Source organism: Sciurus carolinensis, unplaced genomic scaffold (genome assembly GCF_902686445.1).
Source record: "Sciurus carolinensis unplaced genomic scaffold, mSciCar1.2, whole genome shotgun sequence".
Lineage (NCBI taxonomy): Eukaryota > Metazoa > Chordata > Mammalia > Rodentia > Sciuridae > Sciurus > Sciurus carolinensis.
The window spans coordinates 598,409-670,497 of record NW_025920175.1 but is presented as its reverse complement, the minus strand read 5'-3'; the positions used below and the strand labels follow the sequence as shown (position 1 = coordinate 670,497).

General features: G+C 37.6%; 1 protein-coding gene and 1 non-coding gene across 2 annotated transcripts; both read right to left on the bottom strand.

Annotated features, from left to right (window-relative positions):
- Positions 1 to 3,211: 3,211 nt before the first annotated feature.
- Trnav-uac (transfer RNA valine (anticodon UAC)) lies at positions 3,212 to 3,284 on the bottom strand. The gene has a single exon. It is a non-coding gene; the product is annotated as a tRNA-Val (tRNA).
- Positions 3,285 to 28,871: 25,587 nt separating this feature from the next.
- Positions 28,872 to 44,081, bottom strand: LOC124974781 (flavin-containing monooxygenase 5-like). The gene is made up of 5 exons (XM_047537801.1): positions 44,020 to 44,081; positions 43,109 to 43,241; positions 31,432 to 31,620; positions 29,676 to 29,838; positions 28,872 to 28,939 (listed from the first exon to the last, which is right to left on the bottom strand). Exons 1-5 carry the CDS (start codon positions 44,079 to 44,081, stop codon positions 28,872 to 28,874), a joined length of 615 nt encoding a protein of 204 aa, XP_047393757.1.
- Between the last annotated feature and the right edge of the window lie 28,008 nt (positions 44,082 to 72,089).

The following is a 72,089-nucleotide window of genomic DNA, read 5'->3' as shown; positions in this document are numbered from 1 at the left end:
GGAAAAGAGGGGTGGGAGGGGTGGGGGGAAGGGAAAAAGTAACAGAATGAATCAAACATTACCCTATGTAAATTTATTACACAAATGGTATGCCTTTATGCCATGTACAAACAGAAAAACAACATGTATCCCATTTGTTTACAATAAAAAAAAGAAAAAAAAGGTCCATTGACAACTAAAAATATATTTTAAAAAATAAATAAAACATGGCAGCTCAAATATAACCAAACCACACTGTAAGTCATTAATCACATAACAAATCTGACATCATTCCCTTGACAAGGCAAAAAGTACACATCGCACTTCTGTTGCTGGAGTTGAGCAAGCACATATGGGGTGATTTACTTTCCCTGTGAAAGTTTTAGTGCAGTGGTAAAAAGTGCTTTCTTTGACCTTCAAGCACAATTAATAGCTATGTTTACTGTTTTATGGACCCTTCCTGGAAAGCGAGTTTAGTGGTAAAATGCTCTACTAATTCCATTATTTAAAAAAAAAAAGATATGGTACACAAATACCACAACTTTATGAATATTGACAATAGAATACTGACATAGAATATCTGTGGATAAATCTTTTTTTTTTTTTTTTTTTTTTTTTTTTGCAGTGCTGAGGATCAAACCCAGGGCCTTATGCTTGCAAGGCAAGCACTCTACCAACTGAGCTGTATCCCCAGCCCTGTGGATAAATCTTTAAGTAGGTTTATCTTATTTTGAATGCAAGTTTTATTTTCTTTTTTCCATTAAAACCTCTCTTCTGACATCAACTCTATGTACAGAGAATTAATATTGTACAAAAACAGATTAACTACATTTCAACTGCTTTGATAGACTTTATTTTCCCATCTCTTTAAATGTGGAATTTAGATACAGATGTTTTTGAAAGATAAGAAAGTACAGGAGATGGGAAACAGGTTCTTATCTCATCTGAAACTAGAGTCTAATATGCCCAAAACCTTAGTGAGAAAAATCAGAGTCCCTGCCTTCATGGAGCTTTCAATCTAATGAGACAAGACAAGTGTATGTGATGTTATTAGAGAATGCAAAATTTAAACTATGTGCTGTGAGCTACACGTATATTAGGAAGTCACTGTCTTATAAACCAAAAATGAATCCTAGATTAAAAGTGGACATAATATTTAATCATAGTTTATCAATTAACTGCTAGTAATTATGTCTGGAAAGGAAGAAATAGGACAACATGTGAATTACAGTGGGGTTCAGGTGTTTGGGATTAGAACATCAGTACAAGCTCCTGAAAACCAAGCTTTGCTCACTGCTGTTTGCAGAATTATCTGGGCATAGAAATTAATGAATGCTTGCTAAATTGTGATGACACCTGTTCATGTATTTTTGGTGGTCTCAAAAACCCTCTTGTAGATAATTGTGGGCTTGTTCTGAAGGAGACAGATAACCTCAGGGTTAGTGACCATGGGAAAAAATGAGGTGAGAGGTGCCTACCTCTGACATCTCACTATTTGATATTGATATTTGATATTTGATATTTGATATTAGAAAAGACTTTCTTAAAATTTATATTGAAACACTAATTCACCTCAATAGGTGAAATGGTCATTGGAATAAGCACTTAACTTGTTTTTCCACTTTGAATTTCATTAATTAACAAATAATACCTAAAAACATTATTTTGTGTTTTATTATTGTTAGTTCATTATAGTTAAACATATGAATGGGATGCATTTTGATATAATGATAACAGCATGGAACATAATTAACTCCAATTCAGTCACCAGTTTTCCCCTTCACTCCTCTCCTCTACTTTACTGATCTTCTATTCATTTATACTTATTTAAAAACTAGTGCATTATGGATATACATAAAGTTTAAATTCACTGTGGTATATGCATATAAAATTTTGGTCAATATTTTATTTTAAAAGTAATATTACTGTGGTTAACCTTCATATCTAATACTGATTGAAATTATTATATCCATGTGCAGGCACTCCCTTGTGATAAAATAATAAGCAAATTTTGTGCATAACCAAAAATTCCCATTTCAGTATTATGATTTATAATATTTTCAATAAAGTTTGACTAAATATGGGACCTTCATGTTTGTGCATTATGTGATATAAGATTCACTTGTGAATCAGTTATAAAGCAAAGGAGCACATGCAGTAGCTTTAAAAGTCTCTAGAATTCTCATGAAATCCAGGTCTGATTAAATAGCATCAGAACAGAAGTTACCTTATCTGTAATCAAAAGACAATTCCAGTGCTGATAAATAGCCCCCACACATAAAAAAAGCATTGTGACCTGAAAAACTCTTTATGTAACAAAAAGTTCTAAGAACATACCAAATGGGTATGGTATTTTTCTTTAAAATAACTTCAGGTGTTTACTGAAAAACTTTGCCTATACCTGGTATTGGGCTGTTGTGGAACTTTATCCAGGATAAAAAATGGTGATTTCATATTCTGTTGAAGAAAAAAATACAAATAAAATGATGACCAGATGACTTGCAAGGAATCAATTCAAATATTTTGAATTATCTTTTAAGAAGTTTATGTTTTCAGTAAGAATATAAAACTATAGCATTTACAAAAGGTTAGTTGACAGTCAAAAGTTGTATAGGCCATATTTGTATGGTCAGAGAATAGAGTAAAATGTTCATTGGACTATCTGTGAAAGCACCATTGTTATCAATAACATTGCTTATCATGAGTCATGACCTATGCCAAAGGGCAAACACAGGCTATCTCATTCACACCCCAGAAAATAAATAGCACTACTTTCTCCATTTCATAGGCAGGAAGAGGTTCCAAACTGGGGTTCCACAGCAGAAAGGACTTGGAGAGGTGGAGTATCTCCCCACATGAAACTGCAATGCTGGAAGATTGAATTGACTTAACCAAGAAGGAGATAGTTTGTTCATTGCATCTAGATTTTTTTTTTTGGCAAGCATATTATTTAAATGTAATAATACAGACTTCTCCCATGAAGAAGAAGGGGACCATGGCTGATTTTCTAAAGTCCCAAGAAGTAAGCTCACCCTACATCTTTTATAAAGTCTCTTTTGTTCTCCAGTTCTCTCCCCCCTTGTCTCTCCTTCCAGCCTACATGACTAGGCCTGGTTTTGCATTAAGTGAGAAGCCATGGGCAGGAGGAGGGCCAAGGTGATTCAGGTAGGTAAGGGGCCAGGGGGCATTAATTAGCAGCTCCATGCTTGCAGTCCTTTTTTTTTTTTTTTTTTGGCAGTGCTGGGGATTGAACCCAGGGCCTTGTGCTTGTAAGGCAAGCACTCTACCAATTGAGCTATATCCCCAGCCCTCATGCATGCAGTCCTTGATAAAGGCAGGTAAATTTGGAAATCAATGGACTCTGGAGATCCTTGACATTGCATTCTTCCAGGGCCAGTCTCCAACTTCCAGAGGCAGATGACTTTTATGGCCTTCATTTCCTCACTTTGACCTGATCCCCTATTTCTACACTAAATATCTGTCCTTCATCTGGCTTCATTCCCCCCTTTTGCTTACATCTAGATTTTTCACAGATTCTTTTCACCTTCCAGCTTGGGCTTGATTCCAATGCCCTATCCTTTAATCTTTGTTCAAGAATAATTTTTTTTTAATTTAGAAACTGAAATATGCCTATCTTGTTAGTTTACTGAGATTCATATCCTGTCTCCTTTGACACTGAGGGCCTGTCTAAATTCACTTATGGTGTCCACTACTGAACTTAGCAGTTTTAGCTGTGCTTCCTCTAATTAAGAGACCCAAGATCCTAAATTAGATAATCCTTAATACATGATTTCTCATTTTGACTTCTTAGTGTAATACAAAGCTGCTCCCCCACCCTTTCCTTTGCATCACAACCTAGCTTGTCAGTCTGAAAGCTGCTTTCCCTACCCTTTCCGGTGCAGTCATTTTCCCCACCTCCCAACTACTGTCAGTCTGTGAACATCCTAGCTAGCTATTGGTTCATCAGTCAGCTTGCAAATATCCTTCTCCATTATTGGTCCTCTGTTAGCCTGGCGGGATTCTTAAAGATAGCTTCACCGCCTTCTTTTCTCTTGATTTTCTCTACCCCTGACTTGCTTTCTTTCTCCTCCTCGCTTTCCACTCTCTCTAGCGTGTGCCCTTTCTCTTTCCCTTTCTTTTCCTCTCATTTTCTCTCTTACCCTGCAGGGAGAACACTCTGCTTAATAAACTCCCTTATGTGATTTCCTGTGTCTGGCGTGGTTTCCATGGGATTCCTTACCTTAGTATTCAAGTTCATGTAGAATTTGAAAAGTGTTCAATAGAGAGCTAAAAATGATCTAAAATGTGGAGAAAAGAGTGTATAAAAAAGTTAAAACAATCTTACATTTTTATTTGGATAAATAATAAATTCTAATTTAAGGAAGCACTATCTTATGGACAAAAGTAAGCATCTTCCAAGAAAGGTGAGAAAAAAGTAATCGAAAGACTGTAGAATGAAAATCCAGTTTGATCTTGAGTAGTGGACATTGAAAATTTGACAGTAAAGTCTGGCACTTAACTTCAGAAGGTTCAGAAACCCCCATGAAATTGATGCCTCAGGGGGAATCTACACAACCTTATGATTTAAGGAAATTTTGGAAAGTGATAATTGTAAGACATGAGAATGGATCATCCAAGAACAGTGACCAATATTCCTTTGTAAAAGTGCTTTAGAACTAGAATTTTTTATTGAAGCCAAATGTAAATTATCATTTGTATACATAGTGACTAGATAAGGTTTTTATCAAATGTACAAAAAAGGTCAAATGCTGACTATCTCTACCTCCTACAGCTGTATTCATATGAAAGAGTATGTAATCAAATTACAGGTAGAATGCTGTTTTATTTGAGGTTCTATTATTTATTTGTACTTGAACTTACTCTTCCCCTAATGCCATATGCAACTCAAAATGCTTTGGTTACTTCTTTGAATCCCTACTTTTTTGCCTACAAAATGAGAAAAATTTTACTACATTGTATATTAGATCCTTCATATAAGATCCAATGATAACTTTAAAAACAACTAACTGACCTTTACTCAGACATTAAAATTTTAGGCTTACTTCTTATTTATAACAACTATATGAATTAAAACACAACAAAAGAAAATGAGATTAGATGTTTAATAGTACAGACTTGTCAGCACAGATTGAGTTTATGCTTATACTAGTACCAACAATTTCAGAGTTGTTCTGTGACAGAATTATGATTCTTTGCCTCATAAGAGTAGAGAACTAACTTCAATCAGTGTATATTCTCTTTGTTAGCTTAAAAATCACTATTAACCATGTAATTTTAATATTTTCTTAAAAATTCCAAACTTTTTGATGTTTATGTCTAGGTCAATTCATAAACAATGAATTCTATATTAGAAAAGAACTTTTTAAAGATAATCTTTGTTTTAAAAAATTGGTAAATTACCAGCTGTACACCTGTCATACAAGTGGATTGGGAGGCTTAGGAAAGAGAATCAAAAATTCAAAGTCAGGCTCAGCAACTTAAGCAAGGCCTTCAGCAACTTAGTGAGAATCCTGTATCAAAACTGAAAAATAAATAAATAAAAAGGGTTGGGGATGTGGCTCAGTGGCTAAATGTCCGTGAGCTCAATCCCTATCCCTCCCACCAAAAAATGGTATACTAAATGTCAGGCAAATGATAACCAATTGATTTATGTTTGCAAATAATTTTCTTGATGAGTACATTCCATTTTCAGAGATCACACACACAAGCAACCGGATCAGATATCTAAAAATATGTCTTACATTAAAGTTATTCCATTTGTATGTGTCTGTCAAAACTATATCAAGTCTGCTCAGCATATCACTAATATGCAAATTGGGCTGCTTGTGCTCTCACTTTGTTGTTTCCTATATAAACTGGTTCTAGTTAAAGAGAACAAAACTGAAACAAAATTATAAAATGGGCAATGCTGTGTTCCCTGCAAGTTCCATAGATATACACACACATACACAGTCTTGATATTAAATGGCTTTTTGTGACAGTTCATAAATTATAACATGTTAGTATCAATTTAAGTTGAAGGGAAAAAAGTTTTTATAATCATATGTCATGGGTAAGCTGTATGCTATATGTATGTGGTCCTGTAAGGAACAAGATGCCTGTATGTTAAAAGGAAGGGCCACCACTACATGGATAGAAGGATCAGAACTGTCAAAGAATTCAGATTCACTGGAGATGATTTATTTTTCTGTAGGGAACAGGTTTTCTCATTTCTCATCAATCAACTGAACACATCCCACATTTTTTTCTTACATCTTGTGGTTTTTCTTAACCACATCATGATGTGAGACAATCCTGAACTTGCAGGGAGTGATAAATTACTTCATGGCCTCTTCATTTCAGAACTGTAGCAATTACTTCACTATTCAGATTCCTGTGACTTGTGAATGTTTACTGTAGAAATTATAATTATTTTAATGTAGAATATTCAGAATACAAAATTAATTATTACTTTTCAAACAAATGCATTGAATTAAGGATTATGCTTAACATTTATTAAGAATAATAATTTGTTCTTTTTAAAATTATGAATCTTATTTCAAAATATTAAGATTTTTGTCAAGTTAAAATGTATAATTTAACTCACATTTTAAGTATGAATAACTTGTTTCAAGAGTCCTTTTTTCACAGACAGGCTTAAAATATAAAAGATTACTGAATTGAAAATTTTAGGTGGATTTCTCACACATCATTTTCTACAACAGAATTAACTGAGGCACAGTGGTCAATAGTCAAGGTACCCAAACATTACTTTCAATATGGACATAAAGATTATTTGGAGAACATCTCAAGCTATACAACTTCAAACAAGGCTGAGGCACCAGCATGGATATCAGGTCAGGGTGAAGAGCTCATGAAATACATTTTGGAATATTTTGGAAGAAAGCAGCTAAAAATGTCCTTAAAATTTAAATAAATACTTAACATAGGACCCAGATATTTCAAAACAAAATGTATAACTATAATATAAGATCATAATTCCATGCAGACTTGTATGTGAATGTACACAGGTTGCACCAATAGCCCCCGACTGGAAATAATCCAAATTCTCACTGAAAGTTAAATGATAAACAATGCCTTACAAGATAAACATGGCAAATCTGAAAATCAAAAATGCTCCAAAATCTTAATCCTTATGACAGTTGACATGATGCTGCATGTGAAAAATTCCACACTTGACCTCATTAACAGGTTGCAATCCAAACACAGATGCACTAAAATGTTTAAAATTACCTTCAGATTATGTATGAAAGATACATGTAAAACATAAATACATTGACTTGTATGTCCTCCCAAGGCATTTCTCTCTCTCCCTCAAAAAAAAATTTTTTTTTTTCAAAATCCAAATCTCTTCCCATTTCAAATACCAAGTATTTTGGATAAAGGATATTGAATTCTTCTATTCAGCACTGGAAGACAATACTAGAACAAACACAACATGAATAAGTACCAAAATAAGTACACCCAATGAAATAAGTCATATACAAAAGAAATATTAAGGGTAGTTTAATTTACATGAGTTCTTGATAATCTAAATTTAATATATATGGACAGCAGGAGAGGAAGAGTGGTTGCCTGAGAATGTGGAAATGGTTTCATAAGGGTATACTTATATCAAATATACACCTATATAGGTTAAGTGTGTGCAGATTATTTTAAGTATACCTCAATGAAGTCATTAGAACATTTCATCTATTTAAACAATCTTTCACTAAATGGAAAACTACTACTTTACAAATGGAGTAAAATTTTAACATTTTCTCCCTTTGACAGCATGACATATTAGACTTGGTAAAAACGAAAAGAAAAGAAAAGAAGAAAAAAATTAGACCTTTCAAATATTGTGTTTACTAGAACGCAATGCTTTAAAATTTATGTAACGTACTAAACACTAATTTACATTCCTAAATGTATATTTAAGAGAGTAGATTCACATGTACTTTACAATATTATCTTTCTCTTTTTCACAGACACACACACACACACACACACACACACACACACACACACACACTCTTTTCAATACTGAAAGAGGAAAGGACCAGGACAAACAGCAGCCTCAGTACGTTCAAGTCTAATTCAGGACTCTGGCTCACACTGCAACTTCACACATATAACTAGATGGCTCAGCAATATAGTGAAAGTTCTTTGGAGCTCACATACACTTCTGTCCCTCGTGCTACAAACTACTGCTCTTCTGCTGACCTTTAACACTCCCTACACCAGTGAGAAGATGTATAAAAGAATGTAATATCTGGACAAGTCAGAAAAATGCCTAATCCTTGATGTGTCTTATTATAGCAATACAATTCTTTCAAGAACTAGGTGAACCGCATAATGGCAACTTATTTAGAAATTTTAGAAAGTACCACTCTAGCAGGAAATGAAAGTGGCAAAATGTGTCAAGGTCCTGGATTGGAGAATGAGGAGACAGAATTAGGTAGAAAAGCCAAATCAATTCCTAAGAGGAACTGACAGCACTGATCCCCAGCTGGCTATCCACATTTACTTGCTCAGGTAGCTATGTCAAAAACACCTGATTCTTAGGGGAATGCTCCTGCTTGCACCATGACACAGTTTTCAGCAAGAAACTCTACAACGTGTGTCCTGCAGTTCTTCTCCCAGGTTTGATTGGCAAAATCCAGTGCCTAACCCACCTTCAGAACCTGGAGTGCAGGGACAGTCTTTAGTTACTCAGCCTTGCTCATTCCACTGACCCCATCCTCACTGAGTCCTTTGCAGAAGGGTCCACTGCTGCACCAGCTGATACATACCACTGTATTGTGACTTCACCTCCAGTAGAAGTTTCCTTGATTTCTGCATGGTTTTCATCACACTACAGAGGGGAACCCTCATCTCAACCCCACACCCAAGGCTTGGGGATGTGGTTGCTAGCCCCAAGATACCAAGGCTGCATTCATTTGCAAGTCCCAGAACATTCCATGGACTTTTCTGCAATCCTGAAGACTAGCTATCCTGTTGCAGTACCCTTCTGCAGTCACTAGGCAGGTTTGTACCAGTAGTCACCAGAGGTCTCTGGTGGTTCCTTCCTTTACAGCCCATCATGACCTATTGGTCACACAAACTCCCACCTAGCAGTCTCCAGGCAGAACTAAACTTTTATGTCCCTGTAGTCTGCACCTTTTGCATCCCATGCCACTGTCCCCTGAAACCCTGAGCAGCACTTGCCACAAATGGAATTGCTGGGTATCATCACCCTGAGTGAGGCAGTACACCATTAATCACAAATTGTCAGAGTGGGACACACCTCCACTAACATTGAGAGGTAGAGCCTGCTGAGCCTGCATTCTGCTACCTCTTACCTTCCTGATTGCTGGCTGTCTCCTCCATACAGGGGCCACCAGTTCTGATGACTTTGGACCTCAATCAGCCAAGGCCACCCGTCACCCACAGGTCTAGCACATAGAAGGCCAAGTAAGAGTGACCCTCAAGACTGAGTGAGGTAATGGGCTGCAGATCAGAAATAGGGTGTACAGCAGTGTGACTGCAGATAGGGTTCTGGTCAAATTAATACTTAGTAAATATGAGGAACTAGGGATTCCAGGAGTAAAATCCCTGAGAAAGGCAGTGGGGTGCTATGTGCCTGAGGGGGTAAGTGAAGATGGGAATTTCTAGGAAGATAATGTGGAAGGAGCTCTGAATGTTAAGTCCTCCAGACATTCAGCTGCATCATTTGTTCAATTGTCACTCAGGCACGTGTCTCCATGGGGCTCCTGGCAACTGCCCAGATCACAGTGTTGCCAGCACACCCTTGGTAGAAGACTATGCCTCTGGGTGGCTAGGGGAGAGAGTCAGTCATGCACTCAACATGCTCACTTTCTTGGTGCTGCTGCCTCCCACTATCCCAGTGCAGACATTCCTGTCAGGATGTAAAAGCATCCCTGGTGCTTGTTCATTTACAGTCCTTTGATGTGAGGGACATAGACTCCACAAAATGTGTCAGGCCTTGGTGGGGCTACACTGTACACTTTGTGGGGTCAGAGGGCCCAGGTTATGGTGTATAGCTGGCACCAATATTGACTGCTCTACTATGAATCTCAGTCCGCATGCAATAATGGTGCCTCTAGGACTATTGTAGTGGGTGGTAACTGTAGGCAGGGAGCTAGAGAAAGTGGTCACTGAGTGTATGATTTTGGGGTTTATCCCTTGCAGCTTGCCGCTGACCAGCGGGACAAATGACACATACTCTTCAGAAGTTCATGAAGCAGCTTCCCCTTTATTCAGATAACACCCTCAATATATAAGCAGTCTCATGCATAAGCAATTGTAATCAGATATAACCATCCAATCCTATTAAAGGTCAAGCGATCACGATCTCAAGCACACATGTAAGATATATCTGTCCATGCCCTAGGTGGCTGAACTAATTATCATACAGCCAATGGTAAATGCTTCCTGTTTTTCTCAAGGCCCATTCAGCATGCCCTTTGGCTCTCTGCCAGTCGCCATCTTGCTTGCATGTGGCATAACCCTGGGCCCCGGGTCTTACCCGCCACTTCTCCCCCTTTCTGTTTATAAAAGAGACCGTGCCTGTCTTAGGTTGTCAGGAAGGAGCCTCATCCTTACCCATCATTGGACAATGAGGCTCTAGTCCTCATTTCCTGTCTTAGGTTGGTATGAGCTCCCCATGAATCTTACCCATCTTTGACTACCAGTTCAGCATATTTAACCAGACTTGGGGGGATGAGCCAGCATCAATTGCGATCAGAGCTTGGTGAATAATGGCTATTTCTCTGTGCTGATGTATATGCATTTTGTATAAACACTAAATGCACAGAACAGATACAACACACAATAGACCTCTCTCGGACAAAAACCCAAACCATTCTTTTCCCCATTGAACAGCAGACTGGAGAAATGTGGCCAATTGTTGTAAAAATAGGAGGATATAGAATAGAAGAATTGGTAAGGGGCACAGGATAGGGCCACGTCTTTACTATCCCCCATAGTTCACACGAGTCTCCTCCATTAACTTGGTGAGAAATCGCCAACACCATCAGCGGGAGAAGTCTCCTCATCTTCTTCCTGTTTTTGGGTCTCTGTTGAGGCCTTGAACAATCTCTCCAGCACCCAAATTGGCGATTTTGCATCCTGTGGGAAAACACAAACAGATCCTCGGGTCCAGATTAACACTGGATCCGGGCCTTTCCATTGTCCCAATAGAAAGTCCTTCCAGAGCCCTTGAGGTAGATGTTTTTTAATTAGGCTCTGAATGAAGGTCAGTAGCCGATCGGCCCTCAGAATCGAGATTTAAAAAATTTAAAATGAACAAGGCAACAGATAATTTGTCTTTTGGGGATCTGTATGATGCCCCTATTCCCCCTTTTTGTTTATAAAGCATGTTTTTAAGCGTTAAATGGGCACACTCAACAATGCTTTTTCCAGTAGGATTATAGGGAATTCCTGTGACATGTTGAATACCAAAGGTGGAACAAAATTGTTTAAAGGCCTGGGATGTATATCCAGGACCATTATCTGTTTTAATTTGTTTGGGAACCCCCAGGATGGAGAAAGAGTGTAAACAGTGTGTTATTACTTCTTTGGTTTTTTCTCCAATATGAGCAGAGGCCATAATAAATCCTGAAAAGGTATCAATAGACACATGAATGAATTGTAGTTTTCCAAATCCTGAATAATGAGTTACATCCATTTGCCAAATGATTGGGCTGAAGCCCTTTTGGATTTACTCCTAATGAGGGGTTAGGAATAAGTGTAGCACATTTAGCACAAGACTTGACTATGTCCCTAGCTGTTGCCTTAGTAATTTTATAGCGTGTACATAGAGTGGAAGCATTTACGTAAAATTTGGAATGAAAAGTTTTTGCATTTTCAAGCATATTAAAGATGTGTAGGTCTCTGGTGACCGTGTCTGTTAAATCATTGTGTAAACTTAGAGGACCTGGGAGGCCAGTATGAGCCCAAACATGCCCAATAAAAAAAAGGATCTTTTCTGTCTCAGGTAAGTTTTTGTAACCATTGTAAATATTTAGTAATAGTGGAGTTGAGGGAAATCAGACCAGTTAATTCTAAAATTTGAATAGCATTAACAACATATTTGCTATCAGAGAATAGGTTAAAATGCTCATGGTGGGTTTTGAATACTTATATAGCTACTAATAGTTCTGCTTGTTGTGCAGATAGAGTATTAAACAGCAATGTTTCTGTACTATTATCTATAGTAATAGCACCCGTATCATTTTTTGATCCATCAGTAAATATAAGGGTAGCTCCTATAATAGGTTCTTTTTGGGTGACTTTAGGAAAAATTATAGGATGTTGACTCCAAAATTGGAGAAGATGATCAGATGGCAAATGATTGTCAAACACAGCAGAAGTACTAGTAAAAACTATAGCCCATGAATTTGAATTATTAATAAGATATTGTATCTGATCAGTACTATATGGAGTAGTTATTGTCGAGGGATGTGATCCAAAGGTGGAAAGGGATACTTTTAATGCCTTAAGGATTAATTCTGCCACAGATTCAGTAAACAAAGACAAGACCTTGTTAGGGGCATAATTCATGTGAACCCATAGAATAAGACCCTTTTGCCAAAACACTCCTGTGCATAACTTATTTGTGGCCAAGACAATGAATGATAAAGGCTTAGCTAGGTCAATACAATCAAGATGAACCTTTTCCATAGCTGTTTCAACAAGCTTGAGAGTTGTTCCAGCCTTAGGGGTAAGCACCCGCTTAGAAAGGGGGTCAGAATCACCTTTAAGAATCTCAAACAGGGGGACCAAACTTGAGGTGGGTGAATGAAGGTAAGGTCTAATCCAATTAATATCACCCAAAAGTTTTTGAAAATCATTTAAAGTCCTAAGTTTGTCCACCCGAATGGCAATTTTTATGGATTTAACCATATTTGCATTTATGATAGATCCCAGGAAGTTTTTGGTGTCTGTCATTTGTACTTTATCAATGGCAATATTTAAGCCCCATCTTTCCAGTGACTTTAGTAAGGAATTGTAACATTGCTCTAAGACAGGATTTTCCTTATGAGCTAGCAAAATATCATCCATATAATGATAGATTAAAAGTTGAGGGTTTGCTAGGCATATAGGTTCAATAGCCTTGCCCACATATATTTGACATATAGTGGGGCTATTGGCCATGCCTTGTGGGAGGACTATCCATTCATATATTTTATTAGGAGAGCTATTATTAAGTGAGGGCACAGTAAATGTGAACCTTTTGGTGTATGAGGGATATAACAGAATGGAAAAGAAGCAATCTTTTATGTCAATAACAATGGAGGGCCAATTAACTGGGATAGTCGATAAAGTAGGTAATCCTAATTGAATAGGTACCATGGGCTCCATTATAGAATTTACTGCTCTTAGGTCATGTAATAGCCTCCATTTTTTTGATTTCTTTTTTATTATGAATATTGGTGTGTTGAAAGGAGAGGTGGATGGTTTGATGTGTCTGGCCTCTAGTTGTTCTTTAACCAATTGCTGGGCCGCTTCTAATTCACCTTTTGAGAGGGGCCACTGAGGGAACCAGACAGGTTTATCAGATTTCCATGTTATTTTAATTGCTTCAGTGGCCCCTAATGAAAATCCAATCCCTTTTTATCTTCTTTTGGAGTAACTCAAATGGATGAATAGGTCCTTGACTATTTTTCCCAAGACCTTTTCCTCATATGTGTCCTTGGGCTAACATCATTTGATTAGCTTTTAGATTACTGTATGGGATCTCAGATGTGAGATGTAAATCCATCTGTTCCATGATATCTCTCCCTCACAAATTTACTGGGAGATGTTCAAGGATGTAAGGCTGGATGGTACCATTATGACCTTCCTCATCCTTCCATTTTAATATGGCTGCACTCTTGTTAGAATTGGAAGCTATACCCAATCCCCTTAAAGTCTGATCTGCCTGTGGAAGTGGCCAGGCTTTGGGCCATTCTGTAATTTTGATAATACTTTTGTCAGCCCCAGTATCTAATAAGCCCTCAAAACTTTTGCCTTCTATCACTAACTTTGTCATAGGTCTATCTTTTAAATCCAATGTTAACATGACCCTATTTTGGCCAGTAGAACCTAATCCTTTTTTTCCCCTAATATTTTTTGATGGATATTGATCATGGCAGCTGGGTAAGACCAACAATTGTGCTATGCCATCACCCTGAGCTATTATTGCTACACCTCTTGGTGAAGAAGCAAGGATTTTTATTTCTCCTGTACAATGAGGGTCTATAACTCCAGGGACAATATTTAATTCTTTTAAAACAGAAGAAATCCTCCCCAGAACTAGTTCCACTGTTCCTTTAGGTAATGGGCCGATCACTGAAGTTGGTATTTGTTGTACTCCCATCTCTGGAATTAATACTGCTCTGGCAGAGGCACAGATGTCCAATCCTGCGCTTCCTCTTGTTTGTCTATTTGGGGAGTCAAGGGGTAATGGGTCCGAGGCACGGAATGAATAGCCCCATATATTTGTGGACCCTGAGGCCAGGGGCCCTGATTCCCACTTTTTGGAGGTAAAGGGTTACCATCTTTGTCTCTAGTTGATTTACAGTCACTTGTCCAGTGTTTCCCTTTTTTACATCGGGAACATCATTTTGGCACAGAACCATGTGGGGGCAGTCCTTTTTCATGTGTCATAATTGTTTACATTGATAATGCTGTTGGCCTGGGCGGGAGCTAGTATTACCTCTAAGACTCTGTGCAAGCATGGTAGTCATCACCTGACCTTGAATAAAATTTTCATTAATATCCCTACAAGCCTTTAAGTAGGCTCCAAGGTCTTTGTTTTTACAAGATCTTATTACTTCTTTACACCATTTATTTGCTTGCTCATATGCAAGCCATTTCACTAAAGGCATAGCCTGGTCCACATCTCCAAATATATGTCCTGCTATTTGAATCAATCTGTCTACAAAATCAGCATAGTGTTCATTATGACCTTGAATAACTTGAGATAACTGTCCTTAAAGATCACCAGCACCTGAAAGCATTTTCCAAGCTTTAGTGGCATCAGCACTAATTTGCTGATACACACCAGGGTGGAAATTAATCTGATTGCCTTGCCTTTCATATGGTCCTTGGCCTGTCAGCATGTTTAGATTCCATTGAGGATTGCCCACAACTACATTACATTGGGCAGTATCAGAAAATAACTCCTGGTTAGCCACCTTCCACATGAGATATTGTCCCCCAGATAAACATTCTTTTGCTAAATTACCCCAATCAGTTGGATTAAGATTTTGACTTACAACATTCTGTAATAAAGAAATGGTAAATGCAGCTTGTATTCCGTAGGACATAACTGCCTCTTTTAATTGTTTTACTAATTTTATATCTAATATTTGATGATATCTCTGATTGTTTTGATTTTCAAATACCGGGAATATTGGGAACACTGATTGAGATTCTACATGCACCCTACAACTTGGAAAAGAGTGGTGACCTGGATTATACACTGGAGGGTGTGGTACAGTAGGAGTTAAATGTCACTGAGAGAACTTCTTTTCTAGCTCTGTCTCAGATAGCTCCTGTGTTCTTCAGAGTCACATCCCTGTTCTGAGTCTGAAAATCTACTTTCTCTTTCAAAAGCTTGACTTGATTATTCTTCTTTTACAATTTCTAACATTTTTCCCCTTCTCTTAACTGTTCTTGAAATTTTGGTTTTTTGGAAGTCAGACAGAAATGAACTAATGTCCATATCACTACAACAACAACAAACAGAAACCAAACAAGAAAAGATAACACAAATAACACTTTACACATATTCATTTACTACAGGACGTCCTTTGCTGTCTCTTGGGACAGCCTTTCGATACATTCCCTCACTAGGGGAAACTTCCATTAAACCTTAAGGCTACTGTTTCCTCAAACAGGGAAACCTGCTAGTTGACTGCTAGTTGACTGTGCTAGTGAAAAATTTTCTTCTTTATTACTTACCCAAGCACTCACCAATTCCCCGTCTGGGCCACCACTTGCCGCCTGCCGCTGACCAGCGGGACAAATGACATGCACTCTTCAGAAGTTCATGAAGCAGCTTCTGCTTTATTCAGATAACACCCTCAATATATAAGCAGTCTCATGCATAAGCAATTGTAATCAGATATGACCATCCAATCCTATTAAAGGTCAAGCGATCACGAGCTCAAGCATACATGTAAGACTTATCTGTCCACACGCTAAGCAGCTAAACTAATTATCATACAGTCAATGGTAAATGATTCCTGTTTTTCTCAAGGCATATTCAGTACGCCCTTTGGCTCTCTGCCAGTAGCCATTTTGGATGCATGTGGCATGACCCTGGTCCCCAGGTCTCGCCCACCAAAATCCCTGACACCTCAAACCCTGCTTCTCATTTGACATGAGGTAAGCAGCTTTTCACTGCCGTGCCCTTCCATTATGGTGTTCTGCCTTATCTAGGGTGAAGAGCAACAAAGTCACTGACAATGAACTGAGAACTGAGAGGTCAGAAACCATAAGCTCAAAAGAAACTTTTGCTCCCCTAAGCTGTTCTTGTCAGGCATTTTGGTCAAGAGATAAAAAGCTGAACAATACACCACCTTCATGGACAACGATTTTTACAAGAATTGAAATATCGCCAACTACATACTCCCCCACCTAATTAAATACCATCTCAAGTTTAAAACCTTTGTGAAAATGTCAGATGGTAAAAGTTACTGTTCAAAAGACATACCAACAAGACAATGCAGAACAGAATATGATATACTAAATGAAACAATATCTTTGACACCCAGGAACACTTAATTTCAACCCTCTGACACATGTCAAAATTTTGAATGTTTAAATTATTTTAATGTGTCATATTCAAGTTCTTAGGACTGTATAATTTTATGCTGGAAATAACAAATCTATAGTTCATATGATCACTTGAATTTATGAAAGCTTCAGATCATTTCTTCCCAATTAAAATGGATAGCAGAAATTCATCTAATAAAAAAATCTGATTCCATACCAAGAAAATTTCAGTATAGGGAGGTTAAGAGTCTGGCAAATAAACATGATGATTCTCAACTATCTTTCCTGTGCTTCCTCAACTCTGGCCATTGGGAACCTACCCACTCTGTTAGCAGACACTGCAAAGCTGGTGACAAAGAACTGAATGAAATTAATGGCAAAATGACTATGATTTATTCTACTCTCAAAGAAAGTAGAGACAGATAAAAATTGGAGATAATAACTGGAAAAATATTGTGGTTTTCCCTGAACTTTTACCTATAGCCTTATTACTTGAGGACCAAGGTTATTCATTTCCTCTAGGGAAGAGAGATATACCTTAGAATGAGATTTCATTCCTCACTACCAAATAGAAAACTAGATTTTTAAAAAATCTATAGTGCGACAATAATTTTGAAAGGCATGTGGTTTACATGCAAGAGCTGTATACTTAACTGTGGGAAGCCATCCTTATCTAGTAGAATCAGATGAGGTTAAGCCTCATGATGCATAGGCCTGATTTCTTGGAACTGGCAGACACAAAATTCTGTCCCAGATTGTTGGGGGGGTGGTATATGGCACTGTGGGAATAGTTACCTTCCTGATTATATGATAGCTTCCCTAAGAAAATGGCTCCCATAACTCCACCACATCCTGTTGGTCACAGAAGAAGCTCCTCCCAGTCTTGGCTCCCTTTACCTGTGTGATTATAAATAAAGGAGAGTTGGGCTATTCCATGTTGTGAGAGACCAGAACTGGTATGGCCAGACCTGAACACAACTTGTCTCATTTAAAAAAGAGCCTTGGCTCTTGTGTATTTATTGGTTAGATAAGTTTATGGGTCATGAATTGATTTATAGCCAATATCATCCTCCTGCAGTTAACCCTCTTCTAATTCACATGCGATGTGGCTGAGAGACCCCTACACTTAACAGTGAAAAAAAATTAATGCTCTCAGAAAGTTTTCCTAAAAGTGGCTAGGAAGCATGCAGAGTATAAGGACAAAAGAATCTTGGAAACAAGGAAGACACAAAAGTTTATCCTAGACCAAATGAGAACTTGCAAGGGACCACAGACACAGAATCAGCATTTAGATAACACTCTATAGAATATACTTATTTTCTCCTCCCCTAGATAGAAATGGCCTGGGGAAGAGATGTTTGGGGAGTGACAGAAAAGCAAAGTAAGACTGGAAAACCCCAAGCAGAGTATTTGTACCCTATTTCCTGTTTGGACCTCAACACAAAGATTGTATGTCCCATTAACAATATAGTCAAGTTCTGGAGAATATGAATGTTGCATGGTACATTTTGATAGCAAGTCTCTGGATTTCTAATTAGTAAAAGGGTAACATTCAAATTGCTAAAAGGGTCAGTGGACATATTTTTAGCAATATGTGCTATGTCACAGATTTTTTGAAATGACACAGAAATTTACAGTAGATATAATTCCCCTGCAACTCTACTAGGAGAAAGAAGTCTGTACTATATTATACACAAATACTATATTTCAAATTGAAATAAAAAAAGTGAGATGCACATCAAAGGAAAACCATTTCTTCCAAATGTGTACATGTAAATGCCCAAAGGAATATAACAAACAACCTGAAATGCATTGAACTATATAATACTTTAGCTCAAATATCAAGTTTAAAATCTCAGCCCCATAGTTAGTCCCCTTTGTTTAGTTACTGGAGTACTCAAAATGATCTAAGTCTGAGGAAGATATGCAACTTTTCACTTCATCAATCACTTCCATCCTCACACTTGGGTAATTTTTTTTTTTTTTTTTGCGTTGCTGGGGATCGAACCCAGGGCCTTGTGCTTGCAAGGCAAGCACTCTACCGACTAAGCTATCTCCCCAGCCCGAGTAAATATTCTTTAGGATAGCTGTAAGGATTTTCTTCATTATCAACAGGCGTCCTTTTTGATCACAGGCACCATTTGTAATAATTAACAATGAAATATATTGCTTTCTGAATAAAGTTTATGGAATTAATGGAACCCTGTGTATGTAATATACTTGATAAAAATTTCACTTTGGAAAGTTAATGACATTCCTAAGCCACAACTGTTTAAAATTACACAGCCTCAGCAACCTAGAAAGACCCTGTCTTAGAAAAATCAAAAGGGATGGGATATGGCTCAGTGGTTAAGCACCCCGGCACTAAAAATAGAAATAAAACAAAGGATTCATATATCTTCTTACAATTTCTGAGGTTCAAAGTCACGTTCTAACTTTCCACTCAAACAATACTATATAAGTAAGGATTAAAAGCTCATTGGGGGCTGGGGAGATAGCTCAGTCAGTAGAGTGCTTGCCTCTCAAGCACAAGGCCCTGAGTTCAATGCCCAGCACCGCAAAAAAAAAAAAAAAAAAAAAAAAAGCAAAAGCAAAAAAACTCATTGGGAAATAATTCTACCAATACACAAGGTCTTTATAAAAATTAAAAGTTGCACACATAGTACAATATTCCTAAATAAAACCAACAGTTACTGGAAACCTTCTCAAGGGCTACACAGAAAAATGGGGTTAGGGGAGAAAAAATATGTTCACATGTATAGAAATAAATGGTTTTGTTTTTCTTCATAATCAAATGATTGTTCCATATGTTATTTAGTATTTTGCAATATTTCAGAAAGCAATAAGCCATAGATATTTATCCATATTCATATAAGATAGATCAACAACATTCTTTTCAACAGCTTCATTGTCTATTACAACATAATTTAGCTATAACACTCTAATGTGGCTATTTTGCTACTGATGAGTATTTATTGTTTCTAAATCTTTGCTATCCAACTATTACAGCAAACATTCATATATGAATATTTCCCCAAACACACAAACTTTCATTCTGTCTACTCTTAGCCATACCTGAGTAATATTCTCATTCCCTTAGGAGAAAAGAAATATGATCAGTTTATTACCATTTCCACAGTTCCTCTTATACTGAGATTGAAACAATGGACTTTTTTGGCATTTGTCAAAAGTTTTATTTTGACTGGGAATGTTGACACATGTCTCTAATCTCAGTGACTCAGGAGACTAAGGCAGGAAGATCACAGATTTGAAGCCAGTCTCAGCAACTAAAAAAGACCATGTCTCAAAATAATAAATGAATAATAAATAGGACTGGCAATATGGTTCCATTGTTAACCACCTTTGAGTTTAATCCCTGGTACCAAAAAAAAAAAAAAGAAGAAGAAGTTTTACTTTGGTAGTTTATCTCTTAATCATAATGAAGATTAGCAGATTTTTTTTAGGCTTGAACAAAATAGATTTATTTATTGATTTATTTTTTGAAATTTCTTTTTTTTATTATTGTAAACAAATGTTTACAATAATAAAAAACAGAGAAACATGTTGTTTCTCTGTTTGTACATGGCTTAAAGACATACCATTTGTGTAATCATAAATTTACATAGGGTAATATTGTTTGATTCATTCTGTTATTTTTTCCCCTTCCCCCCCACCCCTCCCACCCCTCTTTTCCCTCTATACAGTCCTTCCTTCCTCCATTCTTGCCCCCCTCCCTAAACCTAACTCTAACCGTAACACTAACCCCTCCTACCCCCCATTATGTGTCATCATCCACTTATTAGCAATATCATTCGTCCATTGGTTTTTTTGAGATTGGCTTATCTCACTTAGCATGATATTCTCCAGTTTCATCCATTTGCCTGCAAATGCCATAATTTTATCATTCTTTATGGCTGAGTAATAATCCATTGTATATATATACCACATTTTCTTTATCCATTCATCAATTGAAGGACATCTAGTTTGGTTCCACAATCTGGCTATTGTGAACTGAGCAGCTATGAACATTGATGTGGCTGTATCTCTGTAATATGCTGTTTTTAAGTCCTTTGGGTATAGGCCAAGGAGTGGGATAGCTGGGTCAAATGGTGGTTCCATTCCAAGTTTTCTAAGGAGTCTCCACACTGCTTTCCAGAGTGGCTGCACTAATTTGCAGCCCCACCAGCAATGTAAGAGTGTACCTTTCTCCCCACATCCTCGCCAACACCTGTTGTTGCTTGTATTCTTGATAATCGCCATTCTAATTGGGGTGAGATGGAATCTTAGGGTAGTTTTGATTTGCATTTCTCTTAATACTAGAGATGTTGAACATTTTTCCATATGTTTGTTGATTGCTTGTATATCTTCTTCTGTGAAGTGTCTATTCATTTCCTTAGCCCATTTGTCAATTGGATTATTCGCATTCTTGGTGCAGAGTTTTTTGAGTTCTTTATAGATTCTGGAAATTAGCGCTCTATCTGAAGTATGATTGGCAAAGATTTTCTCCCATTCTGTAGGCTCTTTCTTCACATTGCTGATAGTTTCCTTTGCTGAGAGAAAGCTTTGTAGTTTGAATCTATCCCAGTTATTAATTCTTGCTTTTATTTCTTGTGCTATGGGAGTCCTGTTGAGGAAGTCTGGTCCTAAGCCGACATGTTGAAGCTCTGGACCTACTTTTTCTTCTATAAGATGAAGAATTTGAGAGCTTTGCTTTCTGGAGATGATATTAACTCAGGTGTTTGTATGCATGCATTTATTTATCTTATAACAGTAGGTCAAGAGCTGGAGTTTTCATGAAGGTTTCACAAAAGGATTCACTAGTTCCAGCCTTGCAGGATTGTTATGAGGATTAAATAAATCCCATGTATATGAAATGCTGAATGTAACTGTCAACCCTTAATAAAATTCAAATTATATCCTTGGGGACTGCTTATAGTCAGAAGGTGGTGGGACAAGAACAAGTCAAAGGAAAGAAAGGAGAAAAGTCCAAATAAAAGAGTTTAGTGCCAGAAAAGAAGGGAAAGAAAGCACTCCAAGGGAAAATGTTTAAAAATGCCAAGCTCAGTAGTGAGAGATTGGAATCTAATCATAGATGACTACTAAGGGAACAGTGTCAGCAGTAAGGAGGCGAGGGACTATGGGGAGCAAGGGGAAAGGCCTGAGAGCATAGGATGTAGAAACTTTAGATATTGTAGCAATGAAAGAGGGAAGAAAATAGGAGAGCTGCTGGTAAGCATAAAAAGATTAAATAAAAAATTACTTTCTCTTCCTCCAAGATAGGGGAGTTATGCTAGTACAGTCAGTTGCAGAAAAACCACCATTTTGGGGACTTCAACAATCAATTTCCACTTTTTCTGAATAAAAACAACCCTAGGATCCAGCTCAAGTTCAGACTTCTGAATCATTGTGTTCACCGCAGCACTAAGCAGCCAGCTGATGTCATTACCTTACCAAGACACATGGACTTTTCATGCTCCAAGTCATTGTAACCTGCATGTGTTATTCACCTGATGATAGACAGCAAAGCAGTCACTTCAGATTTGTAAATCTACTCAACAGATTTGAAATTATTATTCATTGAACACAGTCTTCCTTCCTTTGGCACCTTTATTTCTGCTTCAAGCAATTTCTCCCAAAATAACATACCTAACTTTTTTCCCCCATGAGTATTTTTATACCTAACTTTTAAGTCCTAAACATAGTCTTTATACCCTTTTCTTGAGTTTTCTCTCCTTCCTCATCTATATTGAAACTGTTAGTAATATGTCCCCATTCAGTTGTCACAAATATTGTTCCCTTTTTAATGAGAATTCTCAAATTAACAAGAGGAAACTGAAATGTAGTAAAATATTGTGTTAAGAAATAAGTAGAAAAAGTTACCATAATCATGCTGGGAGAATTTCTTATCTTTTTGTCATTTCCTCTTAAGTTTTAGTTATACCTGCCATCATTTCATGTTGTGAGTAAAGTTTCTTTAGCCCTAAAGAAAAAAAAATTAAAATTTGAGTGTAAATTCTCTCAGTAAAAACAATGATCCTATTAAAAATTACTGTGTTATGAGGAATTCAAAAAAATACAGGATAATTTTCTGTACTCAAAGAGATTATAGTTTGCTTGATTACCTAATCCTTCCACCATCAAAATATAATAAGTAGAGCATACCTAATTGGAAAAACAGAAATCTGAAATGTTCCAAGCCCCAATAATCTTTGAACACTGACAAGATGCCACAAGTAGGAAATTCAGCACTTGACCTCATGTGATAGCTCACAGTGAAAAAACAGGCACATTAAAACTATTGTATAAAATTATCTTATGGCTATGTTTATAAGGTACATATAAAAAATAAGTGAATTTTATTTTTAGATTTGGGTTCCATCTCCAAGATAGATTATTATGTATATGAAAATATTTCAAACTCTGAAAATACATGAAGTTCCAAACACCTCTAGTCCTAAGCATTTCAGATAAAGAATATTCACCTGTATCAATATGTGTAGCTTACTTTATTCTGCTTTGTCTCAACATGTTCACTGTATTCTGCTTTCCAACAAATACCTGCCTTCTCCCTAACATAGTCTTTGAATTGCTAAATGAAATATGAACACATGGAAAATGAGATACAAGGTCAAAAGGCAAGTTGGATGTGGTGACACGACCTGCAGTACCAGCACTTGGAAGGCTGAAGTAGGAGCATAATTTGAGTCCAGGGTTCAATCAGCCTGAACAATGTAATAAAACACCATATCAAAAAAGGGGGGGACTGGAGAAACACACCTACATAGGTATCTTAATGAAAAAGATACTTTATACAACGGAGAGTAAAAGAAGTAAACATAAATTCTCAATCACATTTTATGCTAAAGTCCTATGGAAGATAAGTCTCACCTTCTAACCTCTTTTATTAGATAGGAGTTTGTGTGGGGAGTAAGGCCAATGGTAACTCATAATACCCAATCTTGGCAAATAAATTTAAGCATTAATGTACAAACAGTTCCTGTACTAGGATCTAACACCAAGGACATGGCTAGACAAAGGCAGAATCACATTTAAGTTTATATAAACAACCCTAGCTCAAACAATTAGCATTTTGTCCAGATAGATAGCCTTATGACCAGATATGTAGGCAGTATGCCATGTAGAAAATTTAAGCCACAACCCTAAAGTGTTACTCTATAAAATCCTGGAATGTAGAATTTCAGTACAGAAGTGTGTCTTACTCAGTCCAATCCTTCTTTCTACAATATCGAGTGATCATTGCATTCCTCCTTAAAAGTTTCTGGTCTTGGAGATCTCACCACCATCTAAGGAGATGATATAATTGATTGCTGTAGTTGCTGGAACATTATTTTTTGTACTGATCCCCAAATCTACTTCTATTCCACTTGCATCATAGGAACAAACTCTTCCTTCTGGAGCCACAGAATTGAGTTTTAACACCTGACAGGTCTTAAAATATGGGAAAAACACCTGTCATAACTACTTTAATATTCTCATTATCTGGCTAACCAGCACAGGTTTCTTATATAACAGGCTTCATGCTCTTTGTCATTCTAGTTGCCCTTTTCTGGGCACACTCCATTAACTCTCCTGATATGCTCCTCCTGAAACACAGAGGTCAGAAATTCAATACTCAGAGCTTACTGTGTTTTTTGATGTGTTTTCTCATTTAGCTACAGAAATTATTACTTATAAATCAATAAGGAAGAATGGAAATGTTTCCTTTGAAATTAATCACAGGTCTTTTAGGATGCTTAAGAAATACATTTTAAGAGCTTATTTCCAATTACTTCTTATAGGGTATTTATAGAGGTGATATCAAGAAAGTTCTTGACTGCCATGCAAGCAATTTATATTTTATGTAGGCTATAGAGAACCACTGAAGTATTTTGACTGGGAGAGAACTCAAATCAGATTTGCAATTTAGAATACATGTCAGAGGGAGTAAATAAATGCAAGTAAGTCTTGCATTTATTAGCTTGAAACTTTATGGAGGAGTAGGGGGTAGAGACCTATTTCTTGGTGGTGACAGTTCATAAACAACAAAAACAAAAATCTGTTAAGATTTGATGGACAAAGATATTTACAACATGCCATGATGCAGTTCTCTTTGAATTCATTAACTTTCAATATTTATCTTGTTTAGACACATATTGTATCATATTTCTTGTCTCCCCCCCAAATCTTGCTCCTCTTTTCATATTCCTAGTTTACAATAATGGCACAGCACCTGGGCAGATTCTTTTCTCTCTTATTCCCAACATGTGTTCTACCATCAAATCCTTTTAACAGTTCCTATGAAGTTTCATTCAAGTTTGTCACCTTCTATTTATTTACATTGCCATTATTTTGGTTTAAAGGCTTCATGAGGTCTTACTTGGACTGACATTCCCATTTTACTCCCTCTAACATGTATTCTAAATTGCAAATCTGATTTGAGTTCTCCTCTCTCAGTTAAAATCTTTCAGTATTTCTCTATAGTGTACATTTAAAAAAAAAGGCTTCTTGCATGGCAGCCAAGAACTTTCTTGATATCACCTCTATGAATACCCCTGACTTCATTTTTCTTAATTCCTATAATATTATTTCCCAACATCCTCAATTACTTGTAATACCCAGAACTCAAATTACTGTCATTTTCCTCTAATTTTATATAAATATTGATGATTTTCCCACTCATATCAAAATTTCCTTTTTTCTTTTAGTATATAGACATGGAAGAATTGGGTACTTGTTGCTCAATGTTACGATAGTAGCTCCTCTACATTGTTACTAGACCATTTGCTTAGGATGCAGTAAATATCTGTGAAGTGAATGAACACATTAAATGTTTGTTTCTTGTCTACCTTCCTTCTATGACTCTGAGTTCCATGAAAATAGGGATTTTCTGTTTTTGTTTTTTCTGCACTTAGGAGATCATATATACTGAGAGATCAGTAAATGTTTGCTGAACAATGTTGTTGAAAAACAGTGAGGAATTGAAGTTTATTTTCCCAGGGTCCCAAGACAATGTGGGAATGAAGAGAGCCTAAATTAAGCTCTGTGTTAATGGGTTTTTCAAGGTCTACTCTCAGGAGTAAGGCATGTTGTATTTGTGTAATCCTGACTTTCTGAAATCCTGACTTGCCCTGCACATTTTGGTATAATGTTACAAGAGAAAAGAGATATGGCTGCCATACTGGTCTTCCAGACATGTTCAGCCTTTTAACATGAAGAGAAATTGGCCAAGGCACTTGATAAGCTGAGATCTTATGAATTTTCTACCTCAGAATTCAGAACTTTATTTGCTTGAAGGCCATACTGTATTCATTAGTAGTGACATTTATTAGATATCTTCTATGTGCTAGGCATTGGTCTAGCCTTGGAATAGAAAGTTAAATAAACATGATTATTTAAATAACTTTCAATATACTAATAAAGGAGGGAGGAAATATGCATAGTTTTGTCCTGTATAAACAGAAAGTAAAAGGAGGGCATACTAAGAGGAGAACATCAGAAACAAAAGCTCTGTGTACAAGATATATGCTATATTGTTGCTTAGTGAGTAAGTCATCCAGTGCTTCTAGAAGACTTGATGCATTGTAAAGACTAGTGAAAATGAACCTGAAAAAGCAGGTTATACCAATCTGTGGTGGAATCTAAATGTCACCCTATGACATTATACCTTCTGGTAATGAATTGGTATAATATAATATGGTTTTCAAGGAAAGAAAGTTGCTCAATAAAAGAACACTTCTTAGACTGGCAAAACAGGCAAAAACAAAGAAACTTGATTTCTTTCATGGCAAGAATGTGGGTTCAGTGTTATAGAAAAGGGTGGAATATTTCCCTTGACAAGAGGGCAATAATTCCAGAGGATAAAGGAAGAAGAAAAATGGGATACAGTAGAGGGAACACAGACCAAAGAAGAGGACAGACTGAGCTGGGCAGGCTTGAAAGACTAGGAGAAACTAGGTCAAAGATGAACTAGTGAAAATAAAATTCAGGGATGAGAAAGACAAGAATTTCGTATGTAGACAGGTAAGTCATGGCTAGAATAAAAAACTCAGGGTTCCTGTTGGAAGTTTGGTAAAGTCATAGGGATTCTTCTGAAGATTTCTTTTTTGCAAAAGCTGGAAGAATGTGTGCTAGGCTTCTGCTACCATAAGAAGCTGAAATTTTTGTACATTTTCCTTTGGATCACCTACTCTCATACCCATAATGCAGATTCTTCCAATTACTCATGTTTCCAACTTCCCTTTGCAAGTTACTTGGGCATGGAATAAGAGTCCCATTTGCTACAAGCATACTAAGATGCTCTGGCCTATGTTAATAAATTTTTCTCCCCTTACTTAATTGATCTAATTAAAATATCCATTTAATATGACTAGAATTAAGCCAACCATGGGTTACTTGCATTTGGTGGTCCAGTGCTCTTAAATAGTATATGACCTACTGCATAGACTGTAAGAAATTAAGAAATGTCAGACATTTGGAAAGATGTTTTTTACCTATTAACTCTATAGCACTATATTTTTTCCCTCTGAAATCATGAGGATCTCACTAATAAGAGTAAGCTTTAATTCCAATGAAAACACTGAATAGTTTTAATTAAATACTAGTAATGATAACAAATTTTATTATAATAATTATAGGATTTCTAAATTTCTAAAGAATTTCTTTAGAAAGAAACTTCAAATTCATCTGGCTTCTCTCTATTCTGAGGCTTAACTCTCCTCCATTCACCACTGTTCAAATGGCCATCTAGGAATGTGACATTCTTTTGCTACTATGTTTGGATTTCTCATAATTTCAGCGGCTGCCCAAGAAAAGGTCTTGTTGATCTAGGCATTAGGCTAAAAACCCTGCTCCTACCAGAAGAAAGAGTAGGCCCAACTCTCTATCATGTCAGCTCAGGAACAGACATCCTCCTTAAGACTCCTAAAGCAGAAGTAAAATCAAGAATCAATAAATGGGATGGTATGAAATAAAAAGCTTCTTTGCAGCAAAGGAAACAATCAAAAGAGCTCTCAGAATGGTAGAAAATCTTTACCATCTACACCTCAGAGCATTAATCTCAAGGATATACAAAGAACTCAAAAAACTTAATACCAAAAATCCCCAAAAACTCAATCAATAAATGGGCACAGGAACCAAACAGGCACCTCACAAAAGAAATGCAAATGGTCAAAAAATATGAAAAAATTGTCAACATCTCTAGTAATGAGAGAAATGAAAATTAAAACTATACTGAGAGTTAATCTCAGTCAGAAATATATCAAGAACACAAGTAACAGTAAATGTTGGCAAGGATGTAGGGAAAAATGTTCACTCATACATTGCTGATGAACTGCAAACTGGTGCAACCACTGTAGAAAGCAATATGGAGATTCCTCAGAAAACTTGGAATAGAACCACCATTTGACCTAGTTATCCCATTCCTTGGTTTATACCCAAAGGACTTAAAATCAGCAAATTACAGTGACACAGCCACATCAATGTTTATAGCACTCAATTCATGATTGCAAAGCTATGGAACCAACCTAGGTGCCCTTCAACAGATGAATAAAGAAAATGTGGTAAATATACACAATGGAATATAACTCAACCATAAAGAAGAATGAAATTATGGCATTTGCCAGTAAATGGATGCAACTGGAGAATATCATGCTAAGTGAAATAAATCAGGAGTAGTCTTGTGGCTCAATGTTTGAGTGCTTGGTTAGCATGTGTGAGATCCTGGGTTCAATCGTCAACACCGCATAAAAAATGAATAATATAAAGTTATGATGTCCAAAAAATATTTTAAAAAAGAAATTAACCAGTCCCAAGAAATAAAAGGCCAAAGTACTATCTGATACATGGATGATAACTCTTAACAGGGGAGGGTAGGGAGGAAAAGTATGGATGTTCACTGGATTAGACTCACAAATCCAAACTGCCTCAGAAAACTGCCATTCTCTTTTGTCTTTTTATTCCCCTAGATACCTACTCCAATTTCAATTAGAGTGTATATGTTTCTGTATAGTGTAGGATATACATAAAGTGCATTTTTTAAAAAAAGAAAAGTTCAGACCCCAAACTGAAACTAAATTATTCAAGCTTTCATTTAACCCTTAGAAACTCAATATTTGTTTGTTTCCTCAATCACTGAAAAATTCCACATCTGAACCAATGCTGTGTAAGAGTTCCACAGTCTTCCTTTTTGATCCTTAAGAAGACCAAAGTCATTGTGAAACTAAATACAATCATGTTCTACTTGTCAGAAATACATACATTCTCAAAAATTTGCTGTAAGTTGGTTTCATTATTGTAAAGACATCACAGAAGTACTTACATAAGCATAGATTGTTTAGGCCAGTTACTTGATGTGGCTTCCTGATGCAATCAAGACCCACAATAAACATGAGATATGTGAGGCTAGCTGGTGTAACATGGCAGTCTGCTTTACAGTAAATGTTTCTATAAGTAGAAGCAGTATACTCTATACTAAATGTAGTACAGCAAATACATAAACCAGTAACATGGTTGTTTATTATTATTATGTACCACATAATAATTGTGTGAGCTATAATTTTATACAACTGACAGTGCAGACGGGGTTGTACATCAACATCACCATGATATTATAATGGTTATGATGCTACTCAGCCAATAGGAATTTTTCAGTCCACATTATAATATTATGGGATCACCATTCTGTATGTATTCCATCCTTGACTAAAATGGCATTATGTGGTGGAATGACTGTTCACAGACCTCTAAACTCTAAAATTACCATTGCCCAAATGGCAAAAATACAAATTATCCCATTTTCAAGGGAACATGCACAATTAGGGTAAGCCTTATTTCACCCGAAGGTAAAAATCACTCAGACCACAACCTTCTTTTCCTCAGTGTCAAAGGCATGGCTTAAGGGTCAACCTCCTTTCTGGTAGGTCACTCACCTGGAAAGCTTTTCAGGGGTAAGTGAGCATTAGTGTGATGGCCAGTGCAAAGTATGACTCCATCAAAGACATTAACCTCCCTTTTCCCTTCACACTCAGTGACCACCTCCCATTGGCCTGAATTAGAGAAATCAGGCCTTTTCTTCACACTGTACACCACGGTCTGAAAGAAAAGTAAAATACACAGGGGACTGTAACCATAGCCAGTACAGTGTATATTTTCCTAGATATGACATCCTGCAAAATGTTACATAAAAGGTTGATACCGTAGGTACCATCACATCATTAGGTTCCTTGCAAGAATATTTGATTTTCATACTCCAAAAAGAACAGTTTTGTTTGAGGTTGTGGTCCAAATGAGAAGAGTTCTATAAGATAGATAAAGTAAAATGGAATTGACAGACTAATGTACTCTCCTGTGCCTCTAGAAAAGTAGGATTTGTGAGGATTTTTAGTCTCTGCCTTAAGGCATTGTAGCACCTGAATAAATCCTGAATTTCTCCTCTACTTCTGTGACACTCTGTGCACTAAACACCTATTCCTCCACTAACCCCAGACATTCCCAAACTCTCTGATGTCTTCTGACACCCAAATCCTGTTCTCTTTGACTATCCTCAAACATGTGACTATGAGGCTCCCTTTAATTTTAGAGCAGAAAAATATTTCAGTGGCTCTTATTTTTTTAAAGGAATCTCTCTTTGCCTTTTACAAATGCCCACTTTATAAGTAATTATAGAGAAAGAGACTGTGAGATAGGGAAATCAGTGGTATAAATTTAAGTTTTTCAAAAAAAAAGCAATAAATATGGGTTACTCTGCCAGCCTAAGGAAACATCAAGAATGTATTCCAATGAGCTTCTAGGGCCTTGGCTATAATGTCTTGGTTGAATAATAGACACTAAGCCTTAACCATCCTCTACTATTTATAGTTCCTGTCTTGTGTTTTTACACAAGCTGGTGCTTCTACTTGGATCATCCTTTTATTCCTTCTTCATTTGGTAGACTCCTTTCTACTCAAGACTCAGCTGGGACATTATCTTCTCTAAAAATCTTTTCTGGAACTTGATTCCTCTTTCCTTATGGGTTAAACATCCCTCTTCTGAGCTGCAATGTATAGATCTCTATAGCACTTATAAAATCACAGCAGACTTTAGAGAAGGAAGGAACCAAAAGTCATACAGTACAATCATCTTCTTTTTCATTAAGAATTTATGATAAATTCAAGTAGAGAAACTAATTCATCTCACATCACAATTTAATAAGTGCTAATAACAAGGGCAGAATTCAGGGTTTTCTTTCCTAATTCAGTGTCCTACTTTCTCCACTGGATTTAACCTCTTTGCTTCCTCAATAACTTCCCAGTCACTAAGTACTTCACCAGGTTGTTTTAGTGATCATATAAAATAATATACTGAAAAGTGACTCAGAAAGTATAAAAGAATAAAGCAATTGTGGGAAAGTTGTGGAACCAGAAGTTTTAAAGTTCCCATACCTATTAATTCCCCTCATTTCCTTTATTATAAGCAGAGTGTGAAATGAAGACAATGAAAACACTGGTGGCAGGTATCTTTCCTTATTTGTAGCCAAAATATATGAGAGACTTTCCCAGGGGTATTTTAGTGAAAGAACAAAGAGTGGAGTCTCTGTACTTGGGCATATGAAGCTAACAATTACACATAGCACAGGTAAATGAAGCCACATTATTCATTTACTTGATCAAGAACTTCAAACACAAAGACACCCAAAAAACTGCCTACCTTGAACTGGATACCCTTTAAAAGGTTGAAGTCTTTTGCATACATTTCAAAATACTCAAGGACCTGGGAATTGTGCATGAAGTTAAGATAATGATCTGGGATGGTGTATTCACTGAAGCACATCCTCTCCTTAGAAGTATTGATGATCACCAATTTGTAAATACTGACTCTCCCTTTTTCAGGATTTTCCTGCAGTAAATTAGAAGTATTCATGGCAACTTGAGAATTAATTTTATGATTTACAAATAGCCAGTGAACAGAACAGATGAAAAATTTTCTGAAATAAATGCCAATTCAAACAAATGACACAAATACACCACCTCCACACATCTCCGAGTACTTGTGCCTCTGTGCAGTTCCTTCCCCTTGAATCTCAGTATCTTTATGACTTGCTTGGACCAACAGTATGCAGTTGAAGTGGCACTGAATGACTTTAAATACTAAGTAATAAGTAGCCTTGCAGCTTCCACCTGGGTGTCTTAGAAGGCTCACTTTGGTGGAACCCAGCAGCCATGTAAGAAGTTAGCTTTTATAGCTGTGACCCAAATACCTGACAATGAGAAAGAATTATTTTGGTTCATGAATTCAGAGGTTTCAGTTCCACTGCTTTTGGCTTCAGGCAAGGCAGAAAATTATGGTGGAAGGATATGGCAGAGGAAAGCTTCTCTGTTCATGATAGCCAGAAAGCAGGGGTTGGGGGAAGAGGCCCAGGACAAGATAGAGTCCCCAAGTGTAACCCCCCTGAACCCATGATCTACTTTTTAACCATGTCACACCTGCCTACAGTTTCTACCACTGCCTAGTAATCCATTCATCTATCAATGAATTAATCCATTGATGATGTCAGAACTCTAATGAATGAATCACTTTCCAAAAGACCCACCTCTGGACAATGCTGCATTAGATACCAACACTTGAACACCTTGGCTTTTTTTGGGATATTCTAAATCTTTACTATAAAGACTCCAACTACATTGAGACCACAATACTGTTAGGAATCCCAACTTAGGCACATGGAAGAAAATATCTAGGATAGAGAAATATTCAAATAGTCCCCAGAATTTCTAGCTATCCCACCTAAAGTTCTAGACATGTGAACAAAGTAGTCACATCAAATTCAGTCTTAGCACTCATCAGATGGCATTCACTAGAAATTCCAAGAGAGAACATGCCAGCTGAATGAATAAGTCTCAAGAATTTTCATATATATTGAGACATTGTTCTCAGGAAAATGTACTAAGTCTCTTTCCAGTATAAGTTGTTATTTACCCCATTGTTACTATTGCTGGGTAACAGTCATTTAAATGAGTAAAAATGGGTTAGATCAAAACATAATAGGGAGAGTATAATTTAGTACAGTATTTTCTGAGTAATTTTGCAATGTATATAAAAATTCTTGAAATTTACATAGCCTTTTAAAGAAATATTCAGACTTGCAAACAAAGGTTATTGTTAAAGGATGTTACTGTCAGCATTATTCATAAATAAAAACACGTTAAATGCTTAAGAAAAAATAACTGAAATTTGAGAACCACTGTTCTAGATCCTTGCTACCCAAAGTATGGTCTGTGGACCAGCACAAAGGGGATCACTAGGGACACTGTTAGAAATGCACAATTTTAGGCCCTTCCCTAGACTTACAGAATCAGATCAAACATAACAAAACTGATTCAGATGCACATAAAAACTGAGAAGCACTGGTTCAGATGACATTAATCCCTAATTCAGTGTCTTCCTTACTACAACAAACTTTTTGCTTCCTCAAAAATTTCCAATTAATTACTTCATGGGGTTAAGTTAATAATCCAATAAAATAATATGAATCCAGTCTATTATTCTGTCACTGAATTGTCACAAACCACAGGTTTTCTAATCTATTGCATTTAAATTCTTTTTGATTATAGAAAATTACCTTAACAAATTTGGACCCTCTCCTTCCTTTGTAATACAAAAATGAATAAATATTAGTAGAGTGGGTATTATAAAACATTAAATATCCACAAAACAGAGTATTGGATCTGTCCATATTCAGGTTTATTTTCCTCCCAATTCTTATTAAAGAATTATTTAGTCTAGGAATGCAAAATTGATCATACTCATTTGTCTGCCCCATAATTATTTCTTCTTGACTGCTAATAAGGTTTTCAGGAGTCTCCTATTAAGTCTTTTCTTATTTATTTTACCTATTTCAACCAAAGTATTCATTTAAGCTGTGGTTGTGACTGTACCTCTGCCTTAATTAACATTTTTTCTTGATAAGTCTAAGAGTTGGTTTATTCAGGAGGAAAATAAAATACAAATAATAACACAATAAACTACTAGGAACTATGAGGAAAAGATAAATGTAATAACAGCAAATAGGGAATGAGAATAGGAATAGCAATGAATACACAGAAATTTTTAAATTTTATGAAAATATTTTTCCATATTCTTTTTTTTTTTTTTTTGCAGTGCTGGGGATCGAACCCAGGGCCTTATGCTTGAGAGGCAAGCACTCTACAAACTGAGCTATATCCCCAGCCCTATTTTTCCATATTCTATATATGAGTTGGATGATGTACTAGAAAAATATAAAATACCAAACTTTTTTGAATAAAAAGAAAAAAAATCTGAAGAAGTTCAATTACCATATTGTGTTATTTGGCACATAAGGATTCATGATACTTTGTTATTCATTATGAAATATATCTTATTTCTCCATTTTTTAATTGTAAACAAATGGGATACATGTTCTTTCTCTGTTTGTACATGGAGTAAAGGCATACCATTTGTGTAATCAAAAATTTACATAGGGTAATATTGTTTGATTGATTCTGTTAGATTTTCCTTTCCCCCCACCCCTTCCACCCTTCTTTTTCCTGTATATAGTTCTTTCTTCCTCCATTCTTGCCCCTCTCCCTAACCCTAAACATAAACCTAACCCTAAACCTAACACTAACCCCTCCCACCCCCCATTATGTGTCATCATCCGCTTATCAGTGAGATCATTTGTCCTTTGGTTTTTTGAGATTGGCGTATCTCACTTAGCATGATAATCTCCACTTTCATCCATTTGCCTGCAAATGCCATAATTTTATCATTCTTTATGGCTGAGTAATATTCCATTGCATATATATGCCACAGTTTCTTTATCCATTCATCAATTGAAGGACATCTAGGTTAGTTCCACAGTCTGGCTATTGTGAACTGAGCAGTTATGAACATTGATGTGGCTGTATCTCTATAGTATGCTGATTTTAAGTCCTTTGGGTATAGGCTGAGGAGTGGGATAACTGGGTCAAATGGTTCCATTCCAAGCTGTCTGAGGATTCTCCATACTTCTTTCCAGAGTGACTGCACTAATTTGCATCCCACCAGGAATGTATGAGTGTATCTTTTTCCCTACATCCTCGCCACACCTATTGTTGCTTGTGTTCTTGATAATCACCATTCTAATTGGGGTGAGATGGAATCATAGGGTAGTTTTGATTTGCATTTCTCTTATTACTAGAGATGTTGAACATTTTTTCATATATCTGTTGATTGCTTGTACATCTTCTTCTGTGAAGTGTCTGTTCATTTCCTTAGCCCATTTGTTGATTGGATTATTTGTATTCTTGTTGTAGAGTTTTTAGAGTTCTATATATATTCTGGAAATTAGTGCTCTATCTGAAGTATGAGTAGCAAAGATTTTCTCCCACTCTGTTGGCTCTCTCTTCACATTACTGATAGTTTTCTTTGCTGAGAGAAAGCTTTTTAGTTTGAATCTATCCCAGTTGTTGATTCTTGCTTTTATTTCTTGTGCTATGGGAGTCCTGTTAAGGAATTCTGATCCTAAGCTGACATGTTGAAGATTTGGAGCTACTTTTTCTTCTATTAGATGAAGGGTCTCTGGTCTGATTCCAAGATTCTTGATCCATTTTGAGATGAGTTTTGTGTAGGGTGAGAGATAAGGGTTTAATTTCATTCTGTTGCATATAGAACAACAATGGTGTTTTCCCAGCACGATTTGTTGAAGAGACTATCTTTTCTGCATTGCATATTTTTGGCCCCTCTGTCTAATATGAGAAAATTGTATTTATTTGGGTTTGTGTCTGTGTCCTCTATTCTGTACCATTGATCTACCTATTTTGGTACCAGTACCATGTCGTTTTTGTTACTATTGCTTTGTAGTAGAGATGAAGATCTGGTATTGCGATACCCCCTGCTTCACTCTTTCTGCTAAGGATTGCTTTAGCTATTCTGGGTTTCTTATTCTTCCAGATGAAATCCATAATTGCTTGCTCTATTTCTCTAAGTTACATGATTGAAATTTTAACTGGAATTGCATTGAATCTGTATAGCACTTTAGGTAGTATGGCCATTTTGACAATATTAATTTTGCCTATCCAAGAACATGGGAGATCTTTCCATCTTCTAAGGTTTTCTTTCATTTCTTTCTTTTGTGTTCTGTAGTTCCCATTGTAGAGGTCTTTCACCTCTTTCGTTAGATTGATTCCCAAGTATTTTATTATATTCAAGGCTATTGTGAATGGGGTAGATTTCCTAATTTCTCTTTCTGAAGATTCATCACTTATGTGTAAAAGTGCATTTGATTTCTGAGCATTAATCTTGTAATCTGCTACTTTACTGAATATGCCTATGAGTTCAAAAAGTTTTCTGGTTGGGTTTCGAGGTTCCTCTAAGTATATAATCATGTCATCAGAGAACAGGGATAGTTTGAGTTCTTCTTTTCCTATTCATATTTTTTTAATTTCTTTGATTTGTCTAATTGCTCTGGCTAGAGTTTGAATGACGATGTTAAATAGAAGTAGTTAAAAAGGGCATCCCTGCCTTGTTCCAGTGTTTAGGAGGAATGCTTTCAGTTTTCCACCATTTACAATGATATTGGCCAGGGGTATAGCATAGATGGCCTTTACAATGTTAAGGGAATGCCCCACTATCCCTATTTTTTCTAGTGTTTTGAGCATGAAGGGATGCTGTATTTTATTGAATGCTTTTTCTGCATCTATCGAAATAATCCTGTGATTCTTAATTTTAAGTCTGTTGATATGGTGAATGACATTTATTGATTTCTGGATGTTGAACCAACCTTGCATCCCTGGGAGAAAACCCACTTGATCGTGGTGCACTATCTTTTCAATATATTTTTGTATGAAATTTACTAAAATTTTGTTTAGAATTTTTGTGTCAATGTTTATTAAGTATATTGGTCTGAAATTTTCTTTCCTTGATGTGTCTCTGTCTGGTTTAGGTATCAGGCTGATATTGGCTTCATAGAATGAGTTTGGGAGGGTTTCCTCCTCTTCTATTTTATGGAATACTTTGAGGAGTATTGGAATGAGCTCTTCTTTAAAGGTTTTGTGGAACTCGGCTGTGAACCCATCTGGTCCTTGGTAGTCTTTTGATGACCTCTTCTATTTCATTGCTTGAAATTGATTTATTTAAGTTGTGTATATCCTCCTCATTCAGTTTAGGTAATTCATATGTCTCTAGAAACTTGTTGATGTCTTCGAGGTTTTCTGTTTTGTTGGAATATAGATTTTCAAAATAGCTTCTAATTATGTTTTGTATTTCACTAGTGTCTGATGTCATATTTTCTTGTTCATTCTGAATTTTAGTAATTTGAGTTTTCTCCCTCTTTCTCTTTGTAAGTGTGCCTAAGGGTTTATCAATTTTGTTTATTTTTTCAAAGTACCAACTCTTTATTTTGTTAATTTTTTGATTTTTTTGCTTTAATTTCATTAATTTCAGCTCTGATTTTAACTATTTCCTGTCTTCTACTACTTTTGTTTTTGGTCTTCTTTTTCTAGGGCTTTCAGCTGTAGTGTTAAGTCATTTATTTGTTGATTTTTACTTCTTTTGTTGAATGTGGTCCATGAAATAAATCTTTCTCTAAGTACTGCTTTCATAGTGTCCCAGAGATTTTGGTATGATGTGTCTTTGCTCTTGTTTACTTCTCAGAATCTTTTTATTTTCCTCCTGATGTCTTCTGTTATCCATTTATCATATAAGAGCGTATTATTTAATCTCCAAGTACTGGAGAAGTTTCTGTTTTTTATTTTGTTATTTATTTCTAATTTCAATCCATTATGATCTGATACAATACAAAATAGTATCTTTGTCTTCTTGTATTTGCTAACATTAGCTTTGTGGCATAAATTATGGTCTATTTTAGAGAAGGATCCATGTGCTGCCGAGAAGAAAGTGTATTCATTCTTTGTTGGATGGTATATTCTATATATGCCTGTTAAGTCTAAATTGTTGATTTTGTTATTGAGATCTATGGTTTCTTTATTCAATTTTTCTCTGGAAGATCTATCCAGTGGTGAAAGAGGTGTGTTATAATCGCCTAGTATTATTGTGTTGTGGTCTATTTGATTTCTGGAATTGAGAAGGATTTGTTTTACATACATGGATGAGCCCATGTTTGGGTCATAGGTATTCATGATTGCTATGTCTTGCTGATTTATGCTTCCCTTCAGCAGTATGAAATGTCCTTCTTTATCCCTTCTGACTAGTTTTGGCTTGAAGTTCATATTATGTGAAATGAGGATGGATACTCCAGCTTTTTTGCTGTGTCCATGTGCATGGTATGTTTTTCCCATCCTTTCACCTTTAGTCTGTGGGTATTTTTTTCTATGAGATGAGTCTCTTGCATGCAGTATAAGTTTGGATTTTTCTTTTTAATCCAATTTGCCAGTCTATGTCTTTTGATTGATGCGTTCAGGCCATTAGCATTCAGGGTTATTATTGTGATATGATTTGTATTCCCAGTCATTTGACTCATTTTTGTTTTTGACCTGATTTGGTTTCTCCTTTAATTGGCTATTCCTTTAGGCTAGTTCCTCCCTTTGCTGATTTGCATTGTTGTTTTTCATCTCTTCTGCATGGAATATTTTGCTGAGAATGTTCTGTAATGCTGGCTTTCTTTTTGTAATTTTTTTTAGCTTTTGTTTACATGGAAGGATTTTATTTTGTTGTCAAATCTGAAAGTAAGTTTTGCTGGGTATAAAATTCTTGGTTGGCATCCATTTTCTTTCAGGACTTGGTAAATATTGTTCCAGGCTCTTCTATCTTTTAGGGTCTGTATTGAAAAATCTGCTGATAGTCTTATTGGTTTCCCCCTGAATGTAATTTGATTCTTTTCTCTCGCAGCCTTTACAATTCTGTCTTTATTTTGTATGTTAGGTATTTTCATTATAATATGCCTTGGTGTGGGTCTATTCTAATTTTGTATATTTGGAGTCCTATAAGTCTCTTGTACCTGGTTTTCCATTTCATTCTTCAGATTTGGGAAATTTTCTGATATTATTTCATTGAATAGATTGTTCATTCCTTTGGTTTGTTTCTCTAAGCCTTCCTCAATCCCAATAATTCTTAAATTTGGCCTTTTCATGATATCCCATAATTCTTGTAGATTCTGTTCATGATTTCTTACCATCTTCTCTGTTTGATCAATTTTGTTTTCAAGATTAAATATTTTTTATTCAATGTCTGAGGTTCTGTCTTCCAGGTGTTCTATCCTATTGGTTATGCTTTCTATGGAGTTTTATATTTGGTTTATTGTTTACTTCATTTCAAGGATTTCTGTTTGTTTTCTTTCAGTATCTCTAACTCTTTCTTGAAATGATCTTTTGCTTCTCATATTTGCTCTTTTAACTGTGGATTGGGGCGATCATTTAATGCCTGAATTTGCTTTTTCATTTCTTTCTTCAAAGCCTGCTAATTTGTTTCCCTGATTGTTTTAATTATGTACATTCTGAACTCCAGTTCTGACATTTCTTCTGCTGTGGTGTCATTGGGTTTTTTGATATAGTATCTAGGTTTGTTTGGGATATTTTCTTCCCTTATTTTCTCATATCGGTCAGATATCAGTGGGACTCTGAGATATTTCAGTTTCCTCTATTGGCTTATAGTGTCCCTGTAGATTTCCTGTATATCACCTCCTAGCCTTCAGTAGCCTGCAATCTTGGAGGAATTTGATAATGCAGTGTTTCCGAGAAAGCTGCCCCTAACCGCTACTGGGTCCCGGCTGGGGACTTGTTCTGCATGGAAATCCTCTCACTGGTGTTCCTGCTCCTAGAAGTTGGCTATAGATAGGGCCTGCCCCCACCTGAGGGAGCCAGGCTGCTTGGGGAAAGCCTCTCCATGACCTGCCCTGGTCCCAGAAGCTGCCTGAGGGCTGGGCTTGGGGTTGGCTCTGTGCAGAAAAGCTCTCACTAGGTGGGCCTGCTCTGAAAACCTGTCTGTGAACTGGGCCTGCTGCGGGAGAGAGCAGATCTGCTTGGGGAAGTCTCTTGCTGCCCTGCCCTGGTTTGAGAAGCCACCTGCAGGCCAGGGCCCACCGCTGGGTTCAGGTCTTGGGGTTGACTCTGTGCAGAAAAGCTCTCACTGGGTGGGCCTGCTCAAAGAAGCTGGCTGTAGATCGTGCCTGCTGCTGGAGGGAGCAGAGCTACTTGGGGAAGACTCTCACTGCCCTCCCCTACTCCAAGAAGCTGTCCCCTGTCCGGGCCTGCTGCCCAGGCTGATTTTCACCTGGTGGGAGAGACTCATCCCATGGCTCTATGTTGGTCTGAGTCTCTCAATACCTCCACTTCTTGAATCCTGAGTTCTGGAGAGATGGGAGATGCAGTCACCCTCTAGTCTGCAATCTTGGATGCTCCCTAATTAACATTTTAACTGTTCCCATTTCCTATATTACCTAGCAGAGAGCTTTATTGAGACTCCAGATCAATACAACCAGAATCTCATGAATGGGCTGACATCAATTTTTGTTAATGTTCTCCCAGTGATTAATTCTTAAATATGTAGCAAAAGTGGACAACTGTACACTTTTAAGTGGTTTTCAATCCATTTATTGTCTTATTCTCTTTTTGCCATTTTTTTGAGAAAGGAGGAGTTATAAAATTTATGTTTTTTTAAAAAAACAAGGGTGTATATTATTTAATTTTCTGATTAAACACTAACAGTAACATTTTATATTATATTGTGCCCACATGGCATCTATTTGTCTATCTGTCCATACTTTAAAACTTTACTATGTAAAATAGTTATCTGATCATCAGTATAAATATCACTTAGGTCTTGTCAGAAATGGAGAATTTTGGTATACTCCAAATTAATTCATGAGGATCTCCAGTAATTTATGTGTACATTAAAGTTTGTAAAGCACAGTTTAGTATGCTTTAATAAGTTTTAGATATGCAGTTTGACTAAAAAATATCAAGATTATTTTATAGCATTGAGTACTTATTAAATCCTTAGCATTTTGAAAGAAATTTATTAACTTTTCAAGTAATTTCATTCATAAGGTAACATCAAAGTAAACTGATATATATATCATATCACAACCTATTTTCTACCATCAATCTTACTTAATGTTAATGAAGAGATCAAGAATTGATTAAAATTAATGTCTTGAGGGCACATGTAATTATTATTAGAAAGTTTTCAGCTGTACAAAAGGAGACAATACCAGTTTGGTAGGTGAAACATGATCAGAAAATAGAAATGGTGGTGTCTGAGAAAACACTTGTTTGGCAGATAGAAAAATGAAAGAGGAATCATGATAGGAAAGTGCAAGTGGTAGTACCTGAGAAGAAAATAAAAATATACTGAATCATGGGAAACTGTCACAAAAAAATGAGAAAATAGAAATTTTGAATTTCCAGTGTTCTTATTGGATACCTACCAGTGAAGGTGGAATTTCAAAGTACTTAGATCAATTCTACATATGAAACCTCTAACAAAGCATAAAAAAGTTTTGGGGGATGCAAGAAAAGCTAGACTCCAAGTAATGATCATGGGACTGATAGAGAAGTACATCTCAGGAAAAAGTTCTCAAGGTAACCACCAGCAACATGCAAAATATGTTCAGTCCATTAAAGGATGTTTATAATATCTTAATCTCCACAGTTATGTAACTAAAAATGTGAAAAGGAGGGTCTATAACTCCATAAACATTCAGTTCAGGACAACTTCCTTCTCAGAAATCCACTGATGAAACATAAATATGTTGGGTAGGAAACATATGCTAGGCTTCATTCTTGGTTCTGGAATATAATAGTGAACCATATAGATATGTCTGTGTTAAGAAAAGTCAGAGAAGTCAGAGTAGTATGATGAAAGTTTATTTTTTTTATGGAAGCAGTTAATAAGGTGTTGAAATCTTTTCCCAGAGGATAATAAAGAAGAAATCCCCATTCTGTATATTTAGCAGATTTTAACTTCAAATCCCTTAGAGTTTAAAAACCACAAAACTGACAATCAGGCATAATAAAGGCTACACTTCCAACATCATTCCTGCCTCAATTGATTTCACTGCTGTTCAGTAATTGCCAAACCTGGCTAGAATGCTTAAGGAGACTCAAATGTGGGGGCCTCACTCTAGGCATGAATAATAACTGACATGTTACCATATGCATAGTTGTCACTTTTATAAATGATTGATGTAATTATTCATTCACTTACTCCCTATGATCACTGTATAAAGAGGGTGTTACTGTTATCCCTTCCTAAAGATTAAAAAAGCAGTGGGCAGAGAGGTTTAATGATTTTCCCAAGGTCATACTTCTTGTAAATGACAGTCTTTGAATCTAAAACAGTACTCTTAAACTCTACACTAGGGTGTGACTGGATTTCAAGAGTAAAATTTTCTGTTACTAAAAACAAATTAACAGGGTTTTCAGCCCAATCTGATTACAATAAAGGTATAGGGATTTGCTAAGGGGATTCATTTTAAATCTGAATAAGACTATAGTCAGAATTATTTCCCAACATGGAGCCAAGGTACAGTACATTTGTTCAACTAAGAAATGTCATAGGGCCACTTTTAAGTAGCTGGCCTACACTGTTAGTTTTTATGATGTGAAATATACCTGTGACACCTCAATTCCATTCACTTGATCAGAAAATGAGTTTAAAAGTAAGCCAAGTTAGAGATCAATGAAGGTGACTGATACTTTTTGGCACTTAATAAGCATACCATTTAAATAGATGATATTTTCAATTGTCACTAACAAGTTGCAGGGTTGCAAGTGAATATTAAAAAAAATGTAACTTTAAAACTGAGTATGTGTAAGGACAAGAAAACCCATTTGCAGGTCCCTCTACTCTCTTCTGGAAGACAAAGGACTTTGAACTTCTCAAAGCAACAAGTTTACAACAAACAATACTATCAAATTTTATACCTTATTCAAGGACAAGAAATGTCAGAAAAACACCTGGATTTTTTTTAATAGAAAAAGTAATATTAAAGATTGGAGGGGGTATTCCTGGAAGGAGTTGTTAACAGGCAATTCTAGCTCATTTACCTTTAAGACATATCAGAAGCAACCACTCTACATTTTCTAATCCCTTTGTGCTTTCTAATATAAGTTGTTTTGCAACTCATCCTCCCTGCTTCACCAGATTGTTTCCCTCTTCAGAAAAACTAAAAAACTAATGAAATAAAATGTTGTCTGTTGTTTTTTATAGACAGTAGAAAAGGAAAAAAGGGACATCTGCAATGAATTTTGCAGTCAATAGAGGAAAAGTGAAACCCTCATAAAATGTGGGGAGATGTTAAGAAGTCAACAGGCAAAATTTTATCAGGTTTAGTCACTATCAAGCTCTCATATTACCTAACATGAAATAAAATGTTGCATGCACCCATCTGCAGGGAGGGCTTCAAGTATTAAGGGACAAGGAGATTTACCTGAAACATACACAGTCCTCCACTGTCATCAGTCCTTTCAAAGCAAACAGATTCCAGGTCTTCATCCAGGCAGCAGTTGACAGAAGAGAGCCCACAGGCTACACTCCCAAGCACAGCAATTCTTTTCTTGGTTCTGGTCTCCAAAGGTCTTCACCTATGGCTATGTCACTTTTCCTAAAGAAGGAACGACAAGGGACAGAAAGCACAAATTTGTCAACAGTTTTTAAGAAAGACAGTTGTCATTACACTCAAATAAATGCTATAACAAGAGGTGACTTTGGAAAAGCCAGATTTGGTTTCCCTCTTCAGAAGGAATCTCCTGTGAAGGATAGGGCAGCCCTGTTGCCTGCAGGACCCAGAGCTGAGAAGATCCATAGTGTTATCTTACTGTTTCCAGAAGCACCTGGCTGATTCTTCAGCTGCAATCTGGAAGTTAATCTGATTTTTCTGCTGTAATAAAAGAAATATAAACTACAGAAGTGCAAACAACAGCAACACTCAATGGGGAGGTGCTGTTCTGCCTCACCACCTTTCAGCCAACACCCCACTCACTCATTGGCAGCAATTCTCCCTCTCTTAATGGGAAGAAAACGTGGAGTGAATCTGCTTTGGGCAGAAAACAAAAACAAAAAAAATCATCTACAACTTCTGTAGTTTTCAGCTGCTGTTATAGGCAGTGCCTTTTTACTCCCTCTGGAGACAGAATGGTTGTCTAATCTTTATGGTTCCCCTACTCTATGCATTCACTTTTAACTTCCTGCTTTTCCCTTAAAGTGAAAAACTCCTACTAAAACAAAAATGTCAATAACTCCCAAGCAAATTTTGATAGAAATGCCAATATACAGAACACCCTCCTTGCAGGAAATCTGTTCAAACAGATGATCCTACCCCTTTCTCTCCCTCCTCCCCACCTCATGGACTGGATCTTCAGATCCACAATACTAGTAGAATTTACTATAAAATCCCCATGCATGTTTTAAACTACTTTTCGATGAACTATAGCTGTTTTAATTTCAACTACTTTTAAATATGGTTACAAATAGATCTTTGGCTTGGAGAATTATTATACTCCATTATGAAGATGCCTGTCTTAGACCAACCAATATATGGTCTGAATTATATAAAAATATAGGAAGCACACAATGGGGAACACATAGTGTCCACATAACCTAATGGGAGAATGAAAGAAAAGAGGATCAAAGGTGGAGTTGTGTGTGTGTGCATAAATATGTATGTATACATACATATATATATATATATATATATATATATATATGTAATAAAAAGGAATGTTTTCACATTGGTTGGGGTATGAGAAATTGAACCTGGTACACTTACCTACTGAGCCACAAACCATTAGTTTTCATTTTGGGACAGGTCTCACTAAGTTTCTTAGGGCCCACTACTTTTCTTAAGCTGGTTTTGAACTTGTGATCCTTCTGCTTCAACATCCTGAGCCACTTGGATTACAGGTGAGTGCCACAGCACTGGGCAGAATGTTTTAACTTTTTGATGTGTTTCTGTCAAAAGTTATTCATCAAAATATACTAATCTTTCAATGGACACATCAAGATGACCTAGTCAAGTAGTTCTTATTTTAAAAGAGCTGATATTTAATTTTGCTCTGAATTCTCTTTTCACTTTGCTCCTGCAACACTTCCACTAAAACCTTTATTTAACTAGTGTCTGTCCTCACAGATTACCACCAAAAAGAGTGTCTTTTGTCACCAAAGACCTTTCCTTCTGTCTAATGCTACTTTCTCCTAGAAAGATAAAGCAATGTTCTTTTTTTAAGTTACCTAAATCTCCTTTGACATTTCAGAAAAAATAGATTCCCATTCCATCCCTCCCAAAACCTATGGTCGTGGAAGGTCCTAGGGATACTAAAGAACAGAATATCTCATCTACAACCATCCAGTTTCTATTAAACCATGGTTTGTCAGGTGTTGGAGAACACAGATGGTATTCTTTCTGTTAATGAATCACTGGACCACAAGGAGCTACATCTGAATCTGAGAGAGACAACTGCATGTCACCCAGACATACAATTCAATTTGGGTGCAGTAGCCAGATGGGTTTGGGATTGTCATCTTTGGGGTAGAAATGAGCACATCAAGAGAAGAATTAACATTGAATATTAACATTGAATTTTAGTGTCTAGACAAGAAGCAGACACTGCTAGATACTCAGTAAAGTGTTTTCTCCTCTTTTTACCATATTATATATCCCTTTGGAAAGAAGCTGCCCAAAGAAGAACTGTATTTTCCTGGTTCTCCTTTAAGCTATGTGTAAATTTATGATCAAGTTATAACCAAGGAACATAAGAAGAGCAAATGTGAGCAACTTCTACCTAACCTGTGAGGATTGTACTATTTTGAAAATATTAATAGCATGCAACAAACATAAAAAATGTTCAACATCTATAGTGATTAGAGAAATACAAATTAAAATGACATTGAGGGTTCATCTTTCTCCTGTCAGAATAATAATTATCAAGAATACAAGTAAGAATAAATGTTGACAAGGATATGGTGAAAATGTTCACTCATACATTGCTCGGGGGACTGCAAACTGGTGCGACCACTCTGGAAAGCAATATGGAGGGTCCTCAGAAAACTTGGAATAGAATCACCATTTGACACAGTTATCCCACTCCTAGGTTTATACCCAAAGGATTTAAAATCAACATACTATGGTGACACAGCCACATCAGTGTTTATAGCAGCTCAATTCACAATTGTTAAACTCTGGAACCAATGTAGATGTCCTTCAACAGATGAATGGATAAAGAAATATGGTATATATATAAAATGGAATATTACTGAGCCATAAAAAGAATGAAATTATGGCATTTGCCAATAAATTGACAGAAATGGAGACTATCATACTTAGTGAAATAAGTCAATCCCAAAAAAACCAAAGGCTGAATATCCTCTCTGATATGCAGATGCTAGCACACAATAAGGTGGGGAAAAGAAAAAATAGAAGTACATTAGATAAAGGAGAATGAAGGAAAGAGAGGGGAATGAGAATAGGAAAGACAGTAAAATGAATTGAACATAACTTTTCTATGTTCACATATGAATTCATGACCAGTGTAACTCCACATCATGCACAAGCACAAAGATGGAAAGTTATACTCCATGGATGTATAATATGCCAAAATACATCCTAGTGTCATGTATAACTAAAAAAACAAATAAAATATTAAATTAAAAAATAAAGAAAATATTAATAGCAGATAATTTCCCAGACAATAAGTGCAACTCTAGGTGGTGAGGGTCAAACACATGTGCAGGATAGCCATTGAGTTAAAAAACAGTTACCTTTACCTTATTAGCAGAAGACCTAAGGTGGAGACTTAACATGGAAAGGAGATATGGGACTCATAAAGAGGCATGATGAAGAAGAAGGCAGGCACAACTCTAGCTCCACCTCTACAGGTGATGACATTAAGACACAAACACATAATCTAATACATATGCACTTTTGAAATAATATGAATTAATAATTACATGGAAGTTTAGAAAAAAATTTAATCATCATGGAACTTATTTGATTTATTTAGCTTTCATAGCAGGCAGTAGGAACAATCTAAGCAGGAACATTTAAAGCTTCAACTCATACATCATGTTCATAAACATTCCAAAACAAAGCACATGGGTTCTTTCCATTGAGAGATACAGAAAGTCACATGACTAAGGGTCTGGATGCACAGTAATCCTATAGGGGAGAATACGGAGAGTTGGGAATAGGAATACAATCTACCAAATTTGGCTATGCATGAACTGTAATGGAGTAGATAAAGCACACTCTGTGATTCTGTTTGCTTTCAGAAACATCTATGGGTCATGAAAATGGGAAAAACACTATGCCTGTGGACTTCACAAGCTAATGAGATTACCGTGGAACCTCAACCATGAAGGATAATTCATGATCTCTTGAGTGTTTACTGGTGAGATGCAGACAGTTGAGTGACCTCCAGATTTATTTACAGCTACAGTATTTTGGTCTTTTATAATATCCTGGAAATTCAAATTTGTGTTTTGTTGCTTATTTAAAAAAAAAGGTGGGACTGGTGTTATGGATCACTGGTAGAGCACTTGCCTAGCATGTGTGAGGCACTGAGTTCATTTCTCAGCACTGCATATAAATAAATGAATAAAATAAATGTTTATCAACATCTAAAAATAATCTTTAAAAAAGTGGTCATTTAGTGTTCTCAACAATGTTATAGGACAACTACTATTGTCCTCACTATGAATTATTATGCATCATGGGTCTTTTGAAAGTACTCTCAGATTATTTAAGTCCTCTGAGGTTGAAGATTATTTTACATGCCATTTTTGAGCATTTTTGGGTATCAAAATGGGAAACTTCCTTGGCTAAGTGTTACAACTGTACCTCAGGAATGCAGATATATGTACAACAGATATGTTCATTTTTGAAACCTATGACCAAGGCTTTTTGAAGTTAGGGTATAAGATGGCTTTGGGTTCTTATCAACCCAGAGGAAGAGGAAGATCACAGTGTTCTTAGGATTTCAGTGTAGGCTAAATCAGGAGGAAAATTTGACTTTATGCAATTTTACTGCTGAGATAACCTGCTCCTTACATGGAAATATGTCAGAGAAGTTAAACTCCAGCAGTAGTACACTCAAAGTCTTCAGGGACTATCTAGGTAGAGTGCATAAACACTTTCCTGCTGGATCAAAAAGAGTGAAATTGCTTGTAACCAATTTGAAAAAAGAATTAAATAAGAACAATAACAACAAAAAAGCAGGGCACAATGGTACAAGTTTGTCATTATAATTACTCAGGAGGCTAATGCAGGAAGATCACAGTTTGAGGCCAGCCTTGGCAACTTTGCCAGACTACCCATGCCCCAAATAAAATAAAATAAAAAGGAATGGGGATATAGCTCAGTAGGAGAGTGCTTGCCTAACACATAAAACCTTGGGTTCAATACCAGTACTATAAACAAATAAAATAGGAAAACAAGAACTGCTCTGTCAAGCAAAATACACACAGACAAGTTTCAGTGCAAAGCTATCTACAATCTCTGACAATCTCTGTGTTCTCAATAAATTTCTGATAACTTTTTAGTGTGTGTCCTTACCTTTGGTATTGAAAGGGAGTGACAATCCTCAGAGTTGACTGGGCAAGTGTTCTGTAAAGCACTTCCTGCTATACTTAAATGCACAGTCTCATTGGTATATCTTCTCAGGCTCTTGGGCTCTCTGGGTTTTACATTTATTATATAAATCTGATGTCTAAGATATATAATTACATCAAAATCAAGTGTAGTTTTTCCTTGCTTGGGAGAAAGAAAACCCAAATTGCTTTCAACTCAGTGTAGGGCACTGACCTAATGCTAAACTTAGCCCAAAAGTCCAAGTTCATGAATTCAAGAAGAGGTTCCCCTGTGGTCACATCTTTTACTGAAGCTCCATATCTGACTCCCTAGATGCTGCCAACTAGTACCCTATTTTAACCCAGTAGACCAAGAACAAAGTGGACAGAAAATATAACCTGTTCACTAACCTGTGCTTTAATCATTCTTGTTTTGTTTGGGGTTGATGTTAAGATCTATCAAAGGCATGATTTGAATACTGTTAATGTTACTGGGTTGTTGTTGTCATAGGGCATTCCCTTTTGTGGAGGAATAAAACAGAATTAATACAAGCATTATGACTATATAACCTTAGCAATGAATGAAAAAGGAATTGAGCTAGACATAATTCTGGCAGTTAACACTGACTAACTAGAAAATATTAAAAAGTTATCCTAAATTTTTGTGCCTTAGCTTGCCTGTTTGTTAAATATTCTCTCTTTTCCTCAAGATTATAACAATCATAGGTCCTATATTTCTGAACTGCTCCAAAGGCCCCTCACTCAAGCATTTAACAATACTTTCTCAGTTCTACCTATGGGCCAGACACTGTTCTAGGTACAAATTCAATACATCCTGAAGATGAATTTATTATCTTTCCTCCCTCAAACCAGTTTTTATCTCTTATAATCCCTCAGTGGTGGCACAAACATCCATATCCCAGGCTAGACACCTGTGGGAATCTCTGTCACATTCAACCATGTGCTTATCAATGGCCAAATCCCTTCAAGTGCATGTTCACTAATTTTTTTTTTCTTTCAGCAATAGAGATTGAACACAGGTTCCCAAAAATTCTAGGTAATTGTTCTACCATTGAGCTACTTATCTTTTAAATTCACATACCTTTTATTTCTTTTTACAGTCATTTTTATTTTGTGACAGTCTTACTAATTTTTCCAGGGTTACCCTGAACTTGCCATCCTTTTATCTCAGCCTCCAACATGGCTGGGATTACAGGTGTGCTCCATTGCACCCAGCTCTGTCACCAGTTTTTAAATATATTTACTATCCCTTACAAATCTTATCTCATATGACTTTGCTTTTATGATACTTTTGACCTATATTTTCTTCCTCTGATTTTGCAGTGCTGGCTTCCCATCATTCATACCTTAATTTGAATGTCATCTTTCTAGTGCTATCCTCTTCAACCTGCTCTACTCAGCTGCTATGAAGCCCTATTCTCAATATCATTACCTTCTTAGCACTATTCTACCTGAAAATTTATTTGTACTTTCTTTTCTTTTTATACTTCTTCACCACTAGAACCTGAACTCCACAAGTACAGGGACCTTATCTATCATGTTCACCTGTATTCTAGACACAGGGGATATGACCAACTTTATTATCACTCTATTGTATTCTTCTGGCAAATATCCAACCCTGGTAAGACTCAACTCTAACTCTTCCCCACCTGCAGCCAACACACACCATGCTGCCTGGTCTCCTGATCATCAACTTCAAGTGACCCTTACCCTTACTGCTGCTTGGCAATGGTACCATATTCCTCTCATGCTTTTACTCTTCACTTTCCTAGACAACTATTTCACATCTTTCTGTCCTCAAACCCCCAACACCCCTCCCACACAAGCTCACCAGATGCCATTTTTTCTTATTTTATTAAGACAATAGAATCAGGAGAGATCAGATGCTGTCACTACCAAATCTATTTTCATAATGTGCCTTCTACTGTCTAGGCCAACCCCTCTACTTGTAAATTTTTAGATGCCACCTCCTCTCACTCAAGAACATTACCCTGGTATCATTAGATTTTATCTCCACTGGATCATTTCCATCAGCATTCAATATGCTCTAACATCACCAAACTTAAAACAAAATAAACTGCCCTTGACCTCGTAGTTACTGCTGCCAATTTTTTGCTTCCTTTTACATCAAAACTCTTCAAAAGGGGCGAGATAGGCTGTCTCCACCTTCCTTCCTCTCATTCTCTTTATTTAATCACTCCAGTCAGGCACTGGACTCCTTGCCAAGACCATTGGAAACCATAATGTTGATCAATTTAGTGCTTATTTTCTATCCTATCTTTACTCAACATCTTAACTGCATTTGATGCAGACAATCACTCTTTAAACCCTATTTCATTTGGCTTAAGAAGTATTATATTCTTAGTTCTCATACTATTTCACTGGCTGATCTTAGTCTCTTATGCTGCCTCCTCTTCTCAATTTCTAAATATGAGTTGACCAAGGATTAGTCTTTTTTTATAGTTCCAGTCATGGTCTTGGGGATATTATAACTTAAGCTCCATCCTAAAATTATGACTTCTTTATCTGTGCTCAGTTCTAACCCTTTCCCCTTAACTCTAGAATAGTCTATCCAGTTAACTATATAAAACCTGTACTTGGATCTGTATTACTGTCTCATTATACTCTGTCCAAAATTGAATTGTTTTTTTTCTCAACATGAATTCCTTTTGAAAAAAGCTTTCAATACATATATTTTACAAATTTTAATGGACATAATAATTGTACAAACTTATGGGACACAGAGACATTTAATTATGTGTATACAATGTGAAATAATCAGATCAGGTAATTGATTTATTGATCACCTCAAATATTTATCATTTTATTGTGTTAGAAACATTCACTATCCTCTATACTACTTTGAAATATTCAGTTATAATCAACCATAAGAACTCCATTGTGCTAGAGAGCATTAGAAGTTATTCCTCCTATCCAGCTGCACCTCTGTGCCCATTAACCATCCTTTCTCCATTCCCCTCTCCTTCTCACTCTTCCTAGAATCTGGTAATCATTATTCTACTCTCCACTTCTATGACATCAACTTTTTCACTTTCCACATTTAAGTGAAAATATGCAGTGTTTTTTTGTGCATGACTTATTTCACTTAATGTCCCACAGGCTCATCTGTGTTGCTCTAAATGATAGAATTTCATCCTTTTGGGCTGAAAAATATTCCATTATATATATATATATATATATATATATATATATATATATGCCATATTTTCTTATTCATTCATTCACAAAAGGGCACCTAGGTTGATTCCATATCTTGGCTATTATAAATAGTGCTGTACTAACCATGGAAGTGATATCTCTTTGATACACTGATTTCATTTCCTTTGGATATACACTTAGTAATGGAGTTTCTGGATCATATGGTAGTTCTATTTTTATTTTTTGTTAGTTTTTTTTTTTTTGAGGAGACCCATAGTGTTTTTCATAATGGCTGTATTAATTTACATTCCCATCAGCAATGTATGAGAGTTCTCCTATGTCTGCATACTTGCCAGCACAAAAATAAACTCATGATGGTCCCCAAACTCTTTGTTCTGTATTCCTCCTTCCATATAACAAATCTATTCTACCACATGGTAATGTCAAATCCTTGAAGTCATCTTTTATTCTCCTATTTCTCACCAATTCTCAAATTGTGAATCTTCTAGGCATTACCTGTTCAATATATCTACTCACCACACCACTATTACCATGCTGGCTCCCATATTACCATCTTTTTCCCAGACTATTGCAATATCCTCCTAACTGAAGTCTCTGATTCTCCCCTTTAGGCTCATTTCATACAGCATTCAGAGTAAAACTTCTAAATGTTTTACATGATTTGCACACCTGGAATCTCTCAGCTAGTCTTCCTCAACTATATTTTAAATGCCAGACTCAATATATCAATGGTCTACTTAGCTTATAGCTAGGACCCCATCTCTGAAATGTTTAAGTTAAAAATAATCAGCATCCACTTATTGAAGTAGCAGGTGGTTGATATCATTGCATTAGCAGATAAATATAGAGCATGAGAATCTGGATGGGAGGAAATAAGTCAAACAGAGAACAGGATGCAAAAAACACTCAGTAGCAGTTTCATAGAACAGAAGATAGTCCAGAGAAGCCACCAAAGAATATAAATCATAAGGTTTTGAGAAAACACTCAAATAGGGGAGTAAAACAGGGACTTAGGCTGCCTTTGCTAAAAATCCCTGTCTCTTCTCTTGGACTGGCTGATGCCCAATGAGTAACTAAAAGCAAGATAAAGTTTGGTATCTCTGTCTTCATTTAGTGTTTCTCTTTTATTACCTTATTAAACTTTGGGTTGGATTCCTGCTCAACTCTGGATCATATGATAGTTCTATTTCTAGTTGTTGTTGTTGTTGTTTTGAGGAGCCCCATAGCATTTTCATGATGGCTATACTAGTTTATATTAATAATTAAGCATATTAATCATTAAAGGAGTATTCATTTAAAGTTGATAATATGCTTCCTTCAAGGCCGAAGACATTAAGGTCAGAAAAACTAAGGTATTTTCCACAAACTGACTGCTTTTACTGTGTCTTGTTCCATGGCCCTAGAGTACTGCTTAGAAGTCTTCAGTCATTACCCTATATTTCCCACAGTGAGTCTTTCAGGTAGATGAACCATGAAGAGATTGCCCTTCCTCAGAATGAGCAGTATAGTCCCATGGGAACTCAATTGTCCCCCATTCCAGTATTATAGATCTAATAGGTACATAATCTATGAAGCAAGAGGAAATTGCCCCTGGAACTACTGCAATTTCCTCAACACCAGTAAGAATTCATGTGTTCAGAACTCAAAAATGATAAACCACACCACAGTTTGACCAAACCTGCTTGTTACACATACATCTTGTCTCCTGCCCCAGTTCTTTCTCTATTTAAGCCAAAGCTCACATCAAACCTGAAAGACAGGACTGAGACACTTGACATCACTTGTCTTTACAATACAGCTACATTGAATAAAATTCCTTTCTTTCTTTTCCCCATTATTTTTTCCATTTGGTTTTGGGGCATTTCAGATTTATTAGCATTAGGCCTCTGGCATAGGACTTGGGTAACAGGAAAGGTGCTGCACAAAATCAATGTGGCCATATGCTACGGCTTTTCTGTCTCAGCACAGATCTTAGCATTGATTACTACTGGATTTTTATTTTTTGTCTTTTCCTTTTCAAATATAAGCTCCATGAGATTAGTAGTCTCTATCTCTAGTATCATAAGGAGTGCTTGGCACATAAAGAAGGTGGCTCAATCAGTATTCATAAGGACTCAAGACACAAAATAAGCTTCATAAAACTATACTTTGTTGGAGTTTCTATGAAAAAGCAAACTAAATTAAACTCTTTTGTAGTTAACAATGAGTTTATTGAAGGGGGCGCACTTCTAAAATGGAAGCACCAAGATTAACTTACATGGAAATAATATTCTGATCATGTGACTTAGATAATAATAGTTTCTGACAGTAGGTCCAAATCTTCATCATGTCAGCTTGGGACCAGGCTTTCATAACAATACTCCCAATGTACAAGAATTAAAACAAGAATCAGTAAGTGGGATGAATTCAAACTGAAAAGCTTTCTCTCAGCAAAGTAAACAATCAATAATGTGAAGAGTCTACAGAAAATATTTACCATACATGCTTCAGATAGTTCACTAATCTCCAGAATTTATAAAGAATTCAAAAACTTAACACCAAAAAAAAAAAATTAACCCAATCAATAAATGGGCTAAGAAACTGAGCAGAGACTTCACAGAGGATACACATTTGATTAACAAATACATGAAAAAATGTTCAAAATCTCTAGCAATAAGAGAAATGCAAATCAAAACTACTTAAATATCCATCTCACTCCAATCTGAATGGCAATTATCAAGAATACGAGCAACAACATATGTTGGTGAGAATGTGGAGAAAAAGGTATATTCATACATTGCTGGTGGGTTTGAAAATTTGTGTGGCTACTCTGGAAAGCAGTATAAAGATTCCTTCAAAAACTTGGAATGGAACCACCATTTGATCAAGCTATCCCACTCCTTGGCCTATACCAAAGGTCGTAAAATCAACATACTACAGAGACACAGTCATGACAATGTTTATAGCAATTCAATTCACAATAGCTACTTTGTGGAACCAACCTAGATGCCCTTCAATAGATAAATGAATATAAAGAAATTGTGTTATATATTCACAATGGAATGTTATTCAGTCATAAAAGATGAATAAAATTATGCATTTGTAGGTAAATGAATGGAGTTGGGGAATATAATGCTAAATGAGATAAATCAAGACCAAAAAACCAAAGGCCAAATGTTTTCTCTAATAAGTGGATAATGATACATGTTTGTGGGGGGGGTTAGGAAAATGGAGAAACTTTGGATTGTGTAGAGGGAAGTGAGGGAATGGAGGGGGCAGGAGGAAGGAAAGATGATGGAATGAGACAAATCATTACCCAATTACATGTATGATTACACGAATGGTGTGAATCTAAATGGTATAGAAAGAGAGCAATGAAAAGTTGTACTCCATTTGGTACAATGAATCAAAATGCATTCTGCTGTTGTATATAACTAAATAGAACAAACAAGAAAACAAGAAAATAATACAGTTTGTGTTCTCTGTTTTGCCAATTACCATTCAAAGTCATAGTAAATAGGACCTATTTATAGGGTTTTGTGAGTGTTAAATAAGAAAATATGTGAAAACTCCTTAGGGTAGCACCTAGAACTACATAAAAAATGCAATTATTTTGTTATTATCATAATATTTGTGTTAGTGGTATACTCCATCATAAAATCACTAAAAATCGAGGTTGAGTCACCCTTAAGTTAACACATTGGTTAATCTACTCCTAATGGTTTCCTTGAAACATCCTTGGTGGCATAATATCTTTGGTGATTTCAATTCACTACATTCATAGACTTTCACCTGGCCTACAGCTAACAGGGTATTGGTCAGGGGATTTCAGAGTGTAAATCAATGTATCACTAGAGTCAACAGAATTGAGCACGCTCTGAGAAATGAGTAACCATTCCAGTACTCTACCCAAGAAATCCTGGATTAACCGTGAGGCTGACTCAGAGCTCCAGCTCCGAGTCATCCACAGTGTGCACCCCCTGCCGGCTGCGCAGCGCCCGCAGGGTCCTTCCTGGTGCAGCTGAAAGGCCAAGCACGCAGGGTCCTGTGGGCGGGGTCTCTCACGTCCAAATGGAGGGTGATGTGCCAGGGCTTCTTACTAGCTCAACAGGCGAAGGGCAGATGAGAGGCTGTGCTGACGTGGAGGAGCAGGACTTAGGAGAGTGCAGCCTGATGGGTAAGTGGCCTCCAGGCGAATGACTGCTCAGACCTACCAACTCCTGGGCATTGGTCTTTTGCCGGCCAGATCATGAGGGCAGCTTTCCCACGGGCCCGGGTCCTTTGGTCTGCAGGCAGTGAGTGGGTGAGGAAGGTGCCAAACCTGAGTCTCACGCATGGAGGGTGGAGCTGGGCCTAGGCCCCATCCGGTGGCCAGGTCGGTGGGAGGGGAAACTTTCAAATGTGAGCGTAAAACGTAGGTCTAAAAACAGAGACTGCGTCCTGGCGCCCCAGGCTCTGTGATTGTCCTTCAGGTTCTGGTGGTTTGGGGGCCTGGCCTGGGCGGTTGCTTTGGTAAAACTCTAAAAACCCATTGAATGGAGCAAAGATTTACAAATGTAAAACACAGCTTTATAAATGTAAAACAGAGCTTTATAAATGTAAAACAAGAGCTCTCTGAGTTCAGGCCAGGAGGAGTGCACCGATGCTAATTATGCAAATTAGGTAACCCTAAGCTGTAAGACTAGATAAAGTACTAGCTGTGTGTGGTAGATAAGATATGCCCTGTGTGAAACATATAAAAACCCTGGATTGTAACCCTGCTTGGGGCTATACTTGCTCCGCGGCCGTCTGCGCACGGTCACGGTCAGGTCGTTAAGCTGGCTGGTGTGCCCCCCTGTGTGTGAGAGCATCATAAAATAAACCATTCATTGGTTTGCCATCTCCGTGTGATCGTGTCCTCAATTCCGTACGTCTCGTCGTCCTCTGATTGGCAACTCAGAGAAGTCTAGCTGCCCTTCAAGACAAAGAAGCGTTGCGGTGCTGCTCGCTTCAGCTGGCGTAGTCGGCAGGACCCCTGAACGAACATCGCGGGTCCGTGGATTGGTAAGAAAATCCCTTAGCCTTAACAGAATATATCTCCCACAGGCCAGTCAGCATATATATATATAAATATAATAATACATATATAGTTATATTTATTATCTTGAGTTGATTTACACCCATATTAATATATATGTTTATTTAATATTTAAACTGAGGCACTTGGCTAACTGAGGTCAGTCTCTAATACCTCTGAAACTCCAAAAGGCACGACCGGGGAAACCTGGTTTAAGACCGGCATTGGTCAGCGAACCTTGACTGAAACTCCAAAAGGCACGACCGGGGAAACCTGGTTTAAGACCGGCATTGGTCAGCGAACCTTGACTGAAACTCCGAAAGGCACGACCGGATGCGTCTGGTTTAAGACCGGCATGGGGGCGTGACACCTGCGCTTCCCACGGTAGCGGACGTCAAGGGGAGTCTGGCAAAGGTAGCGGACGTCAAGGGGAGTCTGGCAAAGGTAGCGGATGAGGGGAGACACATGACCCTAACCGCCAAGTGCACAGTAAATTCTGCTCCAATTCATTTACCTCTAGCCTCAAACAAGTCAACTCAGATAATAATTACAGTAATTATAGCATTAATATCATAATATGATAAGGGACTGGCTTATAAGTAAATATTGCTTCGAGCTAGACAGTTTGTACAAGGGTACCCAGAACGACTCAATCCTTCAGTGGAGAATTAGAATTCTTAAGGTGCGCACCTTGGCAAAATTAATAAGGCTACTCCACTAAGTAGTAAATGAATATGGCCATGGCAAATCTTATTTCAGCGTTTAAGAGATTAAAAATTAAGGAGGATCCTGCAGGTCTCAAACCCCAATCACCTTGGAGAAATAGCGAACGCATAGTCCAAGGGAAGTTTGCTAAGTATAAGAAAGGTACAGACGTTCAAATCCCGTTGAGCAATCCGGAGAACGTCGAGCCTATCTTGGCTTGAGCAGAAAAAAAGGAAATCCCAGGGATATTAATGAAAGTAATAGATGACATCCACCAAGACAGAATGAGAGGCAAACGCCTAGTAAAAGAAGCAATACAAAATGCCAGATCCCCCGCTATAGTTAGCCAGTTATCAAAATTTGCAGACCCAGTGAGCGTAACTAAAACTAACACACAGCCAGAGGATGGAATGATAAGTCAGAAGTAGTAGAAACTAGAGAATTGAACAGACAAGAATTAGCTCAGGCAAGGATAGATTATAGGCAAGGAAATATGTCCGACGCAGATTATATGGTTCACTTATATCAAGGAGGAGCACGATCCCTCCGTTTGAATAATGAAGAATTAGGTCAATTGGCTTTAACACCAGAAAATCCTAATTTGCATGATGCCTTACAAGTAGTACAGGAAAGTGTAATAGGCACCTTTTCATTATGGACGTGGATGTGCATGGCATGGAGGCATGCCTTCCCTATTATAGATTTAGAGCAGTTTCAGGATAAGGTGAGATGGCAAACACCAGAGGAAGGTCTAAAAATGGTTAAGAAAATAGGCACATTACTATGTATTTATGATGATCACGCAGACCATCCTCTCCGCCATCCCTTAAATAAAACCCTTAAAAGGCTAATTCTCAGAGGAGCCCCTCCCACTTTGCAGTTTTCTTTACAAACGGCCATGTCCACCTATAACTCACTCTCAGATGTATATCAATTCCTAAAGGATTGCAGGGAATTGCAACAGAAACCGAAGCTAACGTTCCAGGTCTCTCAGAGACTCCCCCGCCCCCTTGCTCGAGTGGAATCACGGGCCCGATCAACCCGTTGGAATCCATTCCGTCGTATTCAACCTAATAGAACCTCAGGGCGACAGGGAAACTTTCTGCAAAATAGATATAGAACACCCACAACCCAGCAACCTTTTTCTGAGATCCGTAGAGCAAAAAACGGACTAGGGGTCCAGTGTTCTGGCCAAACCTGGCACCCCAAGCTCGTTTCAGGCCGTTTCAGGGGCCAAAATCAAAGCCCACCTCGTCCCAACTTACCTCCAATCGTAAGAACATCACACCCCCAACCCAGAAGCAATTACAGGATAAACAATCAGCGGTGGAACTTACAAAACAGATTACAACCTTCTCGTTCCACACAAGTAAATTATCGATCCTAGAACCAGATAACAGACCTCACATTTTTGTGACCGGTGATTGTAATGGCACCACTTTTAGTGCCTCCTTTTTAATTGATACAGGCAGCCAAGTAACCATAATTGATCATTCATTGATCCCAGCTGCCAAACCCACGTCACAAATCTTGATTCAAGGGATCTCTGGTAATCCCATCCATGTGAATGTGGTATTTGTTAATCTTTATTGCTATGATATCCAAATTCAGTGTGAAGCACTTACATTCGCTGCTCCTGCTAACATTTTAGGTATGGACACCCTACCTCTATTTTTTGGGGACTATTTACCCCTAAAAAAACTCAAGTGCTTTTCTTCCACTATAATGCCAGCAGTGGCTATTAACCCCATTACTTTACCATCCATACGACCCTCTTTTACACCCCAATACCCTCTAAAGGGTGGACATGAAGAAATTACCAACACACTTAATATTTTGTTGGATAAAGGGATTATTGAGCGCACTACATCTTTTAACTATAACAGCCCCATCTGGCCTGTAAGGAAACCTAATGGTTCTTGGAGATTCACTGTTGACTATCGGCAGATTAATAAACTTTCCCCTGCCATGCCTGGTCAGTTACCCGATGTTGAATCTATTTTTAATTCCATCAGGGAATTTGTCCCAACATTTTTCGTTACTATTGACCTCTCTGACATGTTCTTCGCCATTCCATTGGCGGAAGAATCCCGGGATATTACCACGTTCACGTGGAATGCCCAACAGTATCGTTTTACTAGGTTACCTCAGGGCTACAAAAATAGTCCCATCATTGCTCATAATGCCCTCCAAACTTGTTTACCTTGGTCGTCCCTTCATCCAGACATCAAACTTTTCTCCTATGTGGATGACCTTTTGCTTTGTGCTCATTCAGAGCAGTCAGCAGCTCAGGCCAAAGACATTGTTATCTCGGCATTACAGAATGCAGGATGGTCTGTGAACCCAGATAAAGTTCACGGACCAGCCACCCAAGTGAAGTTCTTAGGTGTACTTTGGTCCACTGAAGGCCCTACTGTGCCCTCGCCAGTCTTGGATAAGTTACTTAACTTACTCCCTCCTAAATCCAAAACAGAAGCGCAACATCTTATTGGCATGTTTGGTTATTGGAGAAATCACATTCCTTTCTTGCAACTTCTTCTGGCACCTATATATAAAGTTACCCGAAAAGCTTCTGATTTCTTGTGGGATATTCCCCAAGTAACTGCTTTTTCCCAAGCTAAAGAGTATATTCAATTATACTCTAAACTCTTCATCCCTCAACCTGGAGATGTTCTTGTTATTGACCTTTTCTTTTTAAATGGTTATGGAACCTGGGGCATTTTTGTTAAGTCTGAAGGCACTTCAAGACCTGTAGGCTTCTATTGCAAACGTTTCCCCTATTCTTCTAATAAATATTCTTTATTTGAAAAGTATGTGTGGACACTTATGACCGCACTACAACATTTTACTTTTGACCTTCACAGACGTGAATTCCTGATTAGGACCCCAGTTGCCCTACTGGATTGGATTAAAATGCCTGATGAGTCCCTCAAAGGACTCCCTATGGAACCTAAGGTCCTTACTTGGAAATGGTTCCTCCAAAATTTGATCTCTCAAGGCCAATTTAAATCCTCCTCCTCCCCAGGCAAACTTTCCGAACTGATAGCGGCTGCTCCTCTTGAAGAACCCCCCGACATTCCCCCTGAACGTGTGTTAAAACCTATCGGTCGTTGGGGCCCTAGTACCCCCTCCACCACCAATGTATGGTACACTGATGGCTCAGCTTCAGTACTTAACTCTATAGTTCATTGGAAAGCAGCTGCTTTCAGACCATCGGATGGTTGTGTCCTGGAAGACCAGGGGACGGATAAATCAGCTCAAATTGCTGAATTAATAGCAGTTCTTTTGGCTGTCAGACATTCTGTGAATGAAGGTCACAAGGTAATTCACATATTTTCTGATTCATGGTCAGTTTGCAATGGTATAGCCATATAGTCCTCTAAGTGGCTCTTGACTGATTTTACTATAAATGGCAAGCCAGTGTGGGGTCGTGACTGTTGGAAAGAACTTGCTTCTTCCAACATTACCATTCTAATTACTCATGTTGATGCACATACTGGACGCACTGATGCCCACTCCAAAAATAACGACATTGTTGATAAAATCGCTAAATCTTATACTCTTAAATTGGCTAACAAAGCGCCTTGGTCCTCAGAACAAATTGGAGACACTAAATTAAAATTAACCAGAAAACCTGACTGGAAAGTCTCTCCTCCTCCCACTGAATTGCCTATTCATGTCTCCGAGATTACTAAGTTACATATCGCTCTGGGACATATTGGTACTCATGGGCTTTATCAGTGGTGTTCACACCGAAATTTGGGCGTTACTTGGCATCAATGTAAACTAGCTGTCAGACATTGCCAACACTGCCCTCAATCCCTCACCCGTTTTCGTCGTAACCCCCCTGCTTCTACTGCATCACCCCAATCCTTTAATCACACCTTACAAATTGATTTTATTGGTCCTCTTTCAAATAAACATTTTGTTTGCGTTATTCTGGATGTATCTACAGGACTTGCTTCGGCTCATGACTCTGCCAAACCTAATCAGGCTGCCACCATCTTTGCACTTTGGGATTGGATCTCTCATTTTGGACCTCCCATTTTGATTGAATCTGATCAAGGCACACATTTTACTGGAACTCTTGTGCAGAAACTAGCCAGTAACTTGGACATCGCTTGGAACTTCCACCTTGCTTATAACCCCACGGCAGCTGGTCACGTCGAACGCTTTAATGGACTACTGAAACAGCGCCTTTCTGCCCTCAAGGACTTACCTTTCACCCGTGCTCTCCAGATCGCTCTTTTTGAACTGAATTCTCGTCCTCGTTTCCATCGAGATTCCCCTTTGGACGAAGCCTTCCCCAAACACCTTTCCTCTTACCCTTCTGAACCTTCCTCACCGCCTCTGACGTCTTCTAAGGTTCTTCATAAACACCGCAAAGACTCTTCCTTGCAAGAAAAGGACATTGTTGCTTTTGGACCTGGCAATACTTATTGGACTTCCAGCTCTAAGGGAGAACTTTCCCTCGTGAAAGCTAAGGACATCACTCCTTTATAATTTGTATGTATACATTTCTTTGCATTCTTCTCCTCTTCGCCTCCCTGTTCTGGATCGTTGTACCCCCTTTTTACGTTATGGCCCCTCGCACCCTACTATTGTAGGATAGTTAGGATCATGCACCCCACTAGAATTATTTCTGCTACTCTTACTCTTTGCCTGCTTTACCTTATTACGGTCCTTGTCACCCATTTCACTATCTGTACCACCGAACATCACCCCCCTTGCAATGATACTAACTCCTCCCACCACTTCCGGTATTGGGTTTGTGTTGTCCTTAACGTTACTATTTGTTGGCTCCCTCAGTAATAGTAATGGAAATAGTAATAGTGGTGATCAAACCAGTACTTCCTCCTCAAATGGAGCTACTATTGGGACTGACACTTCTACTTCTCTTTCTACTTCTCCTGTCAGCACTGTTCCTACTACTCCATGGTATTCAGTTAATCTGTCAACCTGGACCCAAGCCCATGCAGCATCATTTCGATCCTTTGTCAAAGGATACATTTCCCTACATAAAAATGATTCCATAGTTCCTCACTTTTGGCTCTCCCAGCTTTTTCTTAATAATTACACTGCTGCCCAGCAATTGTTTTGGACTAAATATGCCTTTTGCACCCATAGGCTTCAACACTTTTCTCACGATTCTGTTCTTCCTTGTGAAGAATATCATAAAGCCAACATTACAGGCCTTTTTAGCCCTGTTTGGCATTCTACGGATGTTCAATCCGCTTGGGATAATTCTAATATTTTGGAATCTAACCCTTTACGTTGCCATCATATGGAATTGGTTAAAACTGTCTGGGCTCATTCACCTCATTATATTTATCATTTTCAACAGCTTGGCCTTCAACATTTTCCTATAGCTGTTAAGTTTGAAAACCACAATATTACTATCACCTATGCTTTAGATACAGATCCCCCCTTCACCTGCTATGCGGCGGCAAAATTATCTCTCTTCGCCCGCATGTTAGCCTTATGGGAAAATGAGGGCCCTAAAGGTAACCCTTGGTATGATGAGTATTATGAGGAATACGGGGATTATAATTATGAGGATGAGGAAGAGGATGACTCTAAGGATGAGGTTTCCACAAATTCTACAACATCAACAACTCTCACAACTACCGCACCCCCTTCTACCACCACCAGGAAACCTTATAATTTATGCAATACAGGCACCTCTATACAATATTGCACTCCTTCTTTTAGATGGCCTCCCTTTCTTCCAGAACCTTTTGGAAACCTGTGCCCTGTTAATATTTCCCTTGTTTTTAAAAGATTGAACTTACCCTTTAATGCCTCTAATGATGTTAATGAACTTAAGGATGGATCGTTGAAAGCCAAAGTTACTTGTGTAGCAGATTTTCCCAATCTACCTATCTTTGGCCGCTTTGAACTCCTCAATGCTCATAGTCATTACATTGTCTCCAATATTTCCTTCCCACCGGTTGATCAATGGTGGGAAATTATGGCTTTAGGTACTCAAACCTGGAGATACCCAGTGGTCATTACTGACCCTGTCCCTCAACCTTTTGCTAACCTTTTGGCACCCAGTACTCTCCCTCCTACATCTTTCCAAAACCACTTTTCCCCTTACAAAACGTTCTGTATCCGTGCTGTTTTTGCTACTATGGTACCGCTTCACAATGGATCAGCTGAACTAGGCTGGTTCTGTTTCCCCATTCCCCCCTACCAGGAACTATCTATCTCCATCTTTCTTCAGAATTCTCATAAACCTATTACTATGCCCAAATCATATGTGACTCCTGCCAATTCATTCTTGCTTAAATACCTCAACGTCACAGGCTTTGTTTATGCTGGCAACTCCACTGATGGTGTTGTCCTTTACTCAGAATATTCTGATATTACATTCTACAATAAGTCACTCCATACTGAACCAGATTATTACTCTTATAGCAACTCCCATAACAATAACGCCTCCTCTATGAGGCGTCTACGTTGGGTATGGAGGAATGATTCCCAGGAGTTACATAACAGCATTCCTATATGGAACCTTTCTCATATTTACCTCTTTAACTCCAGTACTTTTAATAGTTCTACAATGAACCTACTCCCCTATTATGCCACCAAATCCCCTGTTTTCTTTCTGCCTCTTAATGTTTCTTCAAAACCTTCGCCGCGCTCTTTTAATATTTCCCTTTATAGACCAGATTCTTATATGCGCCCTTCCCTTCGTGGTGCTACCGGCACTTCCTTTACTACCAGATTCTTTCCTGAATTCTTCCCTATTATTAATATTTCTGACCCCTCACTTGCTTCTATGGTACATTATATGGACATTCCTTGCATGCCCCCTTTACCTAGCAATGTATACAATGATACCCTGGGTTTACCGTACATTCCTCAATCAGGCCTCAAGCGATGTCATTGGTGTCCCCTTGCTACCAAGCTTCTCTATGTGACCCAGCGATCTATTATGTATAGCCATTCTTTCTATGATGTACCCATGGATGTTTTTAATGCCTCTGTTGTTAATTCCACTTACTACCCAGAACGTTCCACCCTGCGACAATTGAAACCTACCGTTACCATTTTAAATTACAAATACCCTTGTATCCAGGAAGTAACTCTCCATCTGGACCAACGTCCTTTTCCTCTTACACCTTATCACAGTACCCCTTATGGTTGTTCTAACCTATCCATTTCTCACTCTACTCCCCGGTACCATATCGCCGCAGCTGACAATAGATCCATTAATTGGTGGCTCCATGCTGGTATGGACTTTTCTAAATGGCCCTCACCACGCAAAATTGGCTATTTACCTTACTATTTTTACATGGTAGCCCCAGGGCAAAATAACAAATGGTATATGTATGATATGGTCTCCCATTCTATCCTTAAGAACAAAACAGACTTGGTTGATAATTACAGATTTTCTGAGATTTATGAAGTTAACATGGATCATAAGATGTGTTATAGAACTACCGGTTTTGAACCTTGTCTTATTCATCGGGGTGGTTTTAATGAGACCCACTCATGGATTACAGCCCATTTCCCCAGATCTGTTTTGTTTCCACCACATGACCTACCCGTTACCCATACTGCTCCTATGTACTTACCTCTTATGTATGCTCCCACTCGCTTGCTTGTCCAACCCTCTATCACTCCCATACACCTAATCCTAGACCTTCATGAATTCGCATCTAATATGGAACCTTGTAAAACCTCTGTGGCTACCATTCTTCCTGACTTATATTATAGCCCTAATGGTGGTATGAACCTCAGACGCCCTCTACAGGCGGCTGCTGTCGGCACCTTCTTGGCTGGCGCCGCTATTGGAGCTTTAATTGCTGCAGCTATGACTGAAGAACTTAGAGCTGAAATCAACTCCGTTAGAGCGCTCACCAATCAACACACAAGAATCATACATGGAATTTCCAGAAATATGCATACTATGAGCGTCTTGCTACAGAAACTCCAGGCTGAACAACATGTCTTACATTCTGAACTCCATTCCCTCCAACAATCTTATACTACTACTACTAACATGATGCAAGCTGCTATAACTCACCTCCAACAACAACAAGAATGCCATCACGTGGAAGCATTGCTTCAGGCATCTTTTACTGATCTACGCACACTCTTCATCACGGGAATTGGACAAGAAACCGCATCAATGATAACCATACTGGACCCTACCAAAGAAAGCCACTGCGACTCTGGACATTGCTCTTTACATCTTTGGGAAATCTCTACTTCTACTGCTATTGTGGCTTACAAAACTAAACCTACACCTCGGAGAATTCATGACTCATGGGTTCTCCCTTTGGAAGACATGTATTGGGCTCAACTTGACAAACATTCTTGGTTTATTCCTTCTTCCTCCGTTTGGCACCTTGGAAAACAAACGGCTTTGACCTTTCAGGTTATTTCTGATAAACCTCCTACTACGGACGTTGTAGTACATCTTCCTGCTTCATCCATTGCTGATTTGGGAAATTACAGGATTCTTACCTGTCATCACTCCAATTACTCTATCACCCGATGGCAGAATGTTACCTATAATGATACAGTCTACCTGGATCCTGGTTGCCACCTATCTTCCAACGTCATCCGTGTGCTTCATAATGACCTTAACAAAGCTACAACCACTCATGTTTCCATCATCTCCAACCACACCTTTGGACTTGGAATTTTCTTCAGGACACCGGCTTATCAACAAGATTTGATGCAGAAACTTCAGTCTTCCATCTCTGCTTTGAACAGAGTATATGAACAAAATGAGAAAGTATACAAAGCATTCAATGACTCTATTGCTAAGGATCTCCGTCACCTGGATTATTCTTTGAACGAAGTTAAAGCCCTCGTGGATAAATCTTATCTTATCCCAACGCACATCTTTTCTTCCAGTACCACTGACTGTTCCTTTATTGGTTTCTTCCGCAGACTGATAGCTGCTGACTTCGCCTGCATTACCAGATGGAACCCATTCCATTGGCTCAAAGAATCATTTACTGTTGTTTGTTTCCTTTTAGGTGCTTTCTTCATCATTAAAATTTTGCTTTGCATCTGCAATAACACCACTTCTTCGAAGTATGATGAACTTCGCAAGGCCGAACTGTACAACCCCCGGCATTACCTACCGCCGGAGATGCCACAACCGCCATAGACGTATCAGACGCCTGGAAAGAGCACGCATATTTGAACTGGAACGCATCCATCATGCTTCCTGTCCACTATGCATCCAATTCCATGTATATGACTTCTTCAAACTTGCAGCTCTGAAAACTTATACCACCTACTCCTTTGATATGTTATCACATATTGTTAAAAGCTTAACTCCAACATTGTTACCATGCAACCTTTGCTCTTATGTTTGCCAACAACCTCATAACCCTTTTGTTTTCTCACCCCTTCCTTCTCCATATATGATTCTCAACCATCTTTGGTTTCATAAACATCCACCTTCCCTTTTGCTTGCTGATTGTTATTATATTAAATTCCCTTACCATAACCAAGCCCTTTTAGGTCTTCTATTTGCTTCTTTGAATCATCCTGATGCCCCTAGTATAAAAGCATGTGACTGGTTCTTGGCCTTGGAACATTCTTTTCAGCCTCATACTATGAATTTCTTTCTTTCTCTTTTATCTTTCAGAAATAAGTCTGTTGTACACCCCCTTTCTTTCTTGGCTCTTAAAGCCATCATGCGACCCTATCTTATTAGGCTTACTAAGTATGTCTACTTACATTATACTTCACCTCCTCTTCTATCCTCCCGCACGGACCCTATTCCTCCATTTAACTCTCTCTCTTTCTCTCTTCTTTAGTACTATCTACGTACCTTCGTCTATTCCTCGGGACACACTCATGGAATACCTCTTCTGGCGCTATGTGGTGGGCCTCCCCCGGTCTTCAAGCCCCAAACTCATCGCCATCAACGACTCTGTTTTTGATCTTAATCGCCTTCCTCCTTCTGTTCTCCCCGATAACCACCAGGTTTTCCTCTATGAATTTTGCAATAAAACACTCCCCTCCTATGTACTTAACCTTGCCAGGCCATGAAAACTTCCTCCTTACCAAATATTGTTATGTTGGAGACCTGGTACATTTGTGTGGAGCGGCGACGCCCCTCCTTGGGGGTCGCCCCCGCTCCAGGGGACGGACTGAATGGAGCAAAGATTTACAAATGTAAAACACAGCTTTATAAATGTAAAACAGAGCTTTATAAATGTAAAACAAGAGCTCTCTGAGTTCAGGCCAGGAGGAGTGCACCGATGCTAATTATGCAAATTAGGTAACCCTAAGCTGTAAGACTAGATAAAGTACTAGCTGTGTGTGGTAGATAAGATATGCCCTGTGTGAAACATATAAAAACCCTGGATTGTAACCCTGCTTGGGGCTGTACTTGCTCCACGGCTGTCTGCGCACGGTCACGGTCAGGTCGTTAAGCTGGCTGGTGTGCCCCCCTGTGTGTGAGAGCATCATAAAATAAACCATTCGTTGGTTTGCCATCTCCGTGTGATCGTGTCCTCAATTCCGTACGTCTCGTCGTCCTCTGATTGGCAACTCAGAGAAGTCTAGCTGCCCTTCAAGACAAAGAAGCGTTGCGGTGCTGCTCGCTTCACCCATGTCCCACTTTTTATTTCTTCTCCGTTTACTGTGCAGGCGCAGTTGATGATTTGTCACTGGTAATCACCCTCAAAGCTGTATTTTGACAAATGAAAACAAGCAAAAGTTCCTATGCTCCTTACTGCACGTGTTGTGGATTTCAGGTCCACCAGTCCTCCTTTTAGTCTTCTAAGCCTGGAGAGTGCGGGTAGCGACCCACAGCACCCACCCTCCATCCAGCCTCTCCCCATCTCCTTGTCCTTATTTATCAGACCCGGAACGTGGTGGTGCCTTAGCAAAGTGACAGAATTGTGCCCAATAATAATATAGCCATTTACTCATCATTTTATTGAAATGTTAGTGAGAGCGTGCTATTGGGTGTTGGGTGCGGGAGACAACAAAGCTGAGATGGTCCCTGTCCACCGGGTTTCTAGATCAGTGAACAATGCTTTTCAAAGTATGAAAGCAAGCGTTCATTCAGCTCATACTTATGCAGTAAATACCATGGGAGTGTGAGGTTTTGTTGTTCTCTGAAGGAAACCAAAGGTGCAGTTCTGTGTTCTCCTTAGAAGAGTGATGGATGCAGATGTATGGAGAGGGTGCATGTTTGAAGAGTAGGAGTATGGCAGAGTGTTTATCCAATCTAAGTACAAATTTTTGGACTGGCCTTTGTGTTCAGTGTATCTCAACTAAAGTGTAAATAACTAAGTGCTTGCCTATCAACAGTGTGTGCACTTTGATATTCAGCTACAGAGAAACCTACATGTGGATATGAGTTAATGAAATTGAGTAGATAAGAGGTTTGAAGATGAAGAGGATGAGATAGAATGAGTAAAAGCAGAAGTATATAGGAAAATTAGTGGGGGTATTTATCAACTGGTGATAAATACTGATAGTGTAGGGAAAGAAACAAACTAGAAGTAACCCAAGGCATAATTATTGAGTATTGTAACTTGTAATTACTATTTGCCAAAATAAATTAATATTTTGGGAAATTAATCTTTGTGAGTTAAGTTTTTTTTATTTTCCTAATTCCAGAAGTAGTTTGTGTTCTTTATAAAACATTTGGGGAAATAACCTATGCTTTTCTTTGTGCCAGTGCTTTCAGGTTGTTTCCTTGATTCCTGGTCATGGAGGCTAATGCCATCTTTTTTTTTTTTGCGGTGCTGGGGGTTGAACGCAGGGCCTTGTGCTTGAGAGGCAAGCACTCTACTGACTGAGCTATCTCCCCAGCCCCCGAGGTTAAGGGGCTATCTTACTGAGCCAGTTCTATGGTAGTTATTCAGTAGTTGTCCCAGTGTGAATGAGAGAAATCCAGTGTCCTTTAAGATAATATGTATATGGACTTTCCAGATCAGGCTTGCTCTTATTCTTTCCTTAATTTTGGTAGGTTTTTGGGAACAGAAAGGGAACATTTAGGGTCATGGTGTTTTACTATTCCTCTTTTCTTTAGTAACAACACAGCACAAATGGCAAATTCAAATGGGTGCCATTAAGCAAGCAGGTAAACAATCCATGTGTTGTTTGTTAAGTTGCATCATTACTGGGAGCACTTCATTTCCAGGAAAGGACAATGGCATCAGCTGGGTATTAGAGAACAAATCCCAAGCTGAGTTTCTCATCTATCAATTAACACTGATTATATAACATTGACAGACTATTTTAGGACTTTGATTGGTGACCCAATCTGCACATAAAGTAATTTGGAAATCAGCTGTTTTTATACATAGAACTTCCCAGTAAATGATATGGGCAGTAAAGTTTGAGATTAAGGGAATGTAAACAGTGTCATTCATTCAAAGTCTTAGAGATTAGCCCACATATATGTCTACTCTCTGGTTTTACTGTGTTTTTTATTTCTAGAAATTTCTATACACTTATCAACTGGAGGGAATCAACTGGCTCACCCAACACTTCCTCTGTCAGAATGGCTGCCTCCTGGGGGAGATGAGATGGGCCTTGCTAAGTCCTGCCAGGTATGTTAGTGTGGAACAAGTACTTTTTCACCTCCACTGAAATACCTCCTCACATTTTATTACCATCTTAGTTGTTAGCTACAAGATCTATTTTTATACAAGGATGTGAAATGCCTCACATTTATTAAGAGATCACAAACTTGGAGTTGATTTTACCAGTTTTGGGGGTGGTTACGAATCATGTCATTACCCTTATTTTATCTGAGCTTTGACATCAGATAAAATGTGAGAAGAGTTAATTACTTGAGTTAGAAGTGCCGTTAATGGGCCCAGGCTTAGGACTTTTCTCTGTGTTAAGCATGTATACCTGCCCAAGGATCAAATTGACTCTAACATCCTTAGTAACACTTTATGGACTTAACTGTATTACTTTGAATTTTAATCTCCCTTCCTCAGTGGGGGTGGGTTGGGGTGGGACTGCTTCCCCTTTTTATACTGTGATAGAGAAATGAAGAGGAAGTACACTGTTTTCCAAAACACAACATAGCCATCTAATGGCCTTAAAAGGGGTGAGGTATGGGGCTGGGGTTTTATCTCTGTTAGAGCACTTGCCTAGCATGTGTGAGGCACCTTGTTCAGTTCTTAGCACCACATATAAATAAATAAAATAAAGATCCATTGAAAACTAAAAAAAATTTTTAATAAAGTGTTGCAGGTGAGGTACAGCTTAAAAACCTGGAGAATCAGATGTGGCCTCCTTGGGCATTGATCAGTAGGTGCTGTGTTGAAATTGATGCTTCTGTCAGGATAATCAGCAATACTGCCCTGGGTTGACATATGTGGGCTTGGATTAATGGAAAATCAGTCACAACGCCCCTTGGGTTAATCACATAAGGATTACTTACCTGAAGGATTCCAAAGATATGCTGGTATAATTAGAATATTTGTCACAGGCATCTTGATCATAAATTAGGAAGATGAAGACTTCCTAATCCCAAGAAAATTTTACCAGTGGTCCCTGGTGAGAATGAGCAAGGGTCTCATCATCTTTTTAGAAGTTCAATGTACCCTCCAATGCTCACCTTACATATATAAATTTTGAGCTGGAGCAGTGCTACCTGGAGGCTTGTCTGACCATATGTTGAAAGCTACTTTTCTTAGACCAGATGTACCTCATCAATCTTGGCATTATTCAGAACACAATATGACCTCTCAGTAAGGTCCCTTGAGATTTATCAGTGATTCCTGTTAGCTTTCTTGGGCAAAGAAAATGTTCCTGGTTTATTCCTGCACTGAGAAAAATAAAACTGGAATAAATCTCAGATTCCCAGAGGTGCACTCCCTATAATCTCTTTTGTCTCAGTCATTGAAATGTCCTACTGACGTCATTGAGAGTCAGAAAATTCCACTTGTCTTTTGCTTTTCCAGCTGTAGTTTAAATTATTTAAATATATACCAACTCCAAATCTGTTTGGGTAAAAATGTGTTTAGAATTTTTGCATCTACATTATGAAACATATTAGTTTGCATTTTTCCTTTCTTATATGTTTTTGTCTGGTTTTACTATTAGGGTAAATCTGGCCTCATAGAAAAAATTGAAAAGTATTCCTCCTCAATTACCAGGAAGAGTTATGTAGAGTTGTTACTGTTTCTTTTTTATATGTTTGATAGAATTCACTAATGACTCCAAATTTATTTTGTAGACACATCTGATATTTGGTAATAAAAGGTAAACTTTTTTCTAAATTGTATCCTCAGGGAATGCTAAACAGAATGAGTTTGATATAGTTAAGTCACATAATACAGGGTTGTTCTTGGCACACTTTGGGCTGGGATAGTTACATAAGAAAATTATTTCCTTTATAAAATTAAATGATCATGTCAAAAAAAGTGAACTGCCACTCTATCATCACAGCACTCTAACCACCTGCAAGCAGCAAGGTATGTTTTATATCAATAAAATTATAGTGCACATATAGCTCATATGGTTTCTTTTTGTTAATATACCACTGTCACTGTAATGTTGCATTTTATTATATTCACAATCATTTTCTACTGGCTGCATAAAATGCCATCAGGAGAATTTATTATTTACTTAAATGTTCTATTGATGAGGAATCATGAGTTCCCCCTTTTTTGGTGGTTACTTAAGTTAATTTTGATATTAACATCTTTGAGCATATAGTTTTCACAGAATTTTGAATATGATACTTAAGGCATATTTTTTTCCTCAGAATAGCACAGTATTTGGGGATGAAAGTTCCTGAAGTGTTTTTGTTTATTGATAGTATTCTTTTTCCTTGTATATCACAACAACTTTAGAGTCATAAGTGCCTTCAGGCATCTCCTGAAGTATGCCCATTTGACTTTACAAAGTTACATTTTATACCCTTACTTCTTATGAGAATGATAATAAATTA

Bases quoted from the DNA above. Each gene is read 5' to 3' on its own strand.
- LOC124974781 (XM_047537801.1), bottom strand. From the start codon at position 44,081: ATGCATGGGGATTTTATAGTAAATTCTACTAGTATTGTGGATCTGAAG. The intron at 43,242-44,019 runs GTGGGGAGGAGG...TTTGGAGACCAG, and splicing joins CTGAAGATCCAGTCCATGAG to AACCAAGAAAAGAATTGCTG. The intron at 31,621-43,108 runs GTAAATCTCCTT...AATTTACTGCAG, and splicing joins GAGGACTGTGTATGTTTCAG to GAAAATCCTGAAAAAGGGAG.